General features: G+C 42.0%; 2 protein-coding genes across 4 annotated transcripts in view; both read left to right on the forward strand.

Moving 5' to 3' along the window:
• The window catches only part of CNEP1R1 (CTD nuclear envelope phosphatase 1 regulatory subunit 1), a 15,281-nt gene extending 13,740 nt beyond the window's left edge, over positions 1–1,541 (forward strand). Inside the window, exon 6 of the mRNA XM_042969548.1 lies at positions 173–1,541. Coding sequence (XP_042825482.1) covers positions 173–214 — 42 coding nt within the window. The 3' untranslated portion in view covers positions 215–1,541. The remainder of the gene's footprint in view (positions 1–172) is intronic.
• Positions 1,542–20,038: 18,497 nt separating this feature from the next.
• On the forward strand, positions 20,039–60,678 carry HEATR3 (HEAT repeat containing 3). 3 transcript variants are annotated; one of them, XM_042968727.1, is made up of 15 exons: positions 20,039–20,329; positions 20,460–20,632; positions 22,594–22,681; positions 24,057–24,169; positions 26,182–26,291; positions 29,029–29,169; positions 30,856–31,133; positions 35,678–35,768; positions 35,876–36,033; positions 36,518–36,600; positions 37,765–37,901; positions 44,420–44,508; positions 51,274–51,417; positions 54,912–55,088; positions 59,832–60,678. In XM_042968727.1, exons 1-15 carry the CDS (start codon positions 20,198–20,200, stop codon positions 59,952–59,954), a joined length of 2,037 nt encoding a protein of 678 aa, XP_042824661.1. In that variant the 5' UTR covers positions 20,039–20,197; the 3' UTR covers positions 59,955–60,678. The 3 variants fall into 3 exon arrangements, with proteins under 3 accessions (XP_042824661.1, XP_042824660.1, XP_042824662.1); XM_042968726.1 differs by lacking the exons at positions 20,039–20,329; positions 20,460–20,632 and having other exon boundaries at positions 22,642–22,681; positions 24,062–24,169; positions 59,832–60,677; XM_042968728.1 differs by lacking the exons at positions 20,039–20,329; positions 20,460–20,632; positions 22,594–22,681; positions 26,182–26,291 and having other exon boundaries at positions 24,069–24,169; positions 59,832–60,677.
• Positions 60,679–60,948: the final 270 nt, after the last annotated feature.

Genomic DNA, 60,948 nt, shown 5'->3' on the forward strand with positions numbered 1-60,948 from the left:
CAGAAAGAATGCTCCACACAAGGAAAACTTTGAAAACGTAACTATTAATTGATTAATCTTTACTTAATATAAAGGGGTGTTCTGGTACCCTTCAAATGCACTTTAAGGTTTATGGAGAAGTGATATTTTTAATAGAACTGTGTATTGAAACATTTTTTTTTCATCTTTACAGACAGGAAAACTCATTTTGAAACCTAGGCCTCATGTTCAATGACAATGTGCGCTCGTTGTTATGGGACCTCCAACAGCCTTTCTTCAGATAAGTGATTGAGCAAAAAGCCATAAAGGATTCCTTTTACAGTTGGATATGTGAAGGTCATAGCAACAACTGACAAGAAGTGTGCAATATTTACCCAGGTGATCTTGATGATGATGGCTCGCATTCTCTGGCTCGGTACCTTTGATTATCTGTTTTCAGTATTAGTGTCACTTTAGTACTTCAGACCCTGCAGAGACTTTTGCAGATGAAGTATGTCTGTATGTTACTAAGTTAAACTTAGAAACAGAACCTCATCCAGTTTTTATAATGTATTTTTGCAAACTACTGTAAATAGCAAATCAATGCCAATGTTACAGGGGGAGATGTTACTCGGACTCTGTTCTCCTGCACCAGTATTTCAGGAACATCTGTTTGCCAGCCCCACAGCTCTTTAAACCCAGCTATCCTGCATAGCTGTGCCTTTCATTCTTACACTCCTCTGTTCTAATCATAATGCAAGAAAAACATCGGATTGAGCCTAAACTGAGGAAGACTCCTCTCCATTATGTACGTTGTAAGAAATTATAGATGTTTTGAGAAACAGTTTTCATTAAGCCAGATAGTGAATTTCACCCACTATTATGTTAGTAAGTTTCCCGTTCATTGTTTTCGTTTAACGCTGAATATACTTTATGTTTTTTAATTAATTTTAAGAACACTCCACAAAGGCTTCTGAATATACAAGTTTAGTTATAAATTATGTAATGTCTGGGAATTCGATAGTCATTGTTTTAGATAATTGGATTTTATGCTGTGGTGGACGTGGCTGTGACACTAGTGTTGCACAGGTGTAATTGATCAGCCCCTCCATCACAAAGGTCACGTGGGAGCGGCACCACAAACCCGAGTCCACGGTTCTCACTGTTCAGAGAGTGTTAATGACATACTGTGTATGCATATTAGCCACATGTACTATAATAGCCCTGAAACTGAAACTATTAGGATTGCTGTAAATATTTTAAAGAACTGGAGGTGCCTTTTACCTGTTTACTAGAAGATTTTGAAAAGGTTTAAATTATTTCACAAGCTGTCTTTTAAATTCCATTTAACATAAAGCTGAAAATTCAGTTAACAGGACACAAACTTTTTAGCAAGGCTACCACTTAAATGTGTTGATCTTGGCTTTCATGTGTATAAAATTTTAATTCTTTAAGCTGCAGCAATAAAACCCTCTGCTCCTACGAAGTCATAAGAGGGTATTCTATATATTCGGCATTGTTTTATTTTCTGTAAATTTTGTAGGTAAATATGTGCATAAAAATAAATACTTTATATATAATTAGTGATTGGGCTTTTTTCTTGATTCATTGAAAATCTGTAATGCTTAAAAAATTTAACGTACCATATGTATCAGATACAGGCGAGTTTGAAATAGATACCATTCTTTTTTTTTTTTTTTTTTTAATTTTTTTTAACGTTTTTTATTTATTTTTGAGACAGAGAGAGACAGAGCATGAACGGGGGAGGGGCAGAGAGAGAGGGAGACACAGAATCGGAAGCAGGCTCCAGGCTCTGAGCCATCAGCCCAGAGCCTGACACGGGGCTCGAACTCACGGACCGCGAGATGGTGACCTGAGCTAAAGTCGGACGCTTAACCGACTGAGCCACCCAGGCGCCCCCCTTTTTTTTTTTTTAACGTTTATTTATTTTTGAGACAGAGAGAGACAGAGCATGAATGGGGGAGGGGCTGAGAGAGAGGGAGACACGGAAGCAGGCTCCAGGCTCTGAGCTGTCAGCCCAGAGCCTGATGCGGGGCTCGAACCCACGGACCGCGAGATCGTGACCTGAGCTGAAGTTGGACACTTAACCGACTGAGCCACCCAGGTGCCCCTAGATACCATTCTTTAACTCTGTCTAGTAGAGCACATTTCAAGTAGCAATTGTAGCTACGCAGTTTATTAAGCTACGACTACTTCATACTGACTACTTCAGTATGTATTAACTTGTAACTATGTAATGACATTTGGCTCTTAATCAGGAGATGCAGGTTTTCTTGATCGTGCTTTACAAATTTGGATTGCCATCTTCCTCCAAGCACATAAAGCTGAAGAAGGATTTTATAGGTCCTTAATCCTTTTTAGGGTAATCAACTACTTTGAGTATTTAATGAAAGCCTTGAATCTTCTCCCTTAGAAAAATAGTGTGTACATAAACTTGGCATGCTTTCAAGGATTTCCTGATGCTAGACTGCTTGGAATATATTGGCTCCAAGAAAGAAACATTTGTTATAGTTCCAAAGATTTTTTATACCTTTACTTATAGTAGAACAATTGATTTTTCCAAAAAAGTTTGGTCTGATTGAAATGGTCAAAGGATCCCTGTCAGGTTAGCCTCTCTTTACCACCACCCAGACCCTCTCATACCCCCTTCCACACTATTAGGAAATTACTGACTGAGTCCAGTCCAATGTCACAGGGAAAGCAGTCTTGGATTTTTCTTTTCATGTTTGTTTATTTTGAGAGAGGAAGAGAGAGAATCCCAAGCAGGCTCCGTGCTGTCAGGGCAGGTCCTGACACGGCGCTCAGTCTCACGAACCGTGAGATCGTGACCTGAGCCAAGATCAAGAGTTTGGAAGCTTAATCGACTGAGCCACCCAGGAAGTCTTGGATTTTAAAAGTGACTTTACTCTGGCTCTCCACGACTTACTAACGACAGATCCAGCGCCAGAATCCCAAGTCTTGACTGAAAAGATGTGTGTGTTTGTTGAACTTAATTCATGAGCCGTTATAATGTTACAGTTAAGAATTTAGATTCTTGGGGCGCCTGAGTGGCTCAGTCAGCTGAGCGTCTGATTTCGGCTCAGGTCATGATCTCATGGTTTGTGGGTTTGAACTCTGCGTCGGGCTCTGTGCTGACAGCTCAGAGCCTGGAGCCTGCTTCGGATTCTGTGTCTCCCTCTCTCTGCCCTTCCTCCGCTCATGGCTTGTGCATGCTCTCTCTCTCTCAAAAATGAATAAACATTGAAAAAAATTTAAAAAATAAAAAAAAAGAATGTAGATTCTTACTCCAGACTGTCTGGATTTGGATCTCAGATCTGCTACTTGCTTGTTTTGTAACTTTAGGCAAATTGTGCACGCTTAGTTTCCTCATTTATAAAATAGGTATAATGCCAGTTGGCCAGGTTTATATCCACTATGCTACAGAGTCATTGCTCTGTAAATCTAGTTGTTAAACCAAATTGTGAAAGTTGGAAAACAACTTCCAACGTCAGCGTCTCAGTTGGGATAACCATGAGGAAATTCTTATCTTTTAAGAACCAAGCAAACTCCTGAATAGTGGAGTGAATGTGGCTTTTTTTTTTTTTTTTTTAATGTTTATTTTTGAGAGAGAGGAGTATGAGCAGGGGAGGGGCAGAGAGAGGGAGACACAGAATCCAAAGCAGGGTCCAGGTTCTGAGCTGTCAGCACAGCACAACAGGTCTGAGCCTGATGTGAGGCTCGAACTCACAAAACTGCAAGATCATGACCTGAGCCAAAGTCAGACGCTTAACTGACTGAGCCACCCAGGTGCCCCAGAACATAGGACTCTTGATCTTGGGGTCATGAGTTTGAGCCCTGTGTTGGGTGTAGAGATTACTTAAATAAATAAAACTTCAAACAAAAAAATAAAATGATTCTAGGTGTTTTCCATTTAAATAGCCTCACTGACAACATCAAGGCTTGTGACACCCCGATAACTGCTGTTTTTTGAAGAGCTCTTTTCTCCTTTAGAACTGGACTCTAGATTGACTTTTTTTTTTTTAGTTTTTTTTTTTTTTTAGTTTTTTGTTTTTATATAATCTCTACACCCACGTGGGGCTCAAACTCATGACCCTGAGACCAACAGTTGGAAGTTCCACTAAGCCAGCCAGGTGCCCCTTGATTGACCTTTTATAGAGACTCTGCTACTAAGAATCGTTCTAGCTAACAGATGCTCTGCCCTTATCAGCATCTACAGTTCCCCTATCTTTTCCTCTTGCTGAAACCACAGAAGCTTGAGTTTCATCCTTTCTGCAGACTCCACTTTTAATGCTTTTGCATTGGGTAAGTATAAGCTCTTATCTTTTTTAGTATAATCTTTATCTTTTATCCTCAAAAAATAGGAAGAGCATCTTGTCTGCATCATGAAACATTTTAATAACACGTTTCTCATCTGTGATTAATTATCTGCTATGCAAGTCTGATTGTGTGCAAGACGAAAATGAAAGTAAAAGATTGTCTTCTCACAAAGTTCCTGGGGTACTCTTTCATTGCTTTGTGGGCTGCCCTTCTCATGGCAGGTGCTTTGCTAGGTATGAAAAATGTGAGGAAGGGGGCATATGAGTGGCTCAGTCGGTTGAGCATCCAACTTCGGCTCAGGTCATGATCTCGCAGTCCATGAGTTCGAGCCCCGCGTCGGGCTCTGTGCTGACAGCTCGGAGCCTGGAGCCTGCTTCGGATTCTGTGTGTTCCTGTCTCTCTGCTCCTCCCCCACTTGTACTCTGTCTCTCTCTGTATCAAAAATGAATAAAAACATTAAAAAAATGTTTAAAAAAAAAAATGTGAGGAAGAATTTTTGTCCTCTCAGAACCAGTGGGGAATACAAACCAGTGATGGAGCAGTTGCCATGTTGTTTAAGTACTATGAAAGGTGTCCCCAGGGGAGGGGGTCCAGCCCACACAGGGCTTTCTAAAGTTTTCTCCAAACTGATCTGAAGGGTCAGTTGCAGGGCAGGGTGGGGCCCCGGGGGGGGGGGGGTTGTTGTGGAGCACAGGCAGTTCCCGGATGTGACTGGAAGCATGGAGTTGGAGAGGAGTTGTGGCAAGAGATGAAACCACCACGGAGGTAAGTAGGAACCAGGGGTCACGAGTTCTGTGAGGGCAGCGGGGAGCTGCCAAGTGTTGTAAGTAGGAAGTGACAAGTGGATTTGCATCTGATGATGGTGACTGACTACTGTGGACTGAAGGGGCATGGCCTGGGCCAGCAGCTGGGAACTGCTGTGACAGTCCAGGTGACAGATTTGGGCTCCTGAACTAGAGTGCAGCTAGGGGATCCAGAGGAGTGAGAGCTAGTGGGAGGCTGAGGGATAGCAGTGGAGCATGAAACCTGCCACCCTTTCCCATCCTGTGTAACCTGTTACAGAAATAAAGGTTCTGTGATCACCAGTGTTTAGGAACTCTTGTGTCCCCCTCTGGAGATTCCGCATGCTCCAAAGTGTATTAAGAGCTCCAAGAAGCCCTGCAGTGGGGGCGCCTGGGTGGCTCAGTTAAGCTTCCGACGACTCTTGATTTTGGCTCAGGTCATGATCTCATGGTTCGTGAGTTCAAGCCCCATGTTGGGCTCCATGCTGAACGTAGAGCCTGCCTGGGATTTCTCTCTCTCCCTCTCTCTCTTTCTCTCCCTCTCCCTCTCCCTCTCCCTCTCCCTCTCCCTCTCCCTCTCCCTCTCCCTCTCCCTCTCCCTCTCCCTCTCCCTCTCCCTCTCCCTCTCCCTCTCCCTCTCCCTCTCCCCCCAAAATAAATAAACTTAAAAAAAAAAAAACCCAAAAACCTAAAAGCTCCAGGAAGTCTGGCAGTAGAGAAACCTGTTTCCCTGCCATTTTGTGAGCTATTAGCGTTCGCTGTGGATATTGGGGTATTTGTCATGGTTTCTGTCTACCAAGCTCCTATTGAGGACCCTTGCTGGGTTTGGGGAATCCCAGCCAAGTCAGTCCAGCTTCTCCGAGACAGCCCAGAAAACTTCCCTGACTCTGTGCATTTGGGACGCGGGCACGTGAGGAGGCTGTCCACTGCATTTCTGCTGCAGGTGCTCGGCAGTGCTCCTGGGGGACACCGGTTCCATCAGGCCCGTTTCATGGCAGGAATGTGTGCACTTTTCCCAAAGGTTTAGTCTTAGACTGGTCTCTCTAGACCTCCCCCAAATTCTCTGAGGTACCCAATGTCCTTTAAAGAATAGGTTTTTTTGTTCCACTACAAATGGAAGTCAGCTTCCATTACTCGCAACTAAGACCCTGACTTACACAGAACCAGTGTTCCAAGGAGCACACTTTGAGGAGAGTTGATCTGTGTGAGGGACGACAAGGGTGCTGCTTCAAACTAAGCATGACATCATCTGCCAGGTAAGGGGGCTTTGGGCCCTGTGTGGTGGAAGTGACCCTTCTGGCAGACTGACCAGTTTATAGTCCTGGTTCCTCCATTAGCTGTTTGGGCAGGTGACTCATTCTCTCCGAACCTTACTGTCCTCATTTGGGCCTGTTAATAGCTATCTTGCAGAACTAAAGGACTAAATGAAATTTTTCTGGGTATTTTTGTTACAAACTACTTGTCAAGCCCCTATCTGAGTCTTTGTCAAATGTGTATCTTCAGTACTCAAGAGCACCTGGCAAGATGCTCAGGGACTATCCAAAGAATGAATGAATCTTGACTTTGGTACTGAAATTGGGTTTGGACATAATTACACTAAATTATAACTTTTCTTACATAATTTGCTTATCTAGTTTTGGGAGAGGTTCTTAAGATAGAAGACTAAATGCTAAATTTGCCTCTTTTTTTGCTTTTTAATTTTATTTTTTTTAAACATCACTTTAATTTTTTTAGTGTTTATTTATTTTTGAGAAGGCGGAGAGGTGCAGAGAGAGAGACAGGATTTCTAAAGCCGGCTCCGTGCAGACAGCAGCAAGTCCAATTCAGGGCTCAAACTCACAGCAAGATCATGACCTGAGCCAAAGTCGGATGCTCAACCGACTGAGTCACCCAGGCGCCCCTGCCTTTTTATTTTATTTATTGTTTAAAGTAATCTCTACATTCAACATAGGGCTCAGACTTACAACCCAGAATCAAGAGTCACATGCTCCACCAACTGAGCGAGCCCCTAAGATTTGTCATTTAAATAACAGTAGGAAAACTAAAATAATTAAGTTGATTATAACTTCATTTACTCAAAAGAGAAACATGTTTTTGTTAGAAGTTGCTTTTTTTTTTAAGTTTATTTATGTATTTTGAGAGGAACAGTGCAAGTGGGGGAGGGACAGAGAGAAAGGGAGAGACAGAGAATCTCAAGCAAGCTCTGCACTGTCAGTGTGGAGTCCGTTGTGGGCCTCGAACTCACGAAACTGTGAGATCATGACCTGAGCCGAAACCAAGAGCACGACACTTAACCAACTGAGCCACCCAGGTGCCCCAGAAGTTGCTTTTTAAATACTAAGTTTTCAGGGTTCCTGGGTGGCTCAGTCGGTTGAGCATTCACCTTCAGCTCAAGTCACGATCTCATGGTTTGTGAGTTCGAGCCCCCGCATCAGGCTCTCCACTGTCAGCATGGAACCCGCTTCGGATCCTCTGTCCCCCTCTCTCCTGCACACCCCTCCCCCCCCCCCCCCCCCCCCCCCGCTCACACTGTCTTTCTCTCTAAAATAAATAAACACTTAAAAAACATTTTAAGGCACCTCAATGGCTCAGTTGGTTGAGGGTCTGACTCTTGATTTCGGCTCAGGTCATGATCTCACAGTTCGTAGGTTCAAGCCCTAAACACAGGTAAAAGTTAAACACACGTAAAAGTAAAGTAGTGTAATGAACACCTAGTACCCATCACCTAACTTCAGCAATTTTTTTATGTAATTTTTTAAAAGTTTATTTATTTATTTGGTGTGGAGGTGCAGACAGAGAAAGGAGAGAGAGAATCCTAAGCAGGCTTCGCACTGCCAGTGCGAAGTTTGAACTCACCAAAGTTTGAACTCACCAAAGTTTGAACTGCCAGCTTGAACTCACAGAACCGTGAGATTATGACCTGAGCCCAAACCAGGAGTCAGATGCTTAACCAACTGAGCCACCCAGGTGCTCTGTAACTTTAACAATTATCAGCGTTTATGTAGCCCATCTCACCTAGGCCCTATTTCTACTTTCTTTCTCACCCCCGCAGAAGATTATTTTAAAGATCCCAAGTACTTTAGTTTTCACATGAAAATACACCATTTCTCCGAAAGAGAAGGATATAACCACAATCCTGTAGCATACCTAAAATATTAACAATAATTCCATACCATAAAATATTCAGCTCATACCTCTTCAATTGTTACATAAATGTCTCTTTTATAGTTGGTTCGTTTGAATCAAGATTCAGATAAAATAAACTTGAATAGAAACAGTTTGGAAAAACAATGCAGGAGCTGGGGCTGGGGTTCTGAAACCACTTGATTGATTGATTGATTGACTGATTTCCAGTATAACTAACATACGTGTTATACTAGTTTCGCGTGTACAATATAGTGATTCCACAATCCATTCATTACTTATCATGATAAGTGTACTTCTAATTTCATTCATTTCTAAGTGCTCATCATGATCAGTGTACTCTTAATTCGCTCTTTATCTATTATATCCATTCCCCCACCAACGTTGCCTCGAGTAACCATCAGTTTGTTCTCTGTAGTTTGACTTTTGGTTTGTCTTTTTTTCCCCTTTGTTTGTTTTGTTTCTTAAATTCCACATATGAGTAAAATCATAGAGTATTTGTCTTTCTCTGACTCATTTTGCTTGGCTTAATACTCTCTAGGTCCATCCACATTGTTGCAAATGGCAAGATTTCATTCTTTTTTATGACTGAATAGTATTCCATTATATGTATATAACACATCTTCTTTATCCATTCATCTATCAGTGGACACTTTGGCTGCTTCCATAACTTGGCTATTGTGTTTATCATGCTGCAATAAACATATGGGTCCAAATAAACATATGGGTCCATGTATCCCCTTGAGTTAGTGTTTTTGTATTCTTCAGGTGAATACCTAGCGGTGCGATTACTGGATCATAGGGTCATTCTATTTTTAACCTTTTGAGGAAAAAAGTTCTACAGTGGAAACACCATTTCCACAGTGGCTATACCAGGCTGCATTCCTATCAACAGTGCATGAGGGTTCTTCTCTCCACATCCTCACCAACACCTGTTGTTTCTTGTGTTTTTGATTTTAACCATTCGGACAGGTATGAGGTGTTACCTCATTGTAGTCTTAATTTGTATTTCCCTGATGATGAGTGATGTTGAGCATCTTTTCATGTGTCTGTTGGCCATCTGGACGTCTTCTTTGGAAAATGTTCATGTCGTCTGCCCGTTTTCTAATTGGATTATTTGTTTTGGGAGTGTTCATTTGTATAAATTCTTTATACTTTGGATACTAACCCTTTATTGTATATGTCATTTGCAAAGATCTTCTCCCATTCAGCAGCTTGTCTTTTAATTTTCTTGGTTGTTTCCTTTGCTGTTCAGATGCTTTTTATTTTGATGTAGTCCCAATAGCTTATTTTTGCTTTTATTTCCATTGCCTCGGGAGACATACCTAGAAAAATGTTTCTATGGCCGATGTCAGAGAGATTACTGCCTGTGCTCTCTTCTAGAATTTTTATGGTTTCAGATGTCACATTCAGATCTTCAATCCATTTTGAGTTTATTTTTGTGTATGTGTATGAAAGTGGTTCAGTTTCATTCTTCCGCATGTTGCTGTCCAGTTTTCCCAACACCATTTGTTGAAGAGTCAGTCTTTTTCCCATTGTCCATTCTTGCCTCTTTTGTCGAAGATTAATTGACCACGTAATTGTGGGTTTCTGGGCTTTCTATCCTGTTCCATTGATCCATGTGTCTGTTTTTGTGCCAGTACCACCGTATTGTTTTGAATACTACAGCTCTGTAATATAACTTGAAATCTGGGATTTTGATACCTCCAGCTGTGTTTTTCTTTTTCAACAAAATCGCTATGTGAAAATTATATCTGATCGCATTCGTAAACTTATGCTTATGGAGTATTTTCCCCATAAATACTGTAGAGTGACTCCTGACACGAGCTTTCATAGTAAACGGCATTATCATAGCGACCACCACTACTGTCTCTCCAAGTCCTAACTAACAACCAGTAGGGAAAGGGGAGTCCAACACAGAAGCCACAGTGAAAGTCCAGAAGGACGGCTGTACAGCGTCCTTAGCTCCCGGTCCTGATAACAGCAGGAGGATAGGAAGATCACAGGGAAGAAAATTTAATATGTTTGAACACATGGACTCTGTTGTTGATAGACAAAGATGTCGGGATTTGGAAAGAAGTAATGACAGGGTGCCTCAGTGGGTTAAGCATCCAACTCTTGATTTCAGCTCAGGTCATGATCTCACAGTTGGTGAGATCGAGCCCCGAGTCAGGCTCTGCACTGACATTACGGAGCCTGCCTGGGACTCTCTCTCTTGTGCTCTCTCTGCCCCTCCCCTGCTCACGCTCTCTCTTTATATCTCTATCAAATAAATAAACTTAAAAGATAATAATGACAGATTGCTGGGAAACCAGGATAATGGGGGCAAAAGGCATTATTAACTCCACAAAAAACGAAGGGTTGTCGAAGAAAGGAACTGTGGTTTTCATGTACTTCCTAGTTCGGCAGTGAGCGATATTTGTGTTGTGCTAGCACTTTACACAGCGACTGCTGATTTAATCAAGAATTGTGGTACGGATAGTTTTGTTGAGTAAAGGGAGAGATGTGGGGGAGGGAGTATAGGAGAGCCAAGACCTTACTTATCAGGGCAAGGAGTGAAGAAATAATATGTGATACTGACAAATCAGCATATTAGCTATCATTTGGGAATATGAAGATAATAACAGAAGAAACAGAAGGGTTGAGAGTGTTTGCTTCTTAGAGAGGGTTTGGGGCTGGGAAGAAGTAGGGCAGGGACTGCTGTTCTTTTATGATTTTTCAAATCTTGTATGCACATGAAATACTTCCTTCCAGTGAGGTAGCTAAGTACGAGTTTGCTAGATGGAGTAGTTCATTTTACAAGTGGAAAACAGGTATAGAGAGCTTTTTGCCTAATTTGGGAACCCTTGCTCTGCTCTTAGTAATTTTCTATGTTTCTCCTTTACCTGGTGTTTCCCATTAAAGCTTTGTTTTCCTCAATTCACTAGCTCTTCAGTAAATACCAGCAAATTCAGTAGGAGACAGGGGTGCCTGGCTTGGCTCAGTTGTTAGAGTTTGTGACTATTGACTTGGGGTCATGAGTTCAAATCCCACATTGGGCCTAGAGCCATTTAAAAAAAAAAAAATCAGGGCACTTGAGTGGCTCAGTCAGCTGGGCATCCAACTTCGGCTCAGGTCACGATCTCACACTCCATGAGTTCGAGCCCTGCATCGGGCTCTGTGCTGACAGTTCAGAGCCTGGAGCCTGCTTCTGATTCTGTGTCTGCTCATGCTGTGTCTCTCTCTGTCTCAAAAATAAATAAAAACATTTTTTAAAAATCAATTTTATTAAGGTTAATCTATAGGTAATAATTCTCTTATTATAAAATAGCGTTTTTAGCTATACAGTGTTTTTTTTTTTAAGTTTATTTATTTTTTGAGAGAGAGAGAGAGAGAGAGCACCAGCAGGGGAGGGGCAGAGAGTTGGGGGGTGGGGCAGAGGATCCTAAGCCGGCTGTGTGCTGAGAGCAGACAGCCCAATGCAGGGCTCGAACTCACGAGCCATGACATCATGACCTGAGCCAAAATTGGACTCTTAACCGACTGAGCTACTCAGGCACCCCTTGAACTGTACAGTTTGATAAATGTTGATAAATGTAATACCCATGTAACAATTGCCACAAGCAGGATACAGAACATTCTCATCACTCCAAAGGGGTCCCTTGTACCATGTCCCAGTCAATTCCTATCTCCACCCCTGGCCTTGGGCAACTACTGTCTGGCCTGTTATTGTAGATCTATGGTTTCACATAAATGAAATTATACTACAAGCATACAGTACAATAGTCTTGTGTCTGGCTTCTTTTGCTCAAGATGTTTTTGAGATTAAAAAAAATTAATATTTATTCATTTTTGTGAGAGACAGAGCGAGAGCATGCGAGTGGGGAAGAGACAGAGAGAGAGAGGGACAGGGGATCTGAAGTGGGCTCTGCGATGAGAGCAGAGAGTCCAATGTGGGGCTCAAACTCATGAACCGAGATCATGACTTGAGCTGAGGTTGGACACTTAACCAACTGAGCCACCCAGGAGCCCCGTTTTTTGAGATGTTAATGTATGTTATTACATGTACCCATAATTTGTTTCCTTTTTGTTTCTTCACTTACCTGTTTATGGGCATTTGAGTTGTTTCCACTTTGGGGCTATTAATAAAGCTGCTATGAATATTCATGTGCAAGTCTGTGTGGATATATTAACTTTTCCTGGGAATATCTTGGAGTGGAATTGCTGCAATATAAACTGAATGCATGACAAGGAGCCACCAAACTGTTTTCTAAAGTAGCTGTCCTGTTTAAGGTTTTATTTTATTTTATTTTATTTTATTTTATTTTATTTTATTTTATTTTTATTTGAGAGAGGGAGCATGTGCCTGTGTGAGCAGAGGAGAGGGGCACAGGGAGAGAGAGAATCTCAAGCAGGCTCCATACTCAGCATGGAGCCTAACTCGGAGCTCGATCCCACAACACTGGGATCGTGACCTAAGCAGAAATCAAGGGTCAGATGCTCAACCGACTGAGCCCCTGAAGACTTTGTTTTTAAGTAATCTCTCCACTCAACAGGGGGCTTAAACTCACAACCCCAAAATCAAGAGTTGCATACTCCTGTGACTGAGCCAGCCAGGCGCCCCAGTGGTTGTCCCTTTTATGTTCTCACCAGCAATGTTTGAGAGTTCTGGTTGCCGTACATCCACCAAAATGGCTAAAATGAGAAAGACTGGCAATCCTTCTTGGGGCAAAGATAGGGAACAATCGGTTCTGTTGATTTGTGATAAATAAGATGCCCTTAAGATGGTTCTCAGCACTCTGGGGCAGGATTGCCCGTTTTTGTTTTGTTTTGTCTTGTTTTGAAGTAGACTTCATGCCCAGTGCAGGGCCCAGTGTGGGGCTTGAACTCATGACCCTGAGATCAAGACTGGAGCTGAGATCAAGAGTCAGATGGGCAGGGGCATCTGGGAAGCTAAGTCGGGTAAGCGGCTGACTCTTCATTTTGGCTCGGGTCACTACCTCGTGATTGTCAGATCGAGCCCCTCGTTATGCTCTGTGCTGGATGTGAAGCCTGCTTAAGACTCTTTCTCCCTCTCTACTCCTCTCCTGCTCACTCTCACTCAAAAAAAAAAAAAAAAAAAAAAAGTCAGATGCTTAACCGACTGAGCCACGTAGGCTCCCCCGTAAACTTTTTATACTATTTGAGATGTTTGAAATAGTTCTCAGTCATCTAAAAGAAAAAACAAAAACAAAAAAAAACCTTACCTCCATTTTTACTTGAAAACTGGATAAATTCTGATTTCCTTAAATGTTTGTTTGTTTGTTTGTTTGTTTGTTTATTTTGAGAGACAGAGCACGAGCATGATCAGGGGAGGGGCAGAGAGAGAGAGAGAGAGAGAGAGAGAGAGAGAGAATCCCAAGCAGGCCCCATGCCCAATGCAGGGCTTGATCTCACAACCATGAGATCATGACTGTGAGATCCCAACCTGAGTCAAAATTGAGAATCAAATGCTTAACTGACTGAACCACCCAGGCGCCCCAGATAAATCCTGATTTTGATCTGGCATGAAAGATCCAAATGCAAAAATGTGTAATTAGTCATGGTTATTTTTTTTTTTCATTTTTTAAAATGCTTATTTATTTTTGAGAGAGAGTGTGTGCACAAGCAGGGAAGAGGCAGAGAGAGGAAGACCATCTTTGAAGCAGGCTCCAAGCTGATAGCAGAGAGCCTGATGGTGGGGCTTGAACTTACGAATTGTGAGATCATGACCTGAGCTGAAGTTGGATGCTCAACGGACAGAGCCACCCAGGCGCCCTCACAGTTATTTTTTTTTTTAAACCAAAATGATATTAGGTTAAAATAAATACGACAAGTACTTAAATACAGTAGTAATTATTGGATGTCCAATTAAAATCAAATGGGAATGTACCAGCTCTTTGCTCAAGAGCCAAAATACTACCTTCACCGAGTGGGGGTTCACTGAGACCAGAGCAAGGAGAATAAGAAACTAGGGAAGAAATGCTGTCCATCTGGAAACAAAGAAAATATTTGGCAGTATTAAATGGGTCTATTTAGGGAAAAAAAATTTTTAATGTTTATTTACTTTTGAAAGAGAGAGAGAGAGAACACAAGCTGGGGAGGGGCAGAGAGAGAGGGAGGCACAGAATCCGAAGCAGGCTCCAGGCTCTGAGCTGTCAGCACAGACCCCGACGTGGGGCTCGAACTCACAAACCACAAGATCATGACCTGAGCCGAAGTCTGATGCTTAACCGACTGAGCCACCCAGGTGCCCCTAGGGGAGAAGAAAATTAAATGGAAAGTTTTATAAGAGCTCTACAAATGTAAGATTGTTTTACTATATGAAACTCTTGTGCTACAAATAACCTGCAAACCACATCCAACAATATCCAGATTAATGACACTGACATTAACAATGAAGTATCAACTGCTGATCCAGACCCAAAAATCATGGCAGGAGTCCTAAATCTTAGAGCAGAGTCTTCTGGGCACCAAGGGCAGCCACTGACCATCCAATAGGTGAGTGTGGGGGTAATAGGATGGAAATGAGGGCCACATTGAGGAGAGGAGAATTATACTCTATTTCCTTAAAAATTTTTTCAGGGTTAAAAAAAATGTGCAATTATCACCGGCTCATTCTAGAAAGCCCAAAAAATAAAAAGGCCCAAAAATCAGAGTAAAAAAAAAAATTATCTCTTAGGGGCACCTGGGTGGCTCATTCATTTGAGTACTCAACCCTTGATTTGGGCTCAGGTCATGATCTCAAGGTTTGTGAGATTGAGGAGTCCCAAGTCGGGCTCTGCACTGACAGCATAGAGTCTACTAAGGATTCTCTCTCTCTGCCCCACCCCCTGTATGCGCTCTCTCTCTCTCTCTCTCTCTCTCTAAAATAAATTTAAAAGAAAAAAGGAAAGAAAATGACCTTTAAAAAATAATTAAAAATTAAATTTCTCTTTAAATTCTACCCAGAGACAAATACAAGTGACACTTTGGTATGGATACTTTCTTTTCTTTTGTTTAAATGTTTATTTATTTTTGAGGGAGAGAGACAGGGCGTGAGCCGGGGAGGGGCAGAAAGAGAGGGAGACACAGAATTGGAAGCAGGCTCCAGGTTCTGAGCTGCCAGCACAGAGCCTGACTCAGGGCTCGAACCCATGAGCTGTGAGATCATGACCTGACCCAAAGTCAGACACTCAACCAACTCAGCCACCCAGGTGCCCCTGGTGTGGATACTTTCATAGATATTTCCTCTCTGTGTTTTTCCCCAAATGGGATTATATTATATATGCTGCCTTGTAACCTGCCTCTTTACTTCATAGTACCTGGTGAACACATTTTTTACCCTATGGATAAACAAAGGATGATTTTCAACAAGTTCAAAAATTGACTCATATAAACACATAGTAAGGATATGTCAGTTCCTTAATGAAGGAACCAGGAGAATGGCTAAGGCGGTTTAAAGGAGAAACAGAAATCTATATAGTCAGTGAGGAAACATATGCTTAACTAAGATTCTTAGGTTAGATACAAAATTGGTTTTGTTCTCCAAGGCAATGGAATTGTATCCTTTGAAGTTATATTTTCTACTGGACAGAAATAATTTGTATCTCAAGTGGGCAAAATTATTTGCAATTTATTAATCTAAAAATCAATATCAAATTTCAAAGAGTCTAGGCCCATAAGTAGGCAGTCACTCAACAAAAGTACATTTCCCTAGCGCAATGATTGTCGACTGAGGGCAATTTTGCTTCCCAGGGGACATTTGGCAATGGGTAAAGACGTGCTTGTTTGTCAGAACTAGGGGATACTACTGGCATCTAGTGGGTAGAAGTCAGAGTTGCTGCTCAACACGCTACAATGTACAGGACAGTCCCCACACTAGCCCAGATGGCAATAGCACCTACCTGTACCCATTAGATGCTAATAGCACCGCCATAGTGATGACCAAAATGCCTCCAAGACATTACCAAATGTCCTCTGAGGAGCAAAATCATCCCAGTTCAGAACCACTGCTAGAGAGTTGTGCTTCACAAAACAGCAGCCAATTAAAATGAATTAAAATGGAAACTTCAGTTTCTCAGCTGCACTTGCACTTGCATCCGTCAAGTGCTTATAACCATGTGTGGCCAGTGGCTCCTGTGCCAGACAGGACAGAGAACACTTTCATCATGGGAGAAAAGTCTACTGATATTTGGCTGCTATGAAAAAATATTGAAAAACATTGAAAAAATATGTAGTCATTCACTTTCTTTCTTCCCAAGTTTTTGGATAAGTTTTTTTTTTAATTCATTAATTATTTTTTTATTAAAAACATGTTAAGTTTGGGGCGCCTGAGTGGCTTAGTTGGTGGAGCTTTCGACTTTGGCTCAGGTCATGATCTCATGGTTTGTGGGTTCGAGCCCTGTGTTGGGCTCTGCGCTGACAGCTCAGAGCATGGAGCCTGCTTTGGATTCTGTGTCTTCCTCTCTCTCTGCCCCTCCCCTGCTCACGCTCTGTCTCTATCTCAAAAATAAAGAAACATTAAAAATTTTTACGCATGGTTGAGTGGGGGAGGGGTAGTGAGAAGGAGAGACAGAGGATCCCAAGTGGCCTCTGTACCAACGGCAGACATCCTGATTCAGGGCTCAAAATCATGAACCCTGAGATTATGACCTGAGCCGAGGTCAGATGCTCAAGGGACTGAGCCACCTAGGCTCCCTTCTACAGTAACTTTCTTAGAGGCAGCATAGAGCTCTAGTGTGGATGGAATGTAAACCCCACGACATCAGGGACAGATCTTAGTTACCACATTACCATTAGTACTGGTACAGTGCCTGACGGACAGTAAGGACCCAACAATAGATATTTGTTGAGTGAGTGAATGAATGAATGAGTGAATGAAGTAGAATTTCTGACGGGCAGCAGATCCCTTTGCCGTGACTTTCTCAGGTTGGCTGTCAGCAGTTACACTCGGATAACACATAGCTCAGGAAGATTTTGAGGACCAAATGAGAAATCAGCAGCCAGGGTGCCTCTCCCAGGCTCTGACACCTGTTCATTCAGTTTTCCTTCCAGATCGCCTTTCCTGAACTAATCAATATGGTTCATAGCCCTCTGATATTTTAAAGACCCCTAAAGAGTCTTTGTAAATGGAGAAACTGAGGTCTAGGGAAGGGAAGCAAACTTCCCTTGATCATCTGGTCAGATAGAGGCAGATCTGGAGCTAGAGACCCATGTCTGGTTCTCTGCAGATGGTTTTACCAGCAGCCACATTCCTTGTCGATGACTACTGAGTCACTTTATGTAGGGCCAGCTGAGGCAGAGGGCAGTAACCACACACAGAGGGAGTGGACAGCTCAGGGACTTTAATTCAGCTGAGTGCCAGGCACAAGGAATGCAGAGACTGGCAGTGGCCCCTGCCCTCCAGGGAGGGGCACAGACTAGGGGCGGAAGCACACAGGCATACTTTTGATGGTATTTACTGGACAATCCTAAGAGAGAGATACAGGGCAATCAAAGAACACGTAGAGTGTGCTGGGGCGGGTGGGAGGATGAGGACAGTAGGCTAGGCCCCGCGGGACGGCCATCTTTTAGTGTACATCTCCTATCCCACCACGAGTTCCTAAAACTCAGAGGAACTATAAACAGATCTGAGACCATTTACTGGCAAAACTGAGGTGATTAATGCCAGGGTGTGCTATGGAAGCTTGCTAAGCTATACAGTCCCCCAGGCCCGGGTAAAGGAAAGTCCAAGGGAGTGTATGGGAATGACTGAGGAGGCTCCTGGGAAGACATGATGTGTCAGAAGCATGTGGCAGGGTGCTGTGGCCACATGGGATAGGTCATATAAAAGTCTGAACCTCATGCTACATAGTTCAGTTATGTATCCACCTGAGATTGTCAAAGATTTTAAAGGAATATAGATCAGAGTGTTTTCTTCAGGAAAATAATCTTACAAACATATGAATGGGGAGAAACAGGAAGAGCTAGCTCCTATTTAAAATGTGTGTGACCAGGGGCGCCTGGGTGGCTCAGTCAGTTAAGTATCTGACTCTTGACTTCAGCTCAGGTCATGATCTCACAGTTCGTGAGTTCAAGCCCCACATCGGGTTCTGTGCCAATGTGGAGCCTGCTTGGGATTCTCTCTCTCCCTCTCTCTCTGCCCTTCCCCACCCCCCTCTCTCAAAAACAAACAAACAAAACCCAAACTTAAAATGTGTGTGACCAATAATTGACTACAAGCATTTTTATTGTCTCAAAGGAAGAGGCCTCTAAGCAGCCTAATTCAAAAATTCCTCCTTGACAACAATAAGTTGTAGGAAGAAGATACCTTAGATAATCGTGACTTGCCTGGATTTTTAAAAAGTGACTGGTTACGGATTATTAGACTAGTTAAAGGTCACTGGGCTCCTCCTAAAACTAATACCTCCGTGGTTCCCAGAAGGGATCTTAAGCTCATTAAATAAAGTTTATCATTCATTTGAACAGAAGTGTTAATATCTCCCAGGAAAGAGTAACTAATGAAAACAGACCACAAAGTTTTCCCTCAGCTAAGGTTTTTGACCATTTTGTCTTGTTCATCCCCACAGTGAGAGAAACAGCAGGAACCTTTTTTTTTTTTTTTCAATCTCCTCCTGTTTTGTCTAGATGACATGACCTACCCTTTCCTCATTATGTGGTCTCTATTCATTCAAGAAATTGCATGCCTATTCTGTGCCAGGCAGGACTTGTTGGGCCAGTGTTGGGAATACAGTGATTTGTGTAAACAGGCAGTCTTGTCCTCACAGGGTTTAGTGTCCAGCTGGAGAGAGTGTGTGTATGTGTCCAAGTATGTATTTAGGTATGTATTATCAGTATTCCCATTTTCACAAACGAGGAAACTGAGGCGGAAGATTAACTTTTTTTTTTTTAAGATAGGAATTTTATTTTATTTTATTAAAAAAATTTAAATATATATATTTTTTTAATTTTTGAGAGAGAGAGAGAGAGAGAGAGACCATGTGCAAGCAAGGGAGGGGCGGAGAGAGAGGGAGACAGAATCTGAAGCAGGCTCCAGGCCCCTAGAGCTGTCAGCACAGAGCCCTGGGTGAGTGGGGGGGTGGGGAGAGCTCGAACTCACGAGCTGCCAGATCATGACCCTAGCCGAAGTCCAAGGCTCAACCAACTGAGCCACCCAGGTGCCCCTAAAAATGTTCTTTAAATGTTTATTTTTGAGAGAGAGAGAGAGAGAGAGAGAGAGAGAGAGAGAGAGGCAGAGTGTGAGTGGGGAAGGGGCAGAGAGACCCGGAGACACAGAATCCAAAGCGGGCTCCAGGCTCTGAGCTGTCAGCTCTCCAAGCCCTGAGATCAGGATCTGAGCCAAAGTCAGACAGCAACGGACTGAGCCACCCAGGTGCCCCCGGGAAGATTAATTTAAGGGAATCCGTCTGATCAAACATAGATGTACATTCATTCTAAAACATCTAAAACAAAAACTGGGTTGTTTACTTGACGGGAGCTGTGCTATGCCCTGGGGGACACAAAAAATCCTGGTTAATAATTTTGAGCACCTAAAATAAATATGTCAGGTTTGGTGTTAGGCGCCTTACACAATTTTATGTGAGCCTCACAATAACCTTGCAAGTTAGGTATCCTTAATCGCATTTTGGTTATTATGGAAATAAGAGTGTGGCAACGTTCAGTAACAATAAACGTCACTAGGCTCATGGGAGGCTGTAATCCCATTAAAACCCAGTCTCCTTCTTCCCGGGGGAGGAAAAACCCCTGACTCCGCTACTAACCCAGGTCTGGCCCCACCCCCACCATTACGCCTGCGCGCTCCCGGAGCCAGCCTCCTCCCCGCCGACACGCGGCGCGCTTGCGCACTGCTTCTCCATGTGGGCTCCGGCAGTCAGCGGGCCCGGCTGAGCAGTGGGGCCGAGAACCCCTCGGCAGCAGGACCCTGACACCAGCTCAGCAGCCTCCGCGGTCCTGCTGTTGCCCTCCTCTCTCGGTCTTTTCTCCCAGCGCACATCGCCATGGGCAAGAGCCGGACGAAGCGCTTCAAGCGGCCTCAGTTCTCTCCTACGGGCGACTGTCAGGCCGAGGCGGCGGCGAACGGGACTGAGGGAGAGGAGGACGACGGGCCGGCGGCGGAGCTGCTAGAAAAGGTGAAGCGGGGGCGCGCGGGGCTGCGAGGGGCGGGCTTCGCGCGGAGCCCTGGGGCAGCGCGGCGCGCCCCTGCCGCGGCCCCCGCGCCTGCGCTCTGTGCTGCGTCTGACACTTGCTCCTGTCCCGCAGCTCCAGCACCCGAGCGCCGAGGTCCGCGAGTGCGCCTGCGCGGGGTTGGCCCGGCTGGTGCAGCAGCGGCCTGCGTTGCCGGGCCTGGCGCGTCGGGACGCCGTGCGCCGCCTCGGGCCGCTGCTGCTGGACCCCAGCCTGGCGGTGAGGGAGACGGCGGCCGGCGCGCTGAGGTGAGCCGGGAGAGAGAGGGGTCGCGGCGGCCGGCCAGCGCTGTGTGCGTGCCACGCACCGTCGATTATCTCCGTGCCCTTGCCTTCGGCAGCTCGGGAGACCCAGAACTGCCCAGGGTCTCCCATTTGCAGAGGGGGGATTTGAACTCAGTCTGCACACCCCTGAGGAGCGCACCCCCCTCCCCCAATCGCATCCCATCTGTCCAGCTGGCTGCTCCAGCTGCAAGCAGCCAACTGCCACGTATCCTCCTCCCCGCAAGGCCTAACATACATCGCTCCCTCTCCAGGAACCCCCAGAGTCCCGAGGTTCTGTGAGCTCTTCCAGTGCATGTGGCACGTGTTCTGGGTGCAGGGAGTTTGAGCAGGCAGAACATTGAGCCTTCACAGAACCCGTGTTGATGAGGAGACAAGAGACTAGTAAACAGGTAAAACAGGAAATACTAGATAGTGAGAAGTGCTATGGAGAGAAACAAGAGGATAATGAGTTGGAGGTGGGAAGTTCCTTTAAGTTATGATCTGTAGATGACACTTGATCTGATGCATCCGAGCCAGACCTGAAAATCCAGGGCAAAAGCATTCCCGACGGAGGGAAACAGCAAAGAAGTGAGGCAGCAAAGGACTTGGCCTGGTTAAAGAACAGGAAGTTTAGTGTGGCTTTGCAGGGCAGGGGTGGGTATTACAGATGAGGTTGGAGAGGTGGACAGGCACTCGGTGGTGTAGGGCTAAAGGGCCTATGGTGAGCAGGAGCGGCCTGATCTAATTTATCTTTTGAAAAGGCTACTCTGGTGTCTGTGCAGAGAATGGACTGTAGAGGGGGCAAGAGTAGAAGGTAGTGTTTGCAATTCTTGCCGCTCTGTCTATATCATGTTGCATTTGGTGCTTTAGCAGGTATATTTTGTGTATCCACTGTGCTCCAAGCAGTGGGCTAGGCTGTGGGCATGTGTTAGTGAACAAGATAGATATGACTTCTGTCTTACAGCTTTGAGGGAGACAGACATTAGCCAAATAATGATTTGGTTATAAATCATTATATATGATAGATAGATAGATAGATAGATAGATAGATAACTGGGGGGTTCAGAGAAGAAAGCCCTAAGGGAGGGGTGTTTGAGGTGAGCTCTAAGGGATGGATGGGGATTAGCCACATACTGGAGGAAACCACATGGAGGAAGCCCTACTCTTTCCCTGCAGCATACGTACACTGGGAGCTCCTGGAAGGTTGTGGGGGCGTCTTCTGATTCATCTCCGTCTTCAGTGCCTGGCACAGTGCTGTGCACTCAGAAGGCAAGCAGGCAGTGGCTTTCCAATTAAAATTCAGTTTAGCCTGGCTTGCTTCAGGGGCTGTCCTTCAGCCTCACCCTTGCTGCCCTTGGAAGTCTTGATCCCAAGAAAAGTTCCTTTCATGTAAGATCATGCTGTGATTTGTTCACATTAAATAGGAAAAGTCTTCTCTCTCTTACTGCCCCTGTAGCCATGTACCTGTGTATTGTTTCAGACTTCAAAATTAAGTTGTCACATGACAAAGTCATTTGTTTACATCATGTGAAACAAGGATCAGAACAGATGAAATCTTTGGATTGATTCTGTGGCATCTTTTTTTTTTTTTTTCTAATGTTTATTTTTGAGAGAGAGAGAGAGAGAGAGACTGAGTGTGTGCGGGGAAGGGGTAGAGAGAGTGAGAGAGAAAGAATCCGAAGCAGGCTCCAGGCTCTGAGCTGTCAGCACAGAGCCTGAAGAGAGACTCGAACCCACAGACAGTGAGACCATGACCTGAGCTGAAGTCGGATGCTTAACCAACTGAGCCACCCAGGCACCCCTGGTTCTGTAGCATCTTACAGAAATCATATGCAGTGCCATCTGGAAAACCTTAAGTATGGGTAGAAATTACATTTGAGAACTTAAAAGTGTTTTTGTGATGTGTGCTCTGAGAAAGTAAAACTTATTTTAAACTTTTTGTGTAGAAATCTCAGTGCTTGTGGAGGTTTTGAAGTTTGTGATGACATGGTGACTAAGGATATCATGACTCCTCTGGTCGCACTGCTGAAAGAGGTAGGTGGTTTAAAAAGTATCTTCATGGCAATTTTTAATTGTAGCTTTTAGTATATGCACTTAGATTTTTTTTTTTTTTTAAGCCCTTTGGTATTAGTTATTTTGTCTTCCCTCAAAACATTCTATGGGCATTTTATTTCTTTTCCTAGAAACACAGATTTCTTCTCATTATACCAGTCTCCATTAGTTTGTCCCCACTATTTTTTATTTATACGCTAGTTGGAAAAGCCCTTTCTAAAACTATAGACTGACTCCTTTAGACCTTAAATTTTGTAAATAAAAGTAGTTTTTACGTTTTTGTGTCAGGTGGTGTTTTATGTATTATTTAATCCTTCCAGCAGTCCTATTTGGAAGGTGTTATTCCTGTTTTAGAGATGAGAAAACTGAGGCACGGACTAGGAATTTGCCATGAAGACTACATTAAGTTTTCAAATTTAACATCACGCCAACCTTAGTGCATGACGTAGTTGAAGGGAATAAGGCGCGCTCTCTCTCTCTAGGCTGCTTCTAGTCCACTATTCTGTATTGATACATAACTTTTATTTAAGGCTTTATAAAGAATATCCAATTTTGATGAGAGGCATCTCATCTTATTCTGTTCAGAGCATTGGTTCTGAACTGGTGGTGATTTTCCCCACAGGGGACATTTGGCAATGTCTGGAGACATTTTTGAGGTGTTGGCTACTGGCATGTAGTGGGTAGAGGCCAAGGATGCTGCTAACATCCTGCAGTGCACATGTGAACCCCACAACAAAGAATCATCCAGTCCAAAATGTCAGCGGTACTGAGACTGAGAAGCTCTGCTTTAGAGGGGGCCATGGGCTGTGCTACAGGGCAGTCCTGCCCTGACTTCGGAGCCAGAATACATGGATCTGAATCCCAGCTTTGCCATGTATTAAGCTACGCTTTCTGCAATCTCGTACCTCAGTTTTCCTTTTGTAGCAGAAGATTGGGGATAATAGATCCTCTGCCTCACAGGTTATGGTCAGGATTAAATAACCTAATGTAAAAGTGGTTAGAGTAGTACCTTGTGCATAGAAGGCCCTGTGTAGATGTTAGCTCCTATTGCGTGTTACCTTTCTGTGCCTGATTTACTGTCTTCATTGCATTAGATAAAATACTTTGTATTGATTCTACATGTTAAAGTGTTAAATGCTTTGTATCCAGTTTGCACAATGACTCGTGAACTTTTCCCGTCTGTATTTCTTGCCAGAAGGGAACAGGACTGTGGGAAGGGTACTGCTTATGAGAATTTGATGAGCTCGTTAACCACTATAATTTCTGATGTTTAGTTTTTGTGTTTCTTCACTATCATTAGCCTTTTTGTTTAATTATTCTTTTGAACCAGGGTACTAATCATGATATTTGGTTGCAGTGTAGTGCCGGACTGGATTCAAATGAGATGTCTCCACAGGAAAAAAAAGATCAGAACAGAAATTCTATTGAGAACATAGCCAATGAGGCCATGAATGTGCTGTGGAATATATGGTAAGGTGCTTTCCGAACACAGCCTCCTGCTTCAACACTACTCAGGCTGCTGCTCATTCTGTAAAACTGTAGAGAGAGCTCTGTTCTCCTTGGTGGGCCTGTGATCTTAGGTGATCTAAGATCAGCCCTCCCTCCCAAGCCCTTTTCCTCATAGCATTGCTGTCTCTGTTTTTGCTTTATGACTTCTCTCCAATCATTGCTGCTGACAGAAATAAGAGGAATCGTGGCCATTACCATGTACTCTACCCCAGTTACCCTCCACTGCCTGCATACCCTTGAGTGGTCATTGTCTTCAAGCTAGTCAAGCCCCTGTGCAGCAGCTGCTTCGGTCTGGCACCTGGACGAGACGGGGCCACAGACCTTGGCTGGTGCGTTATTCCTCCACCCTAGCAGTTGCCATTTGACAGGACCGCCGACTCCTGAGAAGAGCTCCCTTGGCCCCAGTAGGAAGAAGGCCATGCTCTCCATGATTGCAGCAGTGGCGGGGTGGTGTGGACTTGATTTTAGGAATGGAAATGGCTAGAAACACTACCTGGACTTATTTTTCCTACCCTATTTTATGTCCCACCTTTCTAACCGGGTTGTGTCATAGTTCCTTATTTTCTAGTCAGCAGCAATGATACCTTCTGACCTAAAAGCACAGATGTATCTCAGAAAACAGGATTAAGTTGGATCCTGAAAAGCTGCCCACACAGCAGTCTGAACGTGCCGATGATTTCATTTCAAACTAGTGGATGCATTCCACCAGAAAATTGGAGAGATCAGATTTGAGGAAATGAGCAAGTGGGTGGTTAACAGTTTCCTGTACCCAGGAACTTTAGCTTATTTAATTGTTAGAAGTTTTAAAAAATTTTCTTTGAAAAGAGCCTGAAAAAGTAGTCTCCACAGTGTCTCTTTCCTGAATGCCTGTGAGCCCTAACAGTACCGTTTCCAGTTGTTCTAGCTTTTCAGTTTTGTCTTATGCTTCATGATTTTAAATCCTATATGTTTAAGTTGTATACGTGTGTATATATTTACAATTATCTTAACGCATGTATGCCTTATATTCCTGACTATATCTGATTCTGCTGTGGCCATCTTGAGGGTAGGCTCATAGCAGTGCTGTAGTAACTAGGTGGGGTAGGTAGGTAGACAGATGGACAGAGAGTCAGGCAGAAAATAGTTTATCTTTCGATAACAAGATTGAATTTCGTAATTTAGTCACCTCTGTTTAATAAGCTGATCCGCTCTTTTATTGTATCATGTGTATATGTGGTATGAACAGAGGGATACTTTTCTCTGGAAACAGGGATAAAATTATTAAAATTACCTTTCTTTTATACCCCGTATTTCATATACTTATTATATTTAGTTATATTTATTAATAACATTCTTAACATTAATTCTGATTTTTTTATTAAAAGATAGTGTAGCTTCAACTATATTTATGATAGCACTTTCTCTTCTGCAGACTGCAAATTCTGCTTGCTGATTATAATAGTCTAGAAGGAGTGAATAAAATTCATTTTATTTTCTTTTAAATTTGTGCTTTTTGTTTTATAAGCATAGAGGCCTTTTATCCTCACTTTATCTTACTATTACTGTTACACAGTGGAAGGAACAGTAGGCTGGACCCAAGGAACCGCCACAAATAAAATGTGTGATCTTTGAATAGATCACTCCATCTTTGGGGCCTAGGTTTCCTCCTGTATGAAATGAGGATTAGAAGTAAATGGTAGTGATTTCTAAGATCTCTTCCAGCTCTAGCCTCCTATAAGGAAACTGGCATGCAGGTAAAGAGATTGGTTAGAATGTCCTGGTGTGTTAGACATAACAATACAGGTGGCCAGTCTTGTTTATGTACAGTGTATATGAATGGGCATTGGTTTATTCATCTGTAAAAATGGTGGGTGCTTGACTCCAGCTCTTTAGTTCGTTTATAAAGCCTAATTTATCTTTTCATGAATTTCTGTGGTTGATTTCTTAATGTTAACATGTGAATAGTAAAACTTTTTTTTCCCCCTTCAATTTAGTGAATGCAGTAGTAGAGCAGTATCTATATTCAACAAAGAAGGGTGTTTGGAGATTGTATTAAAGTATTTAAGTAGGTTTTCCACCAATGTGGACCTGGCTATTTCAGTAGGTAAGTGAAGAAAAGGTGATGATTTATTAAGTATGTATGGCCTTATTCAAAAATTTTTATTCCAACATAGCATGTTTATTCTACAGGAGTGATTTTTTTTCTCATTATATATAAATGTGTAACTGAGTTCTGTTTGTTTTGGATCTTTTAAAATCTATGATTAATACTTTACTTACTCATACAGTTTTCCTGCTCTTCACTCTGAAAGGGAGGAAGGCAATTATGTGAGCAGGTGCGGTTTCTAGTGTATCACCATTCTTAGAAGGCTTTATTAAGTCTTGAAGCTTTTATCTCCCATTTACTGAGAAGTAGTAACCCACAACTACCAGGCCTTTGAACCAAAGTTAATTGGAATCTAGACTTATTTAAATGTCTTGTACCACTATCTCATACTCTCAGCAGAACACTGATAACCTGTGCTTTTTTTGAGAGAGGAAAGTAAGTGATTGAAATTTCACATAGGTCTGCTTCCCTTCTGTGGGACAGGGAAAGCCCAGGCTGGCAGCTTCAGCTGCCTTGCCTCCCTCACTTTCTCTCTGGGGGGTGAGAGAGCCAAAGTGAGGAGCCCTTATTCATTTCAGGAGACAGATTGCAGGGTGGGTGGCTCAACAGAACTCTGGGGACAGTGGAGAAATAATTGATGCAAAGCATTTCTTTTCTACCCATTATAATGACCAGGTATCCAGCTGTCCTTTTATTTAATTATGCATTTCTCCTGGCATGGACTAAGTGTGTTTCCTCTTAGTGATGCTTCTTTTGTCTCTAATGGATACTTTTAAGAGAACACACACACACACACAAAAAATAGTGGAGTAAATAATACTGGGAAAAATTTTTAAATCAGTTTCTCAAAATGGAATCTTTGGTGGAAGGGTGATTTATGAGTAAATGTGGATCTTAAAAACAGTTGAACTAGGAAATTTGTAGGTGGCTTTTCATTTCAGAAGACAATTTTTCTTACAATGAGGGAAATTGACAAAAGGTAGTTAATAGCTTTTATTTATTTTTTTAATTTTTTTTATATTTATTTATTTTTGAGAGACAGAGTGAGACAAAGTGAGACTGGGGGAGGGGCAGAGAGAGAGGGAGACACAAGAGTGGAAACAGGCTCCAGGCTCTGAGCTGTCAGCACAGAGCCTGACGCGGGGCTCAGACCCACAGACTGTGAGATCATGACCTGAGCCGAAGTCGGATGCTCAACCGACTGAGCCACCCAGGCGCCCCTAGTTAGTAGCTTTTAAAAGAAAAACTTCACTTCTGTTTTTGTATCTTTTGTAGATTTAGTTATTTAAAATTTTTTTTCTCTAATAAACTTCTAAAAGATGGATCAGAATAAAATAATTTTGAATTGTATAATAGTGTTTTATTTCCGCATTTAGCTAGATTCATGATTTTTTAAACAAATGTCAAGTAACTTTGGTTTGAAAATCAAGCAACATTCACATGAAGTAAAGTGAACTTCTGAGACACTGTTCTTTATGTTAATATGGCTTTCTTTGCTCTTGTATTGTCTTTATGGTAGTAGCCATAGTTTCTCTAGGCTTTTGCTAAAGTGAATTTAGTTAATCTCTTAGTGAAAAAAATTACATTTGGGCATATATATATATATATATATATATATATATACACACACACGCACACACACACATGCATATTTATGGATTCGTATACAAATGTGTTTTGGGAACCAAACTAGATCACAGAAGTAGCATATATTTTGACTAATTTGGATGGGTATGGTCAGCTTTGAAATTTTGAGACCTGAAAGAAATGGATTTGTTTGGAACACACTAAGAAAAACAAACTTGGGCTTGCTTCATCTTTGTGCTTCAGAGGTCTCTTCTGCCAGACCTGTCAGGCAATCCCAGTTGTTTTGATACTTTCAGTTAATTATTTCTAATATGCAAGTTGTAATCCATTATCTTGTTTTAGTACAAGGTAGCAAGTAAGTACTAAATGACCATATGTCTATGAATACTGTAGCCATCTCTCAGTTTACTCATATTTTTATGTAAAATATTTTCTTAAGTCTTTTTTAATGTTCGTTTATTTTTGATAGAGAGCGAGCAGGGGGAGGGGCAAAGAGAGAGGGGGACAGAGGATCTGAGGCAGGCTCCAGGCTCTGTGCTGACAGCAGAGAGCCTGACGCAGGGCTCAAACTCACAACCTGTGAGATCCTGACCTGAGCCACAGTCAGACGCTCAACCGACTCAACTCAACCCAGGTGCCCCTAAGATGCTTTTTTTCTTAAAGAAATATTGCTTCGCTAGAAATAAGTGCCCTAAGTTTTAAGGTCATGCTAAATTTAAAGGAAGCCAGAATGACCCCAAACCTGGGGCTTGTTCTTGACAGCGGAGCTGCTAAGAGTGTTGTCTGTGTACTGGTGTTTGGTCCACAGGCTGTTTACTACCAGTCCACTGTAAGTACAGAAATTGAGGAGAAACTTCTGTAAATGTTCATAGCAATTCCATGTTGTCACAACATTTAAGAGCCTTTAAATTGTATTTTGTGAAAGTATATTGTATAAAGAATTAGAAATTAAGAAAAAGAAAAACGTCTTTCACTGATCTTCGAGGAGCCTCATTTGCATGTATCATGCTTGAAGTAAAGCGTATCTATCTTACAAAAGCTACCTGTGTCTGAAGAAGTTGTAAAGATGCAGATGTTTTCTGATGAGTTAGATTGGTATAAATTACCCTAGCAGAATTCATTTGTTTCTTAATTTTTATCTTTATAGCATATTGTTTGCAGACAGTGACTGAAGATAACCCAGAGCTACTGAACTCTTTCACTGCCCCAGCATTGCATGTACTGGAGTCAGCAATGCTTTCTCCAGTCAGTTCCATGGACTACATTCTGTTAAAGACATTGGTGGCAGGTAAAATTTAGCGATTTTGGGACAGTGTCCTTTTTTAGTAATATGTAATGGGTAGAGATGGGGGCCAAAATTCAATCATTCGTTCATTTCACCACATCAGGACTTTCCGGTATATGTCTGTTCTGAAAATTTAATATTTAAGTGGAGATCCTTAATTCAAGAGGTTATGCATAGGGGTGCCTGGGTGGCTCAGTTGGTTGAACATCTGATTCTTGGTTTCAGCTCAGGTCATAATCTCATGGTTCGTGGGCTCCTGATAGCATGGAGCCTGCTTGGAATTCTCTCTCTCTTTCTTTGTTCCTCTCCTGCTCATGCACTCTCTTTTCTTTTTCTCTCTCTCAAAATAAATAAACATTAAAAAAAATTACATGTAATGTAGAATTTACCATCTTGACCATTTTTAAGTGTGCAGTTTAGTAGTGTTAAGTACATTCAACGTTGTTGTGCAGCCAATCTCCAGGACTTTTCATCTTGCAAAAGTGAGGCTCTGTACACATTGGACAACTCCCCATCTCCCCCTCCTCCCGGCCCCCAGCAACCACCCTTCTACTTTCTGTTTCTATGAATTTGACTTCTTTAGGTGCCTCATATAAGTAGAATTATACAGTGTTTTTCTTTCTGAAGCTGGCTAATTCATTATTTTATTAAAAACATTTTTTTTAATGTTTATTTTTGAGAGATAGAGAGACAGAGCATGAACACGGGAGGAGCAGAGAGATAGGGAGATGCAGAATTAGAAGCAGGCTCCAGGCTCCAAGCTGTCAGCACAGAGCCCGACACGGGGCTCAAACCCACGAACCACGAGATCATGACCTGAGCCCAATTCGGATGCTTAACCGACTGAGCCACCCAGGCCCCTGTTTTATTAGTTTTAAAAAATTAAAAAAAATTTTTTTAAAGTGAGCTCTCCACCCAACATGGGACTTAAACTCATGACTCCAAGATCAAAAGTCACAAGCTGTACCAACTGTGACTAATTTCATTTAGTATAACGCCCTCAGAGTTCATCCATGTTGTAACGTGTCAGAATTTCCTTCCTTTTTAAGGCTGAATACTATTGCACTATATATATTTATCACATTTTGTTTAACCATTCATCCATGGTTGGGCACTTGGGTTTGTGGCTGTTGAGTAATGCTGCTGTGAATATGGGTATACACATATCTGTTCGAGTCCCTGCTTTCACTTCTTTTGGGTAGGTACCAGGAAGTATTTTTATTATAACTGACTAACGAGTAACAGGTGGCTCCTGTTCTGTAGAACCTGCTCTCTGGTTTGTCCATGAGACCTTGGAATTTTAGTACATTTAATTCTACTGGAGTATAAGAAGCTGCCTAGGAGGGCAGCTCAGATTAAGATGAAAGAGAGTGGGCAACTTGATTTGTCATTTCAGGTGAAACCTGATCAGCCTTCTCTTGGTCTGTTGCTGTGTGGTGTATCAGAGAAAGGCATTGAGTGCCAAGGAAGGGAGATGATTGTGGAGGATGGTAACAAAGAGAGCTGCCTCTGTGCAAAGCTTTTTTTGTGTGTGTGTGGACATTTAATAAAAACTAAACAGGTGGAGGAGGGTTTGACATTTTTTGAAATCCCATCTGAGCTTAAAGAACCAATCTCATGGAAACTGGATTTAATAAAAGCTTTCACAGGGGATTCCTTATGTGCATTCCCCCCCCCCCCCCCCCCCAGGAACAGTTTGGAACCTAAAAGACATTATTCCATCCAAGAGTCAGGCAGAAATCATAAATGCCATACTGAAGATCTTATCGGAAGTGTTGGAAGTGGATGCTGGTGAAATAGTTATTCAAATGAAGGAGGCCGAAACTCAAAGGTTAAAAGCGGCAGCAGAGACAGAGGAGATACGAGAGAATGCCAATGGTGACAATCTGATTGAAGACGATGAAATGGAAGAAGTTCCTCATAAAAGAAAAGTCAGAAGGAAAACTTTCATTTCAGATTTACTTCCAGTAAGTTAGATTGATGGTTGCAATCCTGGATTAATACAGCTGTTTTCTTTTAATAGGTCGCCAAAGCTTTGCAGAAAAATGTTACAGGAAAATTAAATATAAAGTGAACTCCAGTAAAAATCAGTCCTTTTTCCCCATCGACTCTCGTGGTCACATTATAAATCTACTCCCAAAGGGGGAAAAGAAATCTCCTATCTAAAATTAAACTTTTATATACAGAATATTTCAAAGAGGGGATAGACCCGTCCTTTTAGAACACTTTAAATAGCATGCAGACACCTTCCTAACTCCTGTGTCTCCCCTCTTTGTTACATATTCTGCAAGACTGTCTTCAAACTAAAGGAATTTTTACTTTGCTTGGCTCGTCCCCTTGCATTCTTGTCTCTTTTTTAGTATTTATCCTTAAAAATAGCAAGCCCTCATTTGCCCACTGCTGCTGGGCAGAGAAGGTTGGGTGCTTATGAGAATTGATGGGTTTTAGGGTTTGCCAAATGGGTGGTTGTGACATGCTTGTGTCAGAGTAAAGGTGAGCAAACTTAGGTGCAGGGAGCATGTCAGCGGAGCCGGTCAGCAGAGATGGAGCCATACCTTGGAAAAACATTTCCCCCAAGGAGGAGAGCAGGGTGGACAGCAGGTTGGCTTTCTTCATTCAGGTGCACATTTTCTGTGCTCCTGCAGTGTGCCAGGCACCGTGCCAGATGCTGATGCTAGAAAGACAAGACATTTTCATCTTAAGGGACCTTCTCCATCTTGGGAGGACAGACCCATAATTAGGATGTATTATAATATGCCGTGCCAGGAGCAGTGATAGGGCTGTGCACAGATTTCTGAGGTAGTAGTGTTTTATAGAGAGGTACACCAGATCTATGGCCCTGATGGGAGAGGAGAGGAAGAGGTAGTCAGAGCAGGCTTTTTGGACAGAACACCTCACTGTCTAGGATGGGGTACGAACAGCATGACGAAAGCAGGTTGGTGTCGTTAGGGGGCCTGGAGGCAGGGGACATCAGTGAGGCTGCTGGCTTTCTTCATTCCGAAGGAGGATGATGAAGCCTGGGCCGGAAGAGTGCTATTTCCATTCCCTCACACTTTCTGCAGTTCTGCATGTGGCTTGCCCCGATTTGTATAAAGTGAACTGAAACTGAGAGCTGTCTTTAGTCAGTGTCTTAGAGTTTTGAGAAGTTTGTGCCCAATAAAAATTCTCTAAATGGAATATACCTGAAAAGAAATATAACAGTATCTTACTTTCCTGGGTTCGCAAAGTCTTGTAAAGCACAGATCGGTGCTATTTTAGCGAAGTCAAAATGTTGTAGCTGGAGCTACTCTCCCGCCCCCGTGGCTAGCCCTTAGGTACACAGCAGCGCGGTGAGTTGTGGGGCCACTATGAAAGTGAGAAGCCTGGAGCTGCTTGCAAATCATAAAGTCGCTTCAAAATCATGGCACCCCTTTTGGTGCAGGCAGGCACATATTTGAACCCCAGATTTCTTTTTTGTCTGTAGTCTGAGTACAATTTAAAGCCAGTAAAACAAGATAGACAAAGGCATAGCCATGTGCCTTATCCTCGCAAACGGGTATTTATAAAGAACCCTAGGAACATTTTTCTGTTCAGTTGTCACGGGAAGGGTCAGTCCTGGATCTGGGACATACGTGGCTTCCATCTGGGGAAAGTGACAGATCAGGGCTTGGAGGCTCTTCTGCAGCCATGGTATTGCGCTGACCTTATCCCAACTGGTGCACACAGACCACGTTTTACCACGACAAATGCCCGTCAGCAGAAGCCGAGATTACAGGTGGGCTGTCGGGGAACCCTGAAATACCTGAAACACCTCCCGGGGAGCGGGAGAACAGCACCCTGGAGTTCTGCACCCTCAGCCTTGCTTCCAGGGGGCTCCTAGGGGGAGAAGGTGGGGACTGAGATCCTTGTCTACCAAGACGAAAGTGCCATGGTGTAAAAAGTGTTGATATTTAACTGTTGTTTAGGCACTTACTCTCCCAGCTATTATTTAAAAATAGAACATTGGTGCTTATAAAATGCAGTGTTTTCTCATAACAAAACTTGTTTTTTAAAGTCTATTAACATAACCGAGTAGACAGGATGGTTAACACGCTGGTCAGCCAGCCAGTGTTTAAGTGCCAGTAGGGTGCTGGGCATCATGCTGGTATGTGCCAGGAATATAAAGTGTGTAATGCTTGTCGGCTCTGGTCTTTCTCACTGCCCAGTGGCTGGTGCAGGAGTCCTTCGGGATCAAAACCTTTAATCACATCGTTTAACTTAAGAAGATATGGCCACAAATATGTAGAGAAGGAACCAGCCCAAGTTGTTGTTTTAGCATAGGCAGAAATAGAGGAGTCTCTCGCCCAGCTTCCACAGTTATCAGTGATCAAATCATAGTCTGTTTTATTTCATCTATTTCCCCACCTTCTCTCCCATCTCAGTGCTGAACATTTTGAAGCAAATCTCAGATGTCATAACATTTCATCTAGATTGGCTCTTTATGTTAGTTTGATGACAGTAAGAAGCAGGGAACTGTTCTGAGCAAGAGAATTACATAAAGAAGTAGAACTTAATTTCAGGATTCTTCTGAGTCAGATCTTCATACATCTCAAGGGAATGGGAGCTCAGCAAGAACATATCTTACTTAACTTTGAGTCTACTCTAATAAATGTTTACTTGAACATCATATACACAGCAGATAGGAATAATTTTTATGTACATTCTTGCCAGTGATAAAAGGAATACAAACGGAGGGATTCCTAAGCTACATGTTTTAAATTAACACGTTGCTTTTAAAATAATTATTAATAAATGTATTATCTTTTTTTTTTTAATTTTTTTTTTAACGTTTTATTTATTTTTGAGACAGAGAGAGACAGAGCATGAATGGGGGAGAGGCAGAGAGAGAGGGAGACACAGAATCGGAAGCAGGCTCCAGTCTCTGAGCCATCAGCCCAGAGCCCAACGCAGGGCTCGAACTCACGGACCGCGAGATCGTGACCTGAGCTGAAGTCGGCCGCTTAACCGACTGAGCCACCCAGGCGCCCCAAATGTATTATCTTTTAATTTATTATTTTAAATTTATTACTATTTTGTTTTTGTTGTAGATACTTATTTTTAAAATATTTTTTATTTTGAGAGAGAGAGCACAAGTTGGGGAGAGGGGCAGAGGGAGAGGGAGACAGAATCCCAAGCAGGCTCTGCACCATCAGTCTAATGCGGGGTCTCAAACCCATGAACCGTGAGGTCACGACCTGAGCCAAAGCTATGAGTTGGATGTCTAACTGACTGGGTCACCCAGGCGCCCCAGATTTCACTTTAAGGAACCTCTGCGTCCAGTGTGGGGCTTGAGCTTACAACCCTGAGATCAAGAGCTGTATGCCGTACCGACTGTGCTGGCCAGACACCCCTATTTATTATTCTTTAATAATAATTTTGAACATTGGCTGGCTCAGTCAGAGGAGCATGTGACTCTTGATCTCGGGGTCGTGGGTTTGAGCCCACATCAGGTGTAAACATTACATAAATAAAACTTTAAAAAAATAAAAATAAATAATTTTGAACATGGTTCAAAATTACAGTCAAATCATTGTACAAGAAGTTGGTGGGAGATTGTAAATCAGTGTGAACCTTTTTGAAGGGAAAATAGGAACATGTCACAAGATCTGTAGATGTCCCTTTTGACCCAGTAAATCTGAGGAAATGTCATATCCCAGTAACCTGTAATATTCCAAATTAGTGGCATGCTTAATAAATGATAGTGTATCTGTTAAATAGAATACTATAGAGGCATTGAGAAGGCAGTTAGAAACCTGTTGAAATTGGGAAGCATTCAGACAATGAAATACACGTTATTTTTAGCTTACGCACTCTTCTGGAATATCAGTGTAGCTATTTCACTTTTCATAGGTAACTTGAGAATTAAGGTCATGTAAATTTATACAGCCCATTTTAAGAATAGTAATTGATAAGTTCATGTTAATTATTTCCAGAGGAAAAAAGTTCTCCCCTTTTTTCAGTCTTAAAGAAATGCTTTATTTCGGTCTTCAAAGAAAGCCAGGAAGCAAGCCTGTCTGCGTATACGGGCTTGTTAGTAATTCTTGTTAATGCAGTCTTTTCCAAGAGGACATGTAAGCATCTAAAAGCAGGTTTGTTGTGGATAAGTGCCTGGTCTCTGAAATGAGCTCTTGTTTTAATCTTAGTGGGCTGAGCTCCTTCTTAACACATTAGATCAAGTTTCAGGGTGAATTCAGTTCAGAATTCCTGAATATTTACCTGTTCTCTGCAGCTAACTAAGCAACACTTAGAGAACAGCCATCCAGAGAGATGGAAGCACAGTTATCAGTGGCCTGCTGCACAGTGCCAAGAGGAATCATAATGCTTATTTGTATTTGAGCACGTTAGGACTTTTCTTCTGGCTGCCCCTTCCCCCAAGTGCTCTAGTCCAAGGGTAGAAATCATGTAGTAGGCTTTAACTAAGGACATCCACGTGAAAATATTTTCCCAAACATTGAGGGTTGGTTGATTTTTTTTTTTTTTTTTTTTTTTAAAGCCCACTGACAAGGAACTGAGAGAAGCCATGGCATTGTTGACAGCTCAGCAGACTGCTCTGGAAATTATCGTCAACATGTGCTGCAGTGAAGGTTTGTCACCAGTTTACACTGAGACATTCTGCCCCTGGACTGAAAGGGCAGCTTCCATGAGGATTTTCTTGAATATTCCAATTATGTGTGGTTCGCACTCTTCCCAGATCCCTCCGACGATGAGTGGGAAGAGTTTTCTAGCAGCGATGAGAGTGATGCATTTATGGAGAATTCCTTCAGCGAGTGTGGTGGCCAGTTGCTCTCTCCCCTCTGCCTCTCCCATGAGGTTCACACCGCTTTCACCAACTACCTCATCCCAAAGAAGGTAGTCTGTTTTTTGTTTTTTTTTTTTAACGTTTATTTATTTTTGAGACATGAACGGGGGAGGGTCAGAGAGAGGGAGACACAGAATCTGAAACAGGCTCCAGGCTCTGAGCTGTCAGCACAGAGCCTGACGTGGGGCTTGAACTCACGGACCGCGAGATCATGACCTGAGCTGAAGTAGGCCGCTTAACCGACTGAGCCACCCAGGCGCCCCAAAGGTAGTCTGTTTTAAGTCTAGCCTCATTCTGGAGCATGGGGAGGGCTAGCTATTCACTGTGTATTGGAAAGACGTTTGCTCACACTGTAGGTAACTGGCAGGAAGCAAGCTAGGACTAACGGTACCGGGAGTACGAGGAACAGTAAGTAGGTCCTCACCACGTCTGACCATTTCACGTAGAGGTAACATGTTGGGATTTGAAAAAGGGATCTTGTGTAAAATGACACTACTCTTTAACCTTTGCTTTACTGCCTTCTTTTAAATCTAGATTTTTGAGAAAACTGCCTTTCCAAACAGCATTGCAGTTGACCTATGTTCTAGAAGTCCCACTTGGAAATCTTTGGTTAGAAAGTAAGAACTTTTGTATTTTCAAAAATTTTTTTTTTTTTTAACGTTTATTTATTTTTGAGACAGGGAGAGACAGAGCATGAACTGGGGAGGGTCAGAGAGAGGGAGACACAGAATCTGAAACAGGCTCCAGGCTCTGAGCTGTCAGCACAGAGCCCGACGCGGGGCTCGAACTCACGGACCGTGAGATCACAACCTGAGCTGAAGTCGGCCGGTTAACCGACTGAGCCACCCAGGCGCCCCAAACTTTTCTATTTTCAAAACTATTTGTTATTATGTGATTATGTGAAACGATGGGCCTTTAAATAGAAGATGCTGACTCCCCCCAGATTCAAGAGTTCTATTCTTATGTGTATTCCATAGAAAAAGGGGTGCATATGTGCACTAAGCCATGAGAATGTCCATGGCAGTGTGGTTCATAGTTGCCCCAACCTGCCAACAACCTCAGTGTCCATCAGCAGCAGAATGGATAAATAAATTTTGACATAATCATGCAGCAGAATATGTACAGCACTAAAAAAAAAAATAAAAAAAAATAAAAAGCCGAACTGGAACATTGAGCAAGAAGGCAAGGCACAAAAGAATAATCACACTGTGATTCCACTTTTACAAAGTTCAAAACCTGGTAACACTTAACTTTTGTCTCAGGAGACATACGTAGGTGGTAAACCTATAAAGAAGAGCAAGGAAATGTTTACCATAAAAGCCTGGATAGTGGTGACCTTTAGGGGTCAGAGAGGTGGGGCGTGATAGGGAAGGGGTAGATGGGCTGTGGGGGTGCTGGCGGTGTTTATTATCTGGGTGCGCAGTGTTTGCTTTATAAAATATGAATAAACTAGTAAACTCTATATATGTGTTGAGCACTTTACGTATGTCATATTTCACAATTAAAAATAGTTCAGATGCTGCTGTGCATAAAAATTTTTCTAAAGCAGATTCCCTGTGACTCATAAGTGAGTAATTGTGCCGCAAGCCCTGAGTGCTCAAGCAATTTGATTAGGTAGATAAACAGTTCACCTTAAGATTCTTTGTTAATAGCCATATACCTTCTGCTTGCAGATATTCCCAGCCAGAGCCTGAGGCTTAGGTGGAAAGTTAATACTGGATTCTGTTGGATAATAGACCGCATTAGGGAAACAGACCGCATTTTTTTCGCTTCCTTTCCAGGATGAACACTATTCAGTGCAGAGCCCTCGTGTGTCTCCAGAGTCTCGTATCCCTCCTGGATGTGGACCATCTGGGGGGAGCCGCAGCTCTTCAGACACTTGCACAACATCTGTCACAGCTGCTTTTTTCGCAGCCAGGTAAATATTTAGGCCTCATTGCAAAAGACTGTTTGGATCAAGCAGAATTTTGAAGGGCCAGGAACTTGGACTTTGGCATTGTACTGTGTTTGTCATCCAACCTGAAGAACCTTTCCCAAGCACTAAGAGTCATATTTATAGTTTCCAGAGATATAGGGTCCAGCCCATATGCTGGTTTATGGGTTGTATTTGTTTTATTATTAAGATTTCTTGCATCCAGTTATGTCAGGCCAATAAGGGTGAATCACAAATATCGTAAATATTAAGCCCCATTAAGATATTCAGGTAATTCTCTAGTCTTTCTTTTTCTTTCTTTTTTTTAAGCATTCTTTTATTTTCTTTTTTAGATTTTTTTCTTTTTTTATTTTTATTTGAGAGAGAAAGAGCAAGAGGGAGAGAGGGGCAGGGAGAGAGAGAGAGAGCGAGAGTGAGTGAGAGAGAATCCCAAGCGGGTCCATATTGTCTGCGCAGAGCCCGACCCAGGGCTTGATCCCACAATCCTGGGATCATGACCTGAGCCAAAATCAGGAGTCGGACGCTTAACTGACTGAGCCACCTGGCCACCCTATTTAGTCTTTATTTTTCTTCATTTTTCTTCTTAAACATAAAATCATTGATTTATATTTGATTGGGTAGTCTATACATGTATCACAGAATTCACAAGTTACTACAGGACATAAAGCAGAGAGCCTCCCTCCTTTTCCTCACACCACCCAGTTCCTCTCCCAGAGTCCATCACTGTTACCAGTTTCTTGTGTGTTCTTCCAGAGAAATTCTCAATATCAAATATGTATATGATTTGAAAAAAAAGTATATACATGTGTTCTTAAGGCAAATGGTAGACTACCAGATACACAATACTGTACCCTGCTTTTTTCTAACACATTTCTATTTTCAAACACCTTTGCATGGTAAGAGGTATTACCAAGGTCTCTAATATGGATCAATTTCATTTGTACATAGAGACCTAGGGAGATGCCATATGTAGTTAACTATTTTTTCTAAGTGACCTAGCTGTATAAGGGTTAATGCATGTTCTTCTAACAGATTTTCATAGTTTGTGGTAGTAGAATCTCATTTGACTTGGTCACATGACACTATAGCAGCTCAAGCCAAACAAACAATGAGAGACTGAGAGGGAGGGAAAAATAGTACTTTATGTAGCAAAGGAAAATTCTCCACATTGCCCTATTTAACATGTATGTCTGCAGTGAGAGTAATTTGGGAGATAAGAATCTGCTGCTCTCAGATCCTCAATTTCAGAGTGTCTTTAGGGAGTTTTTGAGGGTAAACTTGAAGATATATAATATTTGCTTTCTGTACTAACCTTAGAATTTAACCACCAAATAAGATGTAACCTTGTTGTGTTACCATTGGTGTATTACTCACAAATCTCATTGTAAAGTATTTATTTGACGTATCTCTCCTCTTCTTAGACACATCATTAAGTCAAGAGCTGAAACTCTTAGGGGAACCAGGCTGGCTCAGAGGAGCATGTGTCTCTTGATTTGGGGTCATGAGTTTGAGCCCCATGTTGGGGATAGAGATCACTTATATAAATAAGACTTCAAAAAAAAAAGTTGAAACTCTTAAAAGATCAAAACATGGTCGATTTTGACTAAATGCAAGTGTCTGTATAAACATTCATTCGAGAGTTGCTCCCCAGTTCTTTGTTTTAAAGATTTTTAAGTTATCATTATTTTTAAATATTTTATTTTTAAGTAATCTCTCCACCCACCATAGGGCTCAAACTCAACCCCGAGATAAGAGTCATTTGCAACTCTGATTGAGCCAGCCAGGCACCCAATTCCCAGTTCTTTTAGACATCTATTTTGCACTCCATCAAGTTAATATGAGGTGCTGTGCTTTTAATAGTGCATGTTTCAGAAGTTCTACGTCATTTTTAAAAATTGAGTAAATGTTCAGAAACCCGTATATAGTTATTCTGTCTCTCCTGACCTGCCAACATTTGTTAGTCAGCAGATGTAATTTTCCAGTGATCTCAGGCTGTGCATTCTTTCACCGGTGCGATCATGTGAAAACTGTGCCCAGCCACACCTAACACACGATATGGACAGGACTGGGCAAGCTCTGGCTGCAGAAGTGACTTGTCAGCGTGAGGTGGCCAGATAACTGTAGCTTTTTTTTTTTTCCCCCGAATGTTTGTTTATTTTTGAGAGACAGACACTGAAAATCCTGAGCAGGCTCCACGCTGTCAGTGCAGAGCCTAATGTGGGGCTCGAACTCATGAGCTGTGAGAGTCATGACCTGAGCCAAAATCAGGAGTGGGAAGCTTAACCGAATGAGCCACCCAGGCGCCCCCGCTGTAGCTTTGTGTTTGTCTCCCAGTCTTATGAACCAGGCAGAGATTTGGATGGTGTTGGTGGGGGGGGGGGGTGGTCACTGGAGAGGGGGATATTTTATCTGACTTTTGCTGACATTGTGGCTCCTGTCAGCCCAGCTGAATGTCCCATGGTAGGGGAGGGAGGGGGCTACTGTTGCTCAGGCCCTCTCCCATCCACCCATTCACATGGGTGCCCTGTAGGGAGCCGGGCCAAATGGGATTGTGCACAGCCATGCTCCCAGGGGAGCATGACCTATCCAAGCCTATCACTGCTTCTAAGACCTGCCTAACCGGAGGGGATCCTGTCTGCCTCACTGGCAGAACAAACTGTCATGTCTTGCCTCTGAGCCATTTTTTCAGTGGGAGTCCAGTCAAGGTACTGGAAGCCCCATCTCCAACTAGCAGAAAGAGAGTTTGTTTCACTTGAGTAAGTGCACATATGCTGTGCCTCTGCTGTGCAGAAAACAGGTATGCTTCTCCAAGTTCAGCTGGCTATTTGTGGTCCCTGATGCTTGCACATTTATTACCTGGAAGATCACAGGAAAATGAGACTAAGTTCAGCCTTGGAAAAATAATGGAAATTTTCTGAACTGTAGGAAACTAGAATTAAACACTTTAAGTAAATTCCAAGTTCAGGGGTATTGTTGACATAACCTTTTCTTATCAGAAGAATGAAATTTTTGATAAAAGGATAATTGCTTATATTTAGAGATGGTATTCTAAAATTCCTTTTAAACAGAGATTTATTAAGTTACATAACCTTGTGGGTTTTAGGTGGGTGGTTTGAACTGTTATTGGAGAATTTTGTGGAGGATGGGGCTAAATGTCTCTAACTTCTTGTGTTATTATCTCTGAACATTAAATATATGAGGATCATACAACTCTGCCTAATTTATTTTACTTTTTTAAAAATTTTAAATGTTTTTACTTATTTTTGAGAGAGAGAGAGTGCAAGCGGGGGAAGGGCAGAGAGAGAGGGAAACACAGAATCCAAAGCAGGTCTCAAGCTCTGAGCTGTCAGTATAGAGCCTGATGTGGGGCTTGAACCCATGAACCGCAAGATTGTGACCTGGGCCGAAGTCACTCACTCAACTGACTGAGTCACCCAGGCGCCCTTAACTTACTTTACTTTTAATGCTGAACTACGGTTCTGGGGGGTGCCTGGGTGGCTTAGTCAGTTAAGCGTCCAGCTTCAGCTCTGGTCATGATTTCACGGTTCATGAGTTCGAGCCCCACATGAGGCTGTGTGCTGACAGCACAGGGCCTGCTTGGGATTCTCTCTCCCTCTCTTTCTGCCCCTCCCCCACACTCTCTCAAATAAACTTTCAAGGAAGGAAGACAGGGAGGGAGGGAAAGAAGGAAATTGAAAATCAGTCTGAACAATTCACCTAAATAAAATTTGCTGCTTAATTACTTGTGAGTTGATTATTTACCTGCATTAAGATGTGCTACAAATTCTTACATGCCGAACAAAGTTGAGGGGAAAGACATTTTAGTCACCTCTTTTGTTTAACTTCTGTTGACCTTTACTTAATTTCTTCAACAATACCGTATGTGTTGACCTTTTACTGGGAATCTCTCAGAACGGCAGGGTAGTTTGAAATTCCTTTCCCAAAATGGATAAATGACCAGAAATGCGAATTAAATAAAAGTCATCCAAATAATAATCCTTAATTTAGGGAAAGTATAAATTGCACATAATGTAAAATAATAGTGTGGTTTAGATTAGTGTTTTGAATCTAAAGTAGTGGTTATTTTTCTTAGAATGGAAGTTAGAAAAAAATTGTTTGAGTGTGTTCTAGTTTGTATTGAGTTATTTCTTCATGACGTTGTTTAATTGTTTCATGTGCAGTTCATGAGTGTCTAGGGCTACACTTAATAGCTGTAATCAAATATAGATATAACTTACTTTTCAGAGCCAGTATGGTGACTTTTTGAATTTTATTAGTAACGACCTTACACCGATTTTTGAGTGCCTTTTAGATGCTAGGCTGTATGAGCGAGGCATTATTACCCCACCCTCCTGATAAGGAAGCTGAGATTTAGAGAGGTTGAGGAACTCCTTCTGGGGCATTCATTTCTTTAGCTATATTTATTGAACGCTTTATGCCATATTCCACTCTCCAGGTCTGAGGGATCCAGGCGTGGATGAGATAAGCAAGACCACTGTGCTCACGGAACTTACAGTCTCACAGATTTAATATAATTTTATCTAGGAAGAAAAAATGACAGCATAATTGGTTCAGGTGCCGTATTAGATGGGTTTACGTTGAAAGGCGTCTCCAAGGAGGTAACATTTGACCAGAGGCCAACATGAGAGGTCATATAAAGTCAAAGGCAGGATTCCATCCCAGGTCTGTCTGATCCTAAAGCTTAGTGTATGTTCTGTGAAACTTACAGGAACTCCCTACTTCAGTACGTAACATATATCTGAAAAGGAAGGTCAAAAAAATAAAATACGCAGATTTGATTCAAATCTGTGCAGAAGCTGGCACATTCTCATGCAGGCAGTCCAGAAAAGGGCATTGGAACCTTTCTAGGGCCCCAGGCAGCAGGAGGCAGAAAGCCAAGGTATCTGTTACCATATAACAAAGCACCCCAAAACTTTGTGGCTTAAAACAATACTCATGAGTTTTTCTCAGGGTTTCTATAGGTCAGAGATGGTTTGTCTCTACTCCACAATGTCTAGGCCAGGGGTTCTCAACTAGGGGCAGTTTTTCTCCACAGGGAACATTTGGCAATGTCTGGAGGTATTTTTTGTTCTTATAACTTGGGGGTTGCTGCTGTTATCTAGAGGGGAGAAGCCAGGGATGCTGCTCTTATACCCTACAGTGTAGAAGGGACCCCAAAGAATTGTTTGGTCCAAAATGTCCATGGTGCTAGGGTTGAGAAACTCTAGGGTTTCTGCCAGAAAACTGGAAGGCAGAACTTCTGAAGTCTTGTTCACTCATACGTTGATGGTTGGCTCAGGGGCTGTCAGCCGGAACACCCATAGGTGACCTCTTCATATGACCTAGGCTTCCTTACAACATGGTGGCTGGGTTCCAAGGGTAAGAGTTGAAAGAGAAAAAGAGCAAACACATGTGAGTCAGGTGCAAGCCGTGGTGCCTTTTACGACCTAGCCTGTCGTGTTCATGTGTCCTGTTGCTTATAGAAGTCACAAAGTCCCCCCCAGATTCAAGGGGAGGGGAAATAGATTTTACATCTTTATGGGATGTGGCAAGGCTTGGGAAGATCATGCAGAAATGGAAGTACCATTGTGGCTATTTAATATATAATCTACCACAGCAGGGGCTCCTGGGTGGCTCAGTCGGTTGAGCGTCCGACTGCAGCTCAGGTCATGATCTTGTGGTTTGTGGGTTCGAGCCCCGCGTCAGGCTCTGTGCTGACAGCTCAGAGCCTGGAGCCTGCTTCGGATTCTGTGTCTCCACTCTCTGTCCCTCCTCCATTTGTGCTCTGTCTCTCAAAAATAAATAAATGTAAAAAAAACCAAACGTATAATCTACCACAGCAAATCCATCACTTTCCCTTCCCACCAAAGACGTTAGAGAGCTAGCCTGCCTGGGTGACCCACAGCCTTCTGTATAACTGTAAACATAATTGTTTGTTGCTATTGTTCCATTTGTCCTGTGTCGGAAGAAGGGACAATAAGAAAAGAGTAAAAGTGAGCAGGAATGGGAAGGGGAAGTTGGGTTAGTCAAAACCATAGAAACCATTGAAGCCATGGAGGTGTAGTGGCCTAGCCCTGTGCAAACAACAGTTGTTGACTATGTAGTGGACTTAGGTGGTGAGGAAGTACTCTGATTTGGGAGACATCTCCATGCTAGTTCTGCCTAGCACCGTGATGGCAACCCGTGAAAGGCTGAATTCCGTCTACGAGGGCCAGCTCAGGCTTAGCACGTGCTAAAGAAGGAGATCAAATGAAAATTCAGTGTCTAGAAGGCAAGGACTATCCATAGAATGCTCCCTTGTTATGATTATTTCAATTGTGGACGTCTTTTCAAACTCAAGTAGGTAGCTCACAAGGAACTGTGGAAATTTGGGCTCAATATCAAAAGTGTTAATTATAATAGCATATATTAAGATTTAACATGCCGTGTTTTGATTGTTTCTTTTCCTACAAAGTAACTTGTCTTAGAGAAAGACAAATGTGTGTTTCACTTTTGTGTTTTAGATTTTGCTAAGCATGTTGACTTTCTAGAAGCCATAAGTAGTGCCTTGAGGGCCCTTTTGCAAACAATGGCCTCCAAGAACATTTCTCAGGTAAGATTCTTAAAAATTTTTATATGAAACCAGCAAAGATTCTGCATTATGGAGGCAAAGTTAATAACTTTTTTTTTTTTAAGTATTTATTTTGGGGGGCGCCTAGGTGGCTCAGTTGGTTAAGCGTCTGACTTCGGCTCAGCTCATGATCTCATAGTTCATGAGTTCGAGCTCCATGTCGGGCTTTCTGCTGTCAGCGCAGAGCCCACTTTGGATCCTCTATCCCTCTCTCTCTGCCCCTTCCCCACTTGTGCCTACTCTTTCTCTCAAAAATAAAAATAAACATTAAAAAAACATATTAAAAGTATTTGTTTGAAGAGTAATGTATGATCCTTGTAAAGAGAAGTCATATGTGCTTAAAATAAAAAGTAAAATATTTTCCTTCTTCCCACCAGTGCCACCAACACACGCAATCTTTTTTATCGATGTAACTTGGGTGACGGACAGGTCACAAATATGTTCTCTGAAAGCCATCTGTCTTCTGTAACCGTTTACAGAAATTTTCAAGCATGCCTCCTGACCCTCCACAGTGGTCCACAGGCATCTCTGTGATAGGTGCTTTCTCACTTTTATTTTTTGCTTTTTATTAAGGAAATTTTCAAACATCTCTAAAAGCAAAGATAATAGTATCACCAACCACAGGTGTCACTGAGTTGGCAACATCCTCGCCTTCTTGTTCTCTTTATCTCCCTTCCGCTTTGTTTTTGTTACCTGGACTGCTTTAAAGCAAATTGTGTTTATTTCACCCATAAGTATTTTATTATGTGCTTCATTACGTGTCTGTGACAGAAAATGGACTTTTAAAAAACATGACCACAGTACCATTACCCCCAAATTAACAGACATTGCTTTATCATCATTTGATATATGCAGTCTGAGTTCAGTGTTTTCTGATTGCCATGAAAATGTCTTTTTCAGTTGCTTTTGTTTAGATCAGAACCCAAACAAGATCCACACATTGCTTTTGGTTGATACTTCCGTTTCAGTTTTTTTTTTTTTAATGGCTTTAGTGAGATTTAATTCACATACCATACGATTCACCCATTTGAAGTGTACCATTCAGTGGTTTTTAGTATATTCACAGGTTCTTAAATCTCTTAATTTAAAACATTTCCCCTACCAACCCCCCTCTCCCTTTTCTATTCATTTACTGAAGAACCTGTTATTTGTCTTGAAGAATTTTTCTCATTCTGAGATTTGGCTGGTTGCTAACAATGGTAATGTTAATGTGTCCCTCTGTGGTCCATATATCCTAGGAAGCTAGGTCTAGAGCCTTAATTAGATTTGGGATCAAATTTTTTGGCAAGAATAATTCATAGTGTTGTCTGTATTTTCTACTTTCCTATCACAAATTATGTATTTTCACAAATAGTGATGTTAAGATTAATCAGTGGATTCCTTAGTGGTTGTAGCCAGCAGGTATTACTGTTGTCTAGATCCGTTATTTTATCAGTGGTTGCAAAATGGACACATTCTAATCTTGTCATTTTTTTTTTACATTTATTAGCTGTGATTCTACTATAGAGAAAAACTTTCTGTCTCCTCAGTTATTTGGTAACTTTGAAATAAAGTCCATACCAGAAAGATGGGATAAGTGTATATGATTCTGCACCCCTACACTTTTCTCCAGAATAATATGTTAGTGCCCTCAGCAATCTCAGAAAGTGATCAGTGAGGTGTTTTTTTGTTTTGTTTTTAAATTTTTTTACATTTATTTATTTTTGAGAGAGAGAGAGAGACAGAGCACAAGTGGGGGAGGGCAGGGAGAGAGGGAGACAGAATCTAAAGCAGGCTCCAGGCTCTCACCTGTCAGCACAGAGCCCGATGCGGGGCTTGAACTCAAAAACTGTGAGATCATGACCTGAGCCGAAGTCGGACACTTACCCGACTGAGCCACCCAGGTGCCCCCAGTGAGGTTTTTTAAATATCATTATGAGGGGCGCCTGGGTGGCGCAGTCGGTTAAGCGTCCGACTTCAGCCAGGTCACGATCTCGCGGTCCGTGAGTTCGAGCCCCGCGTCAGGCTCTGGGCTGATGGCTCGGAGCCTGGAGCCTGTTTCCGACTCTGTGTCTCCCTCTCTCTCTGCCCCTCCCCCGTTCATGCTCTGTCTCTCTCTGTCCCAAAAATAAATAAAAAACGTTGAAAAAAAATTAAAAAAAAAAAATATCATTATGAACTCGTGGTTTTTAATAGATTTGTATTTCATTCCAGTATAAGCTTTTTTTCTTTGATGCAGAAACTGTCCCATCTGTCGGGACACTTGAGTGGCTTAGTTGATTAAGTGTCTGATTATTGATTTCGAGTCAGGTCATGATCCCAGGGTCATGGGATTAAGCCCCATGTGCTGAGTGTGAAGCCTGCTTAGGATTCTGTCTCCTTCTGTCCCTCTTGCTCGCCCACACACACACTCTCTCTCTCTCTCTCTCCCTCTAAAAAAAAAAAGAAAGAAAAGAAAAGAAATGATCCCGTCTGTCGGTAGTAGAAGTCTCTTCTCTGTGGCTCCTGAACCCACTAGATTTGAGAGCTTCTTGGGTACAAGCAGCTGTCCCAGACTCATCTTGTACTTTTCCTGCTTGAAACCTGGAGTCATTTTCCCCAGCAGCCCTAATATCTTTAGTGGGAAATTAAGTTTTGGAATACTTTTGCTATGTTGTCGTTGCTTCTGGACTTTTTTAGTGGAAATAGCTAGGAAATAAGAATTTCATGGGAAGAGAAAAAATAAATCACAATGTCATACTGATATTTCCAGTTTAAGTAAAAAGGCTAAAGTATTTTTACTGAACTTTTGATATATAATTGTATCTTTTTTGTACTGCAAATCTTGCTTCTTAGTGATGTTGAAATTATTTGCTTTATCCTACAGAATGTATTTAATAGTTTCAAGATAACAATGCTGTTATTACTAACAGTACCACAGCTGAATGTAGTTTAAGATTTCTTTGTGATTCTTCTTGTCCTTAGGAAAAATTCCTCCAAGACTGTACAAATTGCTGTGTTTTAAAGTTGCTTGAAAAAATTCTCTTTGTGGCTTGTTATAAAGTTAGTTTCAATTGTTTTAGCTTTCCTTTTTTTAAGAGTCCTTTTCTCATTTTGCTTTAATTTTTATTTTACACAATTTCAGTAACAAAACTGAAACAGGTTGGAGCGGCTGGCTGGCTCAGTCGGTAGAGCATGAGACTCTTAATCTCAGGGTTGTGAGTTTGAGGCCCATGTTGGGCATGGAGCCTAGTTCAAAAAAAAAAAAAACAAAAAACACAAAAACTGAAACAAGATATATTCAGAGGAAAATATGATATATACATACGATGGGATATTTTTCAGCTTTAAAAAGGAACGCAATTGTAATGCTATCACCTAGGTGAACCTTGAAGACATTACATTAAGTGAAATAAACCAAACACAAAGGACAAATATTGTATGATTCCATTTATGAAGTACCTAGAATAGTTAAATTCATAAGGACAGAATGTAGAACAATGGCTGTCAGGGGTTAGGGGAAGGAGAGAGTAGGGGCATCCTGTTTAAGGGGATGGAGTTCTGGGGGTGGATGGGTGATGGCTGGTTGCACAACAGTGTGAAAGTACTTCCTGCCACTGAGCTGTACAATTCAAAATGTATCCCTTTGGTCCTGTTCCTCCCTTTCTGGTAACCATCCATTTTGGTTTTTGATTTATCATTGTTTTGTTCTTATTTTAAAAACATAAGCAAATATGTAGGCATTTGTATTTCAGCCCTTTCTTAAAAGTAGTGCTTCTGCCCCTTGCTGTTTTTTCCTCCTTTATTAATCATCATAGTACATAGGTATCTTTCTCATTTCTTTCTTTTTTTTTTTTTTTAAATTTACTATTTCTTTTGAGAGAGAGATTGTGCGCAAGAGAGAGCATGTGCGCAAGTTGGGGAGGATTAGAGGGAGAGGGGGAGAGAGAATCCCAAGCAGGCTCTAGGCTGTCAGCACAGAGCTTGACACAGGGCTCGATCCCACAGACCATGAGACCATGAGACCATGACCTGAGCTGAAATCAAGAGTCAGATGCTTAACAAACTGAGCCACCCAAGCTCCCCTGTTACATCTTTTTTTACAGCTTCATATTATTTACTCCGTCGTGTAGGTGTTCCTTATTCATTCAACCTGTCTGCTATTGGTGGGTATTTTACTTTCCAGTCAGTCTTTGCTATTATAAATAGAACCGCAGCAATTGACTTTTTTACAGATGTTATTTTGTGTTTTTGCCATTGAATCTTGGGGATAGATGCCTAGAAGTGGGCTTGCTGGGTCAGGGAAGAGATGGAGTTCTAATTTTGCTAATTACTGCTGTAGTCCCCTCCGTAGACTTTGAGCCATCTTGACTCTCCACCAGCAGTGAGAGTGCCTGTTTTGCTGTAGCCACACCAGCAGGGTACATTGTCAGAATGTTGGATTTTAACCAGTTTGATAGCTGAGAAGTTATATCTCATTCTGATTTGCATTTCTCTTCTTCTGGGGAGATTGGATGTCTCTTTATGTATTTTAAGGGCCTTTGGTTTTGTTTTGTTTTGTTTTTCTGTAACTGTTCCCGTGTTTTCTCAGTTTTGCTATTTTGGTGGTGGTCTTTTTCTTCTTCATATATAAGGCCAAATCTTAGGGCCCCGCCCCCAGTCGACTTAAGCAGAAACTTTGGGGAGGGGCCCAGTGGTCTATATTTGAAGAAATCCTCTAGGTGGTTGGCATGCACACTAAGTTGGGGAAGCAGTGTGCTCTACCATCCTTGCTCCTTCCTTTCTAAAGTCTTCCAGTGTTGATCAATATGTCATGAGACCATACCACCCACTTCTCTTGGTTATAGCCATCCATAGGGTGCCCAAGGCACCCTTTGTTCCTTAAAGATTCCTGCTGTTGGGCTTTATTACTCTTCAATAGTCCTGTCGTGACTCTTCAGGATCCACATAGATGCTCCCCCAAGTGACCTGGCTTTGAAGTTCCTGGACCTCCCTTTCTCTGGCCATCTTGTCTTCCTTCCTACTTCTACTCCATGGCCACACCCTAGAGCACTGCTTCCCACACTTTATCTTGGTCCACAGTATAGTGAGAATGTCTCTGGTGCTTTTCTGTCAAATACAGTATGCGCTGTTGGTCTTTAGTATATAAACCTTAAATTTTTTTTCTTTGTATATTTGAGAATTTTCTTTCAAGATCATAACTTTTGACCCTTAGTTTCTTTGAAATGGGAATGGTAATAATGGAGAGAGGATTAGAAGACCCTATACTGTAGGGCCTATAGAAATATAAAGTATTTTTACTGATTTTGCATGATCCTCGCAGTAGCTTACTGGGTCAGTCTGATGTTTAAAGAGAATTACTCCCAGCTCATGCCCAGTTAATGTCTAGGCATTCATATATATTCAGGCCATAGATTTTCAGATAGGCTATGTATTGGGCATGAGCATGGAATTTGAGAACTAGAAGGACCCTGGCTCTCGAATGCTTTACAAAAAAAGGAAACCAGGGACTAGAGGTGCTGAATGACGGCACTAAGACTGGAGTGTGACTGTCCTGCTCCCCTGTCTAGTTCTCTATCTTGTAGGTTTGTGCACACTGGGCAACTTAACGTTTGTGAGTCATACTGGTAGTAAAGCAGCCTGCCTTCATCATTCATAGCAGCCTTGTTCTGGCTGTGAACAATCCTGTGGTTGGTGGGATTGTTTCCAGTAGAGTGTTTTCTAAGAAACCTGAGCCTATTAGCTATTTCCTTTAGATTTGGCAGAAGCAGTGCAGATGATTCAGAAATGAGCTTGTTTAGAATTGTTGAGTATCTTGGGGCACTTGGGTCAGTCAGTTGGGCATTTTACTCTTCATTTCAGCTCAAGTCATGATGTCACAGTTTGTGAGGTCAGGACCCATGTCAGGCTCTGCACTGACAAGGCAGAGCCTGGTTGGGATTCTCTCTGGATTCTCTCTCTTCCCCTCCAACTCTCAAAATAAATAAATAAACATTAAAAAAAACTGTTCAGTATTTTATATGTTTGTGTATATATACATATGTGCATTTTTGTGTGCATTACTTAATTCTCTTAGCCCCTCTGCATGGTTATCACTGTCCCTGCATTACTCATGGAGAAATGGAGAACTTAGTGGGGTCGAGTATTTTGCACAGGATTGCTAAGTGGTAAGGAGTAGAGCCAGGTTGTGAATTCAGGATGTCAGATTCCAAATCCAAAGCCCTTAGTTACCATGCTGGGCTGCTCCTCACAGGTGATAGCCTGGCAACATGATATTCGAATTCTCTTGTGATACCTGCGTCCACATATGTGTTCAGATTATCTTAAAATGAAAATTATCACTACATGGCAGAAGCACTATATAATTTCATGGTTTTTACAATCTCTAATAATTTACCATACCACACACATCTCAGGGTGAGTTCTTGCATAGATTCAGCCAATTTTTATTAAAGCTACATGATTTTATTTACATTTTCAAAAAGTTCTTATGATTAATGTTAAAAAGAAATTTGAATCTCTTTAGTCTGTGTACATCTGACCAAAAGTCTTCTTCAAATGAAACTAATAGGAAATGAAGCCCCTCTTACAGGCCTACAGCTATGGTAAATTGAGTAATAACAGTGACATGAACAGGCCTCATCTTAGTTTAAGAATACCAGCTGTATTTAGGAGCAATTAGAGTAAGTAATAACTTTTCTTAGTGACATTCCTGTCAGTCCTGTTGTGCATACTATTGGAACTGGTCGAGTTTAACACCATAAATACTCTCTTCTTCCTTTTCAACAGTGCATGACTCCCGATCAGCTGATGACATTGTGCACAGCCGGCATTCATAGTAGTAATACAGGGGTGAGAGTAAACGTTGTTAGTATTCTAGGAATCACTGGCAGCGTCCTTGCCAAAGAAGATGGAACACTGGAAACTCTTAAGGTAAGACAATATGCTTCTAATGTAAAATGTTAAATCATTAGAAACAGGGTAATTGTTGGTGTGGGATTTTTTTTTTTTTTTTCTGGGAGAGGGGGAGGGAGGGAAAGGAGGGAACATGAGTGAGCGAGGGATAGGCAAAGGGAGAGGGAGAGAGAATCCCAAGCAGGCTTCATGCCCAGTGCAGAGCCTGATGAGTGGCTCAATCTCATGACGGTAAGATCATGACCTGAGCCAAAGGCAAGAGTTGGACACTCAACCAACTAAGCCACTCAAGCACCCCAGTGTGGGATTTTTAAAAACTTCTGTGGACATCATGAGAAGAAATCCTATCAAGAATTTGCTTACTAAAGTACATTATTAAAATATGCCCTTTGAATTTGGCTTGATCTGCCTACATGAATTAGATAGGTACTTGAAAAGTTGAGTTGCATTTTGCCGTTTAACTTTATTCCAGAGATACTTTTTCAAAAATGAACTTGTCTGCAGTGAAAGACGAGTTCAGCATTGTCTCAGGTACCTCTGCTTTTGCTGTTACATAAAATATGAGCATGTTACATTCTCCTAGTGATGAAGGAACCGCTTGCCAGTTCTCTTAGCACGCCTGGCCAACATGCATTCTGAACAGTACCACACAGTGCCCTCTGATGACACTTCGTAAATTTGAAGCAGCAAGCTTCAACGTACTTGCTTCCAGCACTTCATCGAGGCACAGTCGCTCAGGAACTAATCTGCTCGAGACACAGCATCACTAGTAACTAAAAGGACAGTGATAGTAAAGTTACCCTTCATTGTGGTAATAATTGCTGAAGTATTAATTACTAATTCATGGGTACTAAACCATTTGTTAGGAAGTACTTAAGTTGCTAACAACTTTACAACAATGACTCATTTTTTTTAATGTTTATTTATTTTGAGAGAGAGAGACAAAGCATGAATGGATGAGGAGCAGAGAGAAAGGGAGACACAGAATCCGAAGCAGTCTCCAGGTTCTGAGCTGTCAGCACAGAGCCTGACATGGGGCTTGGATTCACCAACCGTGAGGTCATGACCTGAGCCGAAGTTGGACGTTCAACCAACTGAGCCACCCAGGCACCCGAACCATGACTCATTTTTTTTTTTTTTTTTCAACGTTTTTTTTTTTTTTTTTAATTTTATTTTTGGGACAGAGAGAGACAGAGCATGAATGGGGGAGGGGCAGAGAGAGAGGGAGACACAGAATCGGAAGCAGGCTCCAGGCTCCGAGCCATCAGCCCAGAGCCTGACGCGGGGCTCGAACTCACGGACCGCGAGATTGTGACCTGGCTGAAGTCGGACGCTTAACCGACTGCGCCACCCAGGCGCCCCACCATGACTCATTTTTAAGAACATTATTTTGAAAAGATACCTGCACATAACAAAACAGACAAGTAAAAAGAATATTAATGAAAAAACTCCTCTCCCTTTATAACTTTCCAAGCCCCCCCCCCAGTTTAACTGTAGAGAGGCAGCCACTGTTACCCCTTTCTTCTGTGTTATTCTAGATATATAGACACATAAACGAGAGAGAATGTAGCTGTGTGGTTGTGTGTGCGTATGACCATGTGCATGTTTAATCACTTCCCGCCCCTTAACGCTGTAATTCCCAAGGTCCACTTGAGCGGAGCAACAAGTTTTTCTCAGGCATAACATGAGATTTTTTTGAATGTTTGTATTTAGTCACATTTCCAAGCATGAAGCAAAGCAGAGGGGCACCTGAGTGGCTTAATCGGTTAAGCGTCCGACTTCGGCTCAGGTCATGATCTCATGGTTCGTGGGTTCAAGCCCTACATCGGGCTCTGTGCTGACAGCTCGGAGCCTGGAGCCTGCTTCCGATTCTGTGTCTCTCCCTCTGTCTGCCCCTCCCCCACTCACACTCTGTCTCTCTCTCTCTCTCAAAAATAAACATTAAACATTTTTTAAAAAAATGTTTTAAAGCTCGGTATTAAAGGCATCATGGTATTTTGCCCCTGTTGGTTCAGTATGCATGTCTTAAAAATAGGGACAGTTTGTGGCATAACCACCATTATCACACCTTACACAGTCAGCAATCACGTCTCATACATGGTCCATATTCAGATGTTTTCAGTTTCAAAAACATTTATTTATGGATAGTTCGTTTAAACCAGGATTTAAGTCAAGTCTATGTGTTGTGTTTGGTTGTGGATCTTCTAAGCCTCTCTCAATCTGGAAACTTCTCCCTGGCAGTGCCTACCACTACCTGTTTGTTTGTTTGTTTCTTCCTTTCTTCCTTTCTTTTTGAGTAAGCTCTATGCCCATCGTGGGGCTTGAACTCAAAACCCCGAGATCACGAGTCACACACTGTACCAGCTGAGTCAGCCAAGCACCCCTACCACCACCTGTTTTTTTCCTCAATTCCTAGGGTTGTCTCATGGTTTCCAACCTTCTGGATTTGTCGGATTGCTTCCTTGTGTTGTTAAGCTTGTTCTTTTATTGTCTGTATTTTCTGTAAACTGGAGGTTAGATCTAAAGGCTAGGTTAGATTCAGATTCAGGCTAATCTTTTTAATAAGACTACTTCCTACGTGATACTGTGTGTTTCATATTTTATTATAGAATATTGAATCTAAACACTATTCTAGAGGTTGTCTGTATTACTTAAATTCAGATAAGGAAATTGGGGCCCAGAGTGGGTAATGAACTGTCCAAGAGTCAGGCTGTTATTTACGTCACAGCTGGAGCTTGGACTCACTATTCTTAGCATTTCCACTCTCCCACTGATAGTACCAGATGTGCACATCACCCTTAAGACATAAAGGATGACGGAGAACAGCCAAAACAAAGTAAGTTTACTTTTGAACAATTCTTCACAGATTGGGAATGGCCTGTTCATTAGCCAGCTAATTGTCAAAGTATGGATGGGTGTTAAAGATCATTACAGGGAAGCACTTTTTTTTTTTTTTAACATATATTTATTTGCATCTTGACATGACAGGGAAAGCTTTTTGAGGGAGATGGGAAAAATTTAATTTCCAAAGTCAATCTCTCATAGATCATTTATGGATTTTAATTTATTTTATTTAGGAATGTAAACTTAATTTATCTAGTTTATATTATACATGGTGTATTTATAAATACATGTGAAGTCTTTAATTTTTAGTTTTTCAAAGTTTAAAAAAAAATTTTTTTAAGTGTATTTATTTTGAGAGAGACAGAGCATGAGCAGGGGAGGGGCAGAGAGAGAGAGAATCCCAAGCAGGCTCTGCACTGTCAGCACAGAGCCCAACACGGGGCTCAGACTCACAAAACCATGAGATCATGATTAGAGCTGAAATCAAGAGTTGGACGCTCAACTGACTGAGCCACCCAGGTGCCTCAGTTCTTTCAAAAAAATTTGTCTCTGGCATTTCTGAGTTTTAAAAGACCATGTGTGAATTGTTGCCACATTCAAAGTTAGTATGGATTTTGGAAACTGAGGTTAGAATATTGGACAATAACAGTGTGTTTTGTTGTCTCCAGACCATCGGGTGCTTTCTGCTTGAGGTTGCCACTAAAGATCCCTCCCTCGTGGTGGCAGGGGAAGCCTTGGATGCCCTCTTCGATGTTTTTGCAGATGGGAAAGAAGCTGAAAGGGCCTCAATTCAAATTAAACTGTTGTCTGCTCTGAAAGAATTCCAGCCAGTCTTCAAAACGAAGGTATGTAGCTGTTCTGTTTAGAAATGCTTAGGTCTCAGGGAGCCTGGGTGGCTCAGTCAGTTGGGCGTCTGACTTCAGTTCAGGTCATGATCTCACACTTCGTGAGTTCGAGCCCCACATCGGGCTCTGTGCTGACAGCTCAGAGCCTGGAGCCTGCTTCGGATTCTGCATCTCCCTCTGTCTCTGCCCCTCCCCTGCTCACGCTCTGTCACTCTCTCTCTCTCTCTCTCTCAAAAATAAGTAAACATTAAAAAAATATTAAAAAAAAAAAAAAAAAAAGAAATGCTTAGGTCTCAACGTCCTACGAGAAGGGGGTGTGTGTAGTTCCCTTCATGCAATTGCAGTGATTCGCAGCACACTTCATCCTCAGAACTGAAGAATGCTTGTTGGCTGAGTCAGAGCTCCGTCCTTTCTGTTGAATCACTGTGATGTGGGCCGAAAAGGGGTAGACGAGGTCCCCCCCTTGCCACAACAGTTCAGTAGTGCTAACAGTACTCCTGTAGAAGCGCTGAAGTCTGTCGCCTACAAAGCACTTTCGTATACATTGTAAACTTACTTTATATCATTAGAGGTAATTCATTACAGCTGGATTTCCACATTATGAGTATTTCCCTTTGATGCTCTGAAAAAAGGGGCAAAGTCCAGACTGATCTCTGTTGGAGAATGTAGCTACCTTCATTGGCCCATTTATTTACTTATTAGTTTGCTTATGTTTATTTATTTATTTTGAGATAAAGACAGAGCACACAAGCAGGGGAAGGGCAGAGAGAGAGGGAGAGAGAGAATCCCAAGCAGGCTCTGCACTGTCAGCACAGAGCCCGACGCGGAGCTCGAACCCACAAACTGTGAGATCATGACTTGAGCCAGATGCTTAACTGACTGAGCCACCCAGGCTTCCCCTTTTTATTTATTTTTTGTTGCAATAGAAACATCAAAACTAACTTTTGGTTAAAAAGTAATTTTCAAATACTTGGTGGCTGGGGGAAAGCAACCAGTAATTTAAAAAAAATTTTTTTTAAGTTTTATTTGTGTGAGAGAGAGGGCAGGGAAGGGGCAGAGAGAGAGAATCCCAAGCATGCTCTGCGCTTACAATGAACTGTGAGATCATGACCTGAGCTGAAATGAAGAATTGGATGCTCAACCTACTGAGCCACCCAGGCACCCTGCAACTAGGAATTTTAAAAACAGCCTTGAATCACATGTCTACAAGTTTAAGTTAACCATTCTCCACTTACCTAAGTCTCCATTTCTGGGAGAGCCCAGCTATCTCAGTCTGTGGAGCATGCAACTCTTGATCTCAGGGTTGTGGGTTCAAGCCCCATGTTGGGTATAGAGTTACTTAAAAATAAATAAATAATAATGATAATAAAAATAAATAAATACAAAATCTCCATTTCTGAATTATGTCATTTTGAGAAATAAAAATACTTGTATTTTTTGCTTTTAGATTTTAAATTAAACAGTTGCTTTAAAATCTTTGTCAAAAGAGGGGCGCCTGGGTGGCTCGGTTGGTTAAGCCTCTGACTTTGGCTCAGGTCATGATCTCACAGTCTGTGAGTTCAGGCCCCGCGTCAGGCTCTGTGCTGACAGCTCAGAGCCTGGAGCCTGTTTCAGATTCTGTGCCTCCCTCTCTCTCTGCCCCTCCCCTGTTCATGCTCTGTCTCTGTCTCAAAAATAAATAAACGTTAAAAAAAAAAAAAATTTTTAAATCTTTGTCAAAAGAATAGAGGTTTTGGTGAAAAATTAGCTTACTTCTGTTGTTTTCCAGTATATTTCTTTTATCTAACAGGCTTCTAATGCAGATTTCAGTTCTCGAGGAGAGAACTCTGTGATAGCTTTTTAGGAGAATATGACTGTATGTCTAATAATTTAATAACTGTGAAGTAACTGCTTGAGCTAAAGCCAACCTTATATGTCTAATACCTTAAATTTTCTGAAGTTCTTTTGAGGCATAAAATAGAATTTTCCAGAAGAAAAGAAAAACAGCAACACACACCGTGCACATTCTATGTCATAGTTACAACTGGAGTCAGTGTTGGTTTAAGAACATCAGTATTGGGGGGTGCCTGGGTGGCTCAGTCGGTTAAGTGACCAACTTCGGCTCAGGTCATGCTCTCACGGTTCGTTGGTTCAAGCCCCAGATGAACCAACAGCTCAGAGCCTGGAGCCTGTTTCAGATTCTGTGTCTCCCTCTCTCTGACCCTTCCCCGTTCATGCTCTGTCTCTCTCTGTCTCAAAAATAAATAAACATTAAAAAAAAATTAAAAAAAAATAAGCATTAAAAAAAAAAGAACATCAGTATTGGTTTGTTTTTAACATTTTTATGTTTCAGCATCATGTATTTAAAAACGTAGTAATAGTGGCTAACATTTATTAAGATTCACCAGTTTGTAATTTAAGTTGAATGGTTTATCCCTAGTTGAGGCCTGTAGGTTTGTTTCCTGGGTTGTTAAGTTTTTTTTAATTGAGATACATTTGACCTATAGCTTTATATTAGTTTTAGGTGTTCAGCATAATGATTTGATACGTGTATATATAGGGAAATAATTACTACAATAAGTTTGGTTAACATCCATCACCACACACAATTGCAATTTTTTTTTCTTGTGATGAGAACTTTTAAGAACTTTTAAGCTTCTGCGCTCATAGTAACTTCCAAATGTATGATCAGAGCTGCTAACTACAGTCACCATGCTGAACATGACATCTCCATGACTTATTTATCTTGTAACTAGAAGTTTGTGCCTTTTGGCCCACTTTGCCCATGTTTGTCTGTTTTTTAAGCAGTGAAGTTTTATTCTCCCCTGTTTTCTGCCTCATTGGTAACCACATTGAAGGATGTTTCTCCACATAAAGACGGATATGAACTAGTGTTTCCCTCTTTGTTATCCAAACCGTAGACTAACATATTCCCAATCCAGTACTTTGTGTGTTTTCACGTAACACTGTCTCCTAGAGATATTTCCATACCAATATTAGTGGGTGTGTCCAATTGTTCTTAGAGGGTACGGGGCCTTGAAACTTCTGAAAGAGGAGTCTGCAAGGTAAGGAGAAAATATCCCCTGTTTCCCTGCAGCTGCAAGGAAAGCAGATGTGGTTGAGCCTTCAAACTACAGAAACCAGTGTGTAGGGAGGAGTTATGTAAACTATGAACCAGCAAAATAACCCCTAACCTCTGTTCCGATTGATTTTCCTACTTAATATGCATTGCTCTGGTAATGATGTTTAATTATTTTTCTTTTCTCAAAGGTATAAAGCCCTAGTGAAATTTCTTTGTTAGCCAGAAAGGCAGCCTGTAGTTTTTCATATGAAGCTCCTCTGTGAATGAAGCCACAATTGCATTAAAGACTGTTTGGTATATATTTAGCCCCGAGTTGCATTTAAACACTATATAAGGGGTGCCTGGGTGGCTCTGTTGGTTGAACATTCGACTCTTTTCAAGTATATATATATTTTAAGTTTATTTTTGGGGGGGGGAGGGGCAGAGAGAGAGAAAGAGAGAGAATCCCAAGTAGGCTCACCACTCAGCACAGAGCCTGATGTGGGGCTTGAACTCCCAAATCATGAGGTCTTGACCTGAGCCAAAGTCAGATGCTTAACCCAGTGAGCCGCCCAGCCTCCCCTAAAGATATTTTCTTTATTTTTTTATTTTTATTTTGAGAGAGAGGGGGTGCGCCAGCATGGGGAGAGGCAGAGAGAGAAGAGAGACAGAGAATCCCAAGCAGGCTCTGTGCTGTCAGCTCAGAACCCAATGCAGCTTGGTATCAGGAACCAGGAGATCACGACCTGAGGCAAAATCAAGAATTGAATGCTCAGGGGCGCCTGAGTGGCTCCTTCAGTTAAGTGCATCTGACTTGAGTTTTGGCTCAGGTCACGATCTCACATGGGATCGTGGGATCGATCTCTGCATTGGGCTGTGTGCTGACAATGTAGACTCCGCTTGGGATTCTCTGTTTACCTCTCTCTCTGCCCCTCTCCTGTGCATGTGCACGTGTTCTCTCTCTCTCTGTCTCTGTCTCTGTCTCTCTCTCTCTCTCAAGTAAACATTAAAAAAAGAACCCACTATACAATGCGTTTTACTAAAGAACTTCTCTAGAACGGTGCCTCTCAAAATTGCCCTGTGATCAGCAGCATCGTAATCACCTGGTGTTTTGTTACAAATGCAAATTTCCAGACCCAAGTCCAGACATGCTGAAAATCAGAAACTGTGGATGGGCCCACCCGTCTGTTTTTGTTTTTGTTTTTGTTTTTATGTATGTATGTATGTATTCGTAGAGAATGCGCCTGAGTTGGGGAGGAGCAGAAAGAATCCCAAGCAGACCCCAGTGTGGGGCTTGAACTCTTGAACCATGAGATTACGACCTGAGCCTAAGTCGAACGTTTAACCGACTGAGCCACCCAGGTGCCCTGTGTTTTTTTAACAAGCCTTCCAGATGATACTGTTGCATGCTAAAATTTCAGAACCACTGCTCTAGACTGGAGGCGAGGTCTAGTTCACATACCATAAACCTTATTCTTTGGAACTCTACAATTCAGTCGTTCTTGTAACTATTGTTTACAAGGTGCATAATCTTACCTTATCTTTATGGCTCACACACTATATTCTTTTACCTTGGAAAGTGAGACTCTTTCACCATATTCTAGCAGCTCTTTTTTTCTGAAAATAAATACACCCAAAATCAAATGCTATCTTATCTAAAGGAATTAGTAATATATATCAAATCACATATGATTTTTTGGCAGATACGAAAAGAAGGGAGAGGTAAATACAGTCCAGATCAGCTGTGTGTTCTCGACAATGTGAAGATGAATTTGAGAAGGTTTGTCGCTTACCAAGAAACCGTTGAGAAAAGACTGACTACTTGAACTACTGAAAGACCAGTTCTTGCCCCAAGTGTTCAATGCTAAAAAGTACCGAAGGGTTTCCTTTGAGTGTATGTGTTTCTAAAAGTCATTTTTTAAATCCCCATATCCTGTACATTAATTTGAAGTTTGCAAAAACTTCAAAACCTGTCGGAAACTCTTTTGAGCTCTGGGATCTCTGTGGCATTTCTAGTTTCTGTAAGTGATGTTTCCTGCATGTTTTAATCACTGGAAACACGAAGAGGGGAAGAGTAGAAACACAAAGGAATCTCAGGTGGCTCTTCATCAGCAGCAAAGAAACTTTCAAACAATCATGTTTTCCTTGAATTTTGCAGGAAGAGAAAATCCAAAGCATTGCTTGGATGCTCTTTAAAGCAAGTATCATTTTATATGTGCTGCCAGAGTGAGCAAGCCAAGTATCATTTTATATTAGAGGAATCTTTAACTAAATATGAAGACAAGCTTTTAAAAAGGATTTTGGTATGAAGTAAAGCAATTACATTTACCCCTTCTGAGGAAGTGAGTGGATTGAGTTTGTATTCCAACTATTTAGTAGAATATACTAATGAATTAATGAGACCATTGTCATCCTCTACAAATGGAGCTGATCAGTTACTGCTGTGTAACATCACTCCTTGTTTAATTTGATATGGAATCAGAATTAGGAGAGAATATTTTTCAATAAATAACTTGGTAATTGAAAACTTTGTGTCTTACAAAGTCTTTTTTAAGATACCAGATAATCCTGTTCCTGGGTTGTTTGCTTGCTAATGGATATTGCTTTGACTGTATGTGAGACATTAAAAAGACTTACAGCAGGAATCCCCAGCATTACTCTTCAATGTCCTTGCATTAATAGGGTGACAGCTGGAGCAGGGGATGGGGGAGTTTCAGTGACATCATTGTCTGAGGGCGGCGGGGGGCGGGGGGGGGGGCTCTGGACCAGCTCCATTGTCCATTCATTTGCCTGATCAGAAGAGTTGTTGATGAAGATTTG

The sequence above is a fragment of the Panthera tigris genome, chromosome E2 (genome assembly GCF_018350195.1).
Source record: "Panthera tigris isolate Pti1 chromosome E2, P.tigris_Pti1_mat1.1, whole genome shotgun sequence".
Classification (NCBI taxonomy): Eukaryota; Metazoa; Chordata; class Mammalia; order Carnivora; family Felidae; genus Panthera; species Panthera tigris.

Excerpts from the sequence above, each read along its gene's own strand:
- HEATR3 (XM_042968727.1), top strand. The coding sequence starts at position 20,198 with ATGGGCAAGAGCCGGACGAAGCGCTTCAAGCGGCCTCAGTTCTCTCCT. Across the intron at positions 20,330-20,459 it reads CGGCGGAGCTGCTAGAAAAG|CTCCAGCACCCGAGCGCCGA; the intron begins GTGAAGCGGGGG and ends CCTGTCCCGCAG. Across the intron at positions 55,089-59,831 it reads AGCCAGTCTTCAAAACGAAG|ATACGAAAAGAAGGGAGAGG; the intron begins GTATGTAGCTGT and ends ATTTTTTGGCAG.